We start from the raw sequence: 72089 nt of genomic DNA, 5'->3' as shown, positions 1-72089 counted from the left end.
CTTTTGTTTCTACTGCAAACTGATTTTATGATTCTCTTCTCTTTACTTTATACTTTATGCTTATTGATCATTTCTGCATTCTCATACTTCTGCCTTAACATGCTCCATCATGATCCTTATTCAAATTCATGGGCTCTCCGTGTCCTTTAATTTCTAGCTCCTGCTGTTACCTGCCTGATTTTCTCTGTAGATCTTAAAATCCGCTCCAGCATATACTGGGTTATTGGCCCAATTTATCCCAGTTTTTTCAGGCTCGTTCACCTTATAGGCTTCCTGGCCCATCTATAAATTTCCTGACTTGGGTTAGCTGCTCATTCCTACTCCAGTCAGCTGAAGTCATATGGGGAGGGCGGGGGTCTCAGGATAGAAAATATGGCCACCTAGTGGTACGTTTTCATTACAAGCTATGAGTGTCATTGAGGTGTCTAGTACAAACACATTTTTTTCCCCATTAGATGTCATCGTTAATAGTGCATATATTTAATTCAAAATGACTTGACATTATATAAATATTATTTCTCTAACAGCAATTTAGAAACATAGGACCATAATTCTACTGAATGCTGTGGAAAATAGATGTATATATTAAAGTAAAAAAGTTCTTTATTGGGGCTGGCCTCCTGGCTGAGTGGTTAAGTTCGTGCACTCTGCTGCAGGCGGCCCAGCGTTTCATTGGTTCGAATCCTGGGCGCGGACATGGCACTGCTCATCAAACCACGCTGAGGCAGCGTCCCACATGCCACAACTAGAAGGACCCACAACGAAGAATATACAACTATGTACCGGGGGGCTTTGGGGAGAAAAAGAAAAAATAAATCTTTTAAAAAAAAAAAGAAAGTTCTTTATTGTCTATATTGGAAACATTTAAGAAATTCGAATTATCAAATGTTTGTTGTGAATAACTTGTCTGCTATGATCATACCGAATTTATAAAGTTAAATTAGATGCAACTGATGGTAAGGCATTTTTCTTGATTTCAACTTGCAAATCATATAACAGAGTCTCAATTGTGGAGGTGACTTTATTTTGTGACATATCCTATAGATAATCTTTGGGTATTTTGTCAGGACAAATTTTCTTTTTCCAGTACAGGATAAACGACTTCAAGTCAGGCAGTATGTTTTCAATTAACATTGTATTCTCCCACAAAGTTTAATAGAATCGAGAGTAGACAATTAAAGGAACATTGTTGGATGGTTAATTGATGTCAAGTTTTATAAATTCATATTTCTCAATTTAAAGTTTAAGAGATATGATATTTAAAATTTAAGAGATTTGATATTTCTGTGTATATATACAGGCATGCACACATGAGGACACACAAACACAGACTCATACACACATTGTTAAATGCTTGCACATTGTAACTAATGTCTCTTGCCCCCAAGGCCATGTAAATGATAAAGGAATTGCTGTAGGGCAATTTCATAATCAAGCTCATTGTTCTTTCCTATCTTGTACTGTTTGACATTTGACTCTTTTTCTATATTTCTTAAAAATGTGAAGATATATATATGATGGAAGTGAGAGTAAGATCCTTTAGACTTTTCTGCTGACTCACTGTTACTGCATGAAAGGATTTAACTATATTTGTTATCTTTTTTCTTTTTCATTTACAGGGAGTTAATTTATGTCTCTATTAATTAACTCTCAAAGGCTAACAGCACACTCATAAGGAGAGCCAGAGATTCACTGTCTAATTTCAATATGTATGTATGGATACTGAAGATTAGAATCCAATTTTTATGTCGTTAAACCATAATTGCTTCTTTTTATTCTTTCACTTTCCTTTCTTCATGTTAGCAGTACAGTCAAAATGAAAGACAGAAATGAAGGCATAAAGGAGATAAACATTATATGTTTAAATCATTATAGCGAGCACTCAGAAATAGCTTTTTTTCTTTATGAAAGAATCAAAGATCTTATATTAATCCCACACACATTTAAGAACCATTGTGGGCAAGTAGTGAGCAGACACTGGTAATAGTAAAATAAATGACACCTATTTCCTGCCTTTCAAACATTTATTATCCGGGGTGGCATGAGTAGCCAAATTTGCAAACAAATAAAGGAAATAAAGCATTGTAAGACCCACATTAGATGTTCAGCATGTAAAAAAAATGTCTTAAAAAACTCCATGTGCAACAAATGTGAATTGATTTTTTCTATAATTCATCCTATTTCTATTTGACTCCCATTCTGCTAGATAACAGAAATTTAATCTCGTAATCTCAGTCAATTTACGATAGCCTCAGGAAAACTTTTGAATCCCTTAGTTAATTCACCGTTTCCTTGGTCAATTCAAAGTTCACCCTCCCACTGATCCTTGGAATTATATCTAGGTTCTAAGAGAGCTCTCAGTGCCCAGATACTGCAGAGGAAAAAGCAGTGGGGAACAGAAAAGAGGCAATCTGATTAGCAGTTGTCATCCTCTATTCACACTGGTCTCCGCCAAAATGTCCATATTCTCACTGGTTCTCTAATTATTGGTCCGTGAAAGTCTCTCCCTTTTCCTCTTTAATCTTACTTCAGCTCTAATCCAGAAGACCAGGTCTCTCAGTATTTATGAGCCCTTCTGAGGCATATAGAAAACTCTGGAGCCGGTCTCAGGCACCTCTGCTTAGCCAGCCACTGTATTTATTCATCTCTCCTCTGCTACTCTAATCTCTTAGAGCTCCACCTGGAAACCAAGCACATGTCCTCTCTGTGCCCGTGCACCACCTTCCTGAAACTACCTAGGCTTCCTGTTGTATTTTCCTCTGAGAGAAGTCCAAGGAGACAGGGCTCAGGGTGTATTCTCAGGGAGCCCGAGCATCTAATTCTCTGTACCTCCATTCTGATTCTCCCATTTCTCCCCAGCGCACAGAATATTTCTTTCCCCTAGAATGGGAAATTTTGCTTTTATATCATCATACATTCCTCTGAGTCTATGATTTACCAGCATGAAATTTATACTCTGCATCTTTCAAGGGTTACGTTAGAAGCTCAAATACCTAAGATGTTATAAATCAAAAGCTTTTGCTTCAGAAACAAAAATGACTTTTTTCCTCCTTTTTTGTGGAATCATTCCTCCCTTAAAGCAATGGATGCTCACTATCTACTTAGAACAGAAAATCCGCTATATGGATAAAAGGAATTACTAGGAATGAGGCACATCCATTGATAATCAAGGAAGGATCCTACCTTAGATATACATGCAAACTTCAGGAAATGTAAAGGGAGGAATTATTGCTACCAGAGTTGGGTTGGGGAATGAGATAGGGGGAGCGAAGCTAAGCGAAGGCGTTATAGAGGATGTTCTGTTAAGTTGAATTATGAGGATGAGAAGGCTTTCCATGGGGTATAATTTTGTAAATGTATTACCTATTCAAATAGATAAATACATTTTTAAAAAATTAAAACTAGTTTATCAGCTTCATTAAGGAAGGAAGAGGAGAAGGAAAAGGGAGAGGAAGGAAGAAAAGTGAAGTAAGTATGAATTCAATAAGATACAAGGGGGGAAAGGAGATTCTAGGTGGTAGGAATAACATGCAAATACACATAGGGGCGAAAATATCAAGGTAAAGATGGTTGCTTTTGGCCAGAGAAGAACTGAGGAAACCCTGAATAGAAAAAGTGCAATGATGATGAGCGGAATCAAATGTGAAAAAGGTTGAGTTAAATTAGAAGGGAAAACAGCACATCTAGTGAATGCTTAAACTATATGTTTGATGAAGGAGGTGCAGAATGCCACCCAAGGCTGAACTGGGTCCCTGGATGTCCTCCTTTTGCCCTTTCAGATCTACTGGCCACTATTCACTGTGGGCTTGTCCCTGGAGGCTAGTCTGTCTGGACTCCATTCTTTCCCTCTGCTCTCACACTGAGTTAGGCAAGTGGGAGGTAGGGAGAAAAGATAGCAGAAGGGAGGAACAGGAGGTCAGTGTATTCCTTCAGGTCTCTTCCTGAGGGTTCACCTCAGGTTGGTTCTGTCCTCGAACTGAAGGCCAGCTTCAGGCAGCCCTCTTCATGTGCCATTCCCTCCAGGTTCCAGCAACTACTCTCCACTTGTCCCTTCTGGCCTAAGGTGGTAATACTTTCTGCTGATGCTAACCTCACGGTACTGCACTATGCTTTCTTTGCTTCCACAAATCTTGCCTTCACATTTCTATTTAGCCTCTTTATTATGATCTTTAGATGACTCAGTTTGAGTATGCCATCATTTTCCTGCCAGGACCTTAACTGACAAATGGTACCATTAAACAAGATAGGGACCGTGGGCAGAGCAGCCAGTTTAGGGAAAAATAAAATGAATACAATCTCTATTCCTGTCTTTTAGTGTAATCCAATCTCTGGAGACACAGAGTAATACATATTAGCCATTCTCAGATGTGGTCTGTAGATCACTAAGGGTCCCTAAGACCCTTTCAAGGGATTCACAAGATCAAAATTACTTTCATAACAATACTAAAAATCTTTTGACTTTTTCACTGTGTTGATATTTAGAATGATAGGTCCAAAAGCAATAGTGAGTAAAACTGCAGGTGCCTTGACATGATACAGAAGCAGGGGCACCAAACTGTGCTAGTGTTCACTGCATTTTCACTGCCACATACTCATAATTAAAACAAAAAAGTAGCCGGTTTCACCTAAGAATATTTGTGACTGAGCAGTAAAAAAAATGTTATTTTTATGAAATTTCATGGTTGAGTATGTGTTCTGCTGCATAACAAAGTATGATGGTTAACTCAACGCAAAGCACTTGTGTGTGGTGTGACTTGCAAGTTGAACTGGCCACTTGTTTTGATAGAACACCATTTTTAATGGAAAGAATACTGGCAGACAAACTACAGTTATTCAGATCTGGATATATGGCAGGCATTTTCTCAAAAATGAATGAAGTAAGCCTGTCACATTAAGGAAACTAAGTGGTAGTATTTATTGCCAATGACAAAATTTAAGCTTTCAAACTGAAATTAGAATTTTGGAATACTACCTTCCACCTCTGTGAACTTGACTGACTTTTCTGATTTGCAGTGATATTAACAAATGCGATATTTTAATATTGTATAATAAATGCGTTTGCATAACTCAGTAAACTTATATTTTCCAAATGACTAATGCATGATGTTACAAAATTATGCATGGATAAAAGATATTCACAGTTGGAGATAAACCAGTTTTTATAGACTGAATATTTATGTCCCCCAAAATTCATATGTTTAAACCTAATCCCCAATGTGTTGTCATTTAGAAGTGGGGCCTTTGAGAGAAAATTAGGTCATCTCTATGGATTAGTGCCCTTATAAAAGAGAGCCCAGAGAGCTCCCTTGCCCTTTATGTCATATGAGGATGCAGTGAAAAAACTGCTGTCTATGAATCAGGCAGCAGTCTCTCACCAGACACCAAATCTGTTGGTGCCTCGATCTCGGACTTCTTAGACTCCAGAACCATGAGAGACAGATTTCTATTGTTTATAAGCCACCCAGTCTGGGTTGTTCCATGCTATGGTTATAGTGGCCCAAACAGCCTAAGACACCAATTATATTTATTGCAACAGGGTATGAAAAGTTCATTGATATGGATTCAGATTCCATATTGAAACTGAAGCTGTAAGACATTACCATTTGCCAAGTTTTGATGTAGTATAAAAGAGAATAAACATTACTTGAAAAGGCTATTAAAATATCCTCCCTTTTCCAATTACATACTTGTAGGAGGCTAGTTTTTTTAATATACTTCAACCAAAATAGCATATCAACAGAGTGCATGCACAGGCAGATAGGAGAATTAAGCCAGATGTTAAGGAAATTTGCAAAATGTAAAACATTGATCTTTTCTCATAAATTTTTTTTTGTTTTGGAAAATGTAATTATTTTTAATAAAATTATGTTATTTATATTAATGCGTAGTAGGTTCATGATTATTTAAACATAATAAATACCTTTACATTTTTTATTTCTAATATAGTAAATATCAATAGATATAACCTACATAAACACAGTTCCTTAGCTTCTTCAGAAATTACTAAAAGCGTAAATGTGTCCTGAGACCAAATAACTTAAGAACTGATATAAATAATCTGGAGGAAAAAATACATATGTGACTGATATTAACAACTTACATTTTAGTTTACTTGAAAACACATAAGGGTGTCCGTCCAACCTGTCTCCATAATACTGGGTGTCATAATTTTAGTTCTGACCTGCTAACATCAAGTCAAGAGTATAACAAAATCTAGAGCCCACTTTAACTGGCAGTCATCCAGCCCACCCACTTCTTCCTCAGAAACGCACACTTGAGGGCTTACTGCATTTTGCTTTAGATTTCTTTATCTCTAGCAAGCTTGCACTTCAAAAGTATGTAGTCCAACTCTAAGATCTACATTATCTCCCTTCTGTTTTCTCAGTGCACAATTTTTTCTCTATTTTAAAATGATTGTTGGTATTCAATTTTAAACACATTGAGTTTGAAATCATGTGTGAAATCCAAGTGGAAATATGCAGTAGAGACATCGTGCGGCAAAGAGAATTTGGACCAGGCATATCCATGTGGGGGGTCCCTTCAAATACAGACACTAGCAGAAGTTGAAGGTTTGAATGAGAATACATAAAGAGAGAAGAGGACAAAGACTAGAACCCTGGGGAACAGCCACATTTAAGGGAAACATAGAGGAAAATAACCAGCAAAAGACTAGGAGAGACAGCCAAAGGTTTGTGAGAAAAACCAACAGACCTATGACTTAGAAGTAAGGGAATGTTCAGCATGGTTGTTTTGACACAGCAGGATGTATCAAATAAGCATTGAGGACTGGTTCACCGGACGGTCATTAATGACATAAGTGCAGACAGTGTGGGCAGAGTTGTGAAGATAAAAGCTAGGTGACAGGGAAGTTCAGAGAAAATGGAAGGTGAGAAATTAGAAACATCGAGCTTGGTCAAGTATTTCTTGAAGTTTGAAGTTAAGGACACAAGTCAACAATTCACCTTCACATTTCTAGTTCTGCTCATAAGCAGATATTGTTGTTGTTGTTGAGTTTTGGTTTTACTATTGAAAACCAACAACTGATGAGCTGTAAAAAGGGAGTGATATAGGCACTGTATCAGCCCCCTAGGGCTGCCATAGCAGAATGTCACAGCCTGGGTGGCTTAAATGACAGAAATTTATTCTCACAGTTCTGGAGGCTGGAAGTCCAAGATCAAGGTGCTGGCAGGTTTGGTTTCTGGAGGAGTCCCTCTCTGTGGCTTTCAGTCAGCCACCTTCTCGCTGTGTCCTCACGTGGCCTTTCTTCTCTGCATGTACATCCCTGGTGCCTCTTCCTCTTCTTACAAGGGCATCAGCCTTATTGAATTAGGACTCACCCTTATGACTTCATTTAACTTTAATTACCTCCTTAAAGGCCCTATCTCCAAATAGAATCACATTGGGGATGAAAACTTCAACATATGAATTTTGGGGGCACATAGAAGGGCGCCTAATATGAGGTGAAGTGTCAAAGGTTTAGTGATCTGATTTCTAAATGATGAAAAGTGCAGATGAAAAAATTGACAGATGAAATAGCAGGTCCAGAGGCATGAGAGGGCAGACAGCATGTGCAGGGAATTGCAGGTAGTGTATATTCAGTATATATGGCTAGGACGGAGAACACGAGTGGGGTAATCATGAAAGAGAGATGCAAGGCCAGGGCTCTCTAAAAAATATAGAAACAATCATTTTATCTGGGAAAGCTGCAGCAGTGGCAGCAGTGTTACAGAAATAATAATTAGTAACAAAACATTACTTTTTACTTATCTAGCAATAATTTTTTCTAAGGACCTTTACTGGGAAAAAAAATCCCGTGATGAAAAATTAACCAATTTGTCTAAGATGAGAATGAAAAATCTGATATCTGGGTTTCTAGTTTACTCTTCTGATAGGCCTTGCTCTCTCAGAGAATCCAACAGAGTTTCATCCCAAGGACCAATAAAATAGAGTTCCACTTACAGTATGTCATTTTATTTCGTCAGTACTCTTCAGATAACATCCAGTCTTGGTAATGTAAAAACGGTGTGTCTGTAGGAATGGACACAGAAAGCCAAAGAGTGGTTCCAGCAGAAACATTGGCTTGTGCTCCTGACTTCCGCTGTGGGGACCAATTTTATGCGCATCATCGAGGTAATGGGCGCTTCTCATTGCTTCCAATTAAAATGGGCTCATATACTCAAATCCAGGACAAAATTTGAAATCAAGGAGAGGAAATCAGAGAGATTCAAAGCACAAGGAGGATTCGGGCATGCTTTTGTGGCTCTGAAGAAAGAAAAGGGCATGCGCAAAAGAATGTGTGTAGTCTTTGGGAGATAAGTCCAGTCCCCAGCTGACAGCCCGTAATGAAATTGGGGCCTGCAAGGGACTGAATTCAGCCAACAACCTGAATGAGCTTAAAAGCAGATTTCTCCTCAGAGACTCAATGCATGACTCCAGCCTGGTACCATCTTGATTTTCTCTTTGAGACTGTAAGAAGAGAAGCCAGATGAGCCATACCAAATTTCTGACCTAGAGAACTGGGAGGCAATAAATCTGTATTGTTTTAAGTTACTATATTTGCGGTAATTGGTTACATGGCAATAGAACACTACCACGGCTATAAACATTCTCGTCCCAAAATAGGGAAAATGGAATCAGTTTTAAATCCAGCTGGGAAGACTCCATTAGGTTTCAAGGCCTGGGAATATCTTCTGTGGCTTTCGTCTCCACCTTCTGGGATCTTAGCTCTGAGTCATCCTTCGTTCTTCGTGAAAGATAGATCCTGTTTGTAGCTGAGTGGTTTTATCAGCTCCTGCTTCCTGCCAGGAGAATTTGGGGATGCAGAGAGTCTCCTTTCATTTCATGTTCTTTCTGTCCCTTACAGTCCCAGCTGGCAGTGCTCCTGCTGATAAAATATTCCCAAGGGCCTTGTGGCTTTATGTGGAGTTCAGGGGGATTCACTCCACTAGTCAAAAGGCTCATCCACAGATTTTTTTCTGAGATAATTCCTTTTCTATTATTGGCTTCAGCTGAGATGGCTGAGGGAGCCTCCTAATAGGCATCTTTGAGGCTGTCTGCTTTGGTTGAGATCTATGAGGCACACCTCTAATCTCTCGTGCTAGAATACTTGACCTTTTGAGCTTTCCAGGGTTGCAGCAAAAGGTTGTACAGCCACACCATACCTTTTACTCTGTCCCACACTTTCAGGAGCAATCTTTCAATTTTAGCATCTTTTGCCATCTCTATAGGCTGAGAACTTCCCAAATGGTCAAGTCCTGTTTCCTTTTTATTTAACAGTTCTTCTTCCGTTTCTTTCTCTTAGCTCACATTTTACTATAAGCAGAAAGAAGAAAGCAGCCCTCACCTTCAACACTTTGCTTAGAAATTTCCTCATCTCAGTAGCAAAGTTCATCATTTACAAGTTCTACTTTCTACATAATTGCAGGAAACAATTTTCCTAAACTTCCCGCTACTGCCTAACGAGGAGCTCCCTTCCTCCAGTAACATGTTCCTCACTTCCTTCTGAGCCCTCACCTGCTGCGTATTTAGTGTCCATATTTCTAACAGTCTTTTCAAAGCACTCTAGGGTTTTTCTAGCATGCTTCTCAAAATTCCAACAGCCTCAGTTCATTACCTGATTCCAAAACCCCTTCTACGTTTTTGGGAATTTCTTATGTTAGTATTTTGGGTACCAAAATCTGTGTTAGTTTCCTATTGCTATAAAAGAAATGATCACAAACTTTGGAGTTTAAAACAACACCCACTTATCATCTCAAGGTTTCTGTACTTCAGAAGTCCAGGCAGGCTCTAGTGGGTTCAAGGTATTCACAGCTGAAATCAAGGGGTTGGCCGGCTGTGTTTCCATCTGGAACTCAAGGTCTGCTTCCAGGCTTATTTTTGTTACTGACAGAATTCAGTTCCTTGCAGCTGTAGGACTAAGATCTCCATTTCTTCATTGGCAGTTGGCCAGGAGTCGCTCTCAACTGCTTGCTGCCACTCTTCGATCCTTGCACACGGCCCTCCCTCCATCTTCAAAGTCAATAGTGGTGCATCAAATCTTCCTTGTGCTTCAAATCTCTTTGTACCAAAAAAAAATTCCACCTGAAAATCGTCACTTATGGTTGGGTTTAGTTCTATTGTGAGGCTTGAACTGCGATTTTTCATTTCTATTTAGTGTATAATTTGTGGACTTTGATTCTTACATAACCTCCACACAATGAACTTTTCAATAAACGTTTCTGCCTTAGTCTGAGAGTATAACTTGATTAAAATGTTTTCCTCTCTCTAGGTTCTAGCTCTTGTTATCAAATGGCATCGCCTTATTCCTCTCTAATTTCAGGAAATGTGTGAGGGTTTCCTTACGTAACCTGCGTACCTATCTGAAAGTCTTGCTTTTATCTTATCAATTACAGATTATAGACTGAAATGCCAGGCACTTACTTATGTGACATTTCTAAATTCGTCTGAAAGCAAATAATGAACGTATATAAAGTTATAAAATAAAATGTTTTTCATTCATTTTAATTGGAATTTAGCCACACTAAACTACATTAAACTACATTACAATACTTGTTCACATTACAAAGATTATATTAAATAAGAAATATATCTTGATATCACTGATGTCAGTTATTAAGTATGAAATTATTTTTGAAAAATGTTAATTTTGATGTACATTGCAACACACACTAGTTAGTTTTTTCTAATAGTCAACTAAAACTAAGTAAAAACTAATACTAAGCAAAACCTCTATTTCACTTTCCTGTTTGAGGGAAGTTCCTTCAACCACCAATGACTAAAGAAGATAAAAATAAATTGCTTTTAACCTCCTTAGGTGAAACAAATTTAATCAGAAAGAGAGTGACAAGTTGATTAAAATCAGAAATTTTTATAGAACTAGAAAAGAGAATATTATCTTTTATATGTATTAATTTAGCATATAAGTAGTATTTCATTTAAAGTCAAACAAATTATCCATCTCTGTTCAATTCTGAAATCCAACTTTTCTGAGCCTTAACTCTTCAAAGTCCTGTTATCTTTAGTAAAAACATGATTTTTAATAAACACAGAACCTAACATTGAGAAAAATGTCGGTGCAGATGAACATATGTTTTTTATCTTTTGATTGTATTCCTGTTTATTTATGTTAAGTGGCACATTGAATTTAGGGGAAGCTGTTTAAATCAGGGTTTCTTAATCTGGAGTCCTGTGACACAGAAGGGCTTTATTCCTGTAAAATTAACACAGACTTCGTGTATGTGTGCATTTTTTTTCTGGTGTAGAATTTATATCATTGGTTAAATTCTCAAAGACTTCCTTTTATGGTACTTAAAAAAGCATGACCATAATATCTTGTACCTCATCCCATCAAAAGGTGAAGTCTATTTTTCCTACCCCTTGAATCTGGGCTGTTCTTGTGAATTGCTTTGACCTAGAAATTATCGCAGATGTAACACTGGGTGAATTCCAGAGCAAGGCCTCACCAGGCTTCCCAAATTCCTCCTTAGCTCTCATGGAACTCTGAGACCACCTTGCTGTGAAGAAGCCATCGGGAGAAGCCCCAGCCACTTCATTTTTTGCAGCCAACCCAGCTGGTGACCCAAATATGGGAGTGAAGACTTCTGAATGTAGCTACATGAGGGAGCCCGGGTGAGAACAGCAGAAGACCCACCCAGCCAATCCACAGAATTGTGAGATATAACAAATTAGCGTTGTTTTAAGCCACCAAGCTTTAGATTATGATATATGATGTAACAACAGATAATTGATACATCGAAAATCCAATACTCTATAAAAAGCTGGTTTAGAAGCAAAGAACAAGTTTACCTTCAAATACTTTTGCCTTTACCACAGAGCCTTTATGACAAATGTGCTAAAAAGAGAGACTTTTTATCAACAATTTAATGATATTTTTCTTCTACTCCCTAAGTCTAAAGGAGGTAATATTTTCAGGAAAAAAAAATGTATTATTTTACAATACTTTTGTAATTTTAAAAGATATTTTTGAATTAATTTCATTAAATAAAAATTATGTACAGATTTTGTTTTCTTTGAAGAAGTCAAAATTTCCGGGATCATTTTATCAATACAAGAGCTCACAGGCCTAAATCCATATTCGATTTCTCAGGGTTAGGCAGCCACTTTTGCAGGTAATATTTGTCTGATTTCTCCTGTTTGTTGATTTTTCCTCCTTGGCATAGAGAAGTAAGAAGTCTTTTGGGGGTAAACTGGTCTACGCCAATGCAGGAAATAGAGCCCAAATCTTGGAAATCTTGTGCTCTAGATGGAGAAGCAGAAGAGCTACCTGCCTCAGCAGACGCCAACCAGCATGCAGCTATTGCTTAGTGACTGGTCATTGCTTTCTTTAGCTGCCTAGTAAGCTTATTTTATCATTTTTCTTCATCCCAAATTCTTGCAACATTGTCAGTGGAATTTCTTGACCTTCTTTATGCAAACATATAGAATCTCCAATTTGAGTTTTTAAAAACTCTCATAGGGAAGCTTCTCCCACCGAGAAATTGATAATTTTATGGTCACTGTGTCTTGACTAAAAAGTAATTACATACCTATATCATCTTTTCTATATCTTTTTTTGCCCTGTTTATTTCAGGTATGAATAAATGTGCACAATATGAATTTAAATGTGGTCTAACCTAAACAGAAGATGGTCTCAATTCACTTGTCACTGATGATTTACAGACAAGTGGTGTTGCTTTTCAATCCCTGATTTATTCAATTGTCAGGTGGATAAAAGTGCTTAGCTTCACATGCATTTCATTAAAATAAACTTTTAAAAAATCCTTTAATTATTAACTTATAACCTGTTTTTCTACTAGAGTATCATTGTTAATGTCTTTATTGATTTATTATCAGTGTAACAGAAATATTATAATTTTAAGACAAATTTAAATAAAATTTCCTCCACAAAGTTCAGAATATTAAAATTAAAAAAAAATGGAGCTACTTGGTGAATATTAAGTTAAAGGCAAATAATCTGATGCTAATAAAATGTGAGAAATAATTGACTTTCTCATAAAGGTTTTTCTTCCAGGATTTAAAAAGAATCTTGATATTTATTCTAAGTTTCTTGTCTTCTATCATTTTTCTTAGTAGGTGACATCCTTCCTAGCTTTATTGAACTTCTTCTCCAGTATGCATTGCATGATAAACCATTTCAATAATAATATGCATACACCAAAATAATGCGTTTCCTTAGCCTTCTGATACTTTTCTTTGACAATCCCCAACCCTGGTTTGCTCTCCTTGTTTGTTTTCTCCATTCCTGCTCCAAGCATGCTGAGCATTCCTGAAGAAAGTCACAAAATTATGCAGATACTGCTAATTGTCTTCCTAATGAACTTTCTCCACTTCTGATTTCTTTCTCCACTCTGATTTTTCTCAGGGCAGCAATGTGTCTAGTTAATACAATCTATTTCCCAGCCAACCTTGTGTAGTTCTGGTAAATTAGATGTGTGCTGGTAATTACTAGAAAAATTTTACTTTCCTGATACAGGTTCCATCTGCCTCTTATTTCCTAATTCTTTCCTCATCTTCTTTCTGTCCCCACTGGAGATGAGAAGCTAGAGGTAGAATGCCATCTGGAGACCCTGTACAGTGTGACCAACTGTCTCGATTTACCAGGGACTAAGAAAGTCTCCTAGATATGTTACTTTCAGTTTCAAAACTGGGACAAATTGATCATCCTACTATGAGATTACAAAGAAAATGAAAGATGTATACTTAGGATGGCAGAAGAGAAAGATCGAAGGGTGGTTCCTAATGGAACTGCAGAGCTACTGTATAGGCTATGAGATCCAGACTTTTTATTACACAAGAGAAATCAGCCCTTATGTATCAAATCATTGGATGTGGGTTTCGTTAGACATGCTCAAACACAGTCTCTAACTGCACTCACTACCTTGCTAGGCTCTGGTCCATGTGAAGTACATCATGATGTCACCTGCTGTTGTGCAGCTCTACGTGGTGACTGACGTGGTGACCCTGGCTGAAACTATACTTTCCTAAAGCCGTGAACTTCCTAATGTTCCAACCATGACTTCTCCTTAGAGACAATGCTGTTTCTCAGATACACTTCCTCTCAAAAATCTCCAAACCATATGCCCTTTCTTTCTTCCATGTGGTCTCAGAGAAAAGGATGACGTCTCCTTTTCAAAGTGTACCTCTCCAAGGATTCAGCTGCTTGCTTCTCTTCCCACCTCCTCTGGGCTTTTAGTCCACCTGAATTGATCGAAGACTATTTAGTTTTATTATCTTCTTTGATTGTAACAATAAATTTGATAGGGTTCTTATATAAAGGTATCATCCTTGGGTAAACTAGTTTGCCTCCATGTTAAATATTCTAGTATTAAAAATGAAATTTGAGGGGCTGGCCCCATGGCCGAGCGGTTGGGTTCACACATACTGCTTCAGTGGCCCAGGCTTTCATCAGTTCAAATCCTGGGTGCGGACGTGGCACCACTCATCAGGCCATGTTGAGGCGGCATCCCGTATGCCACAACTAGAAGGACCCACAACTACGATGTACAACTATGTACTGGGGGGATTTGGGGAGAAGAAAACAAACAAACAAAAAAAATTTGGAATAAATTATTAATGAGCTTGTTCACCTAAATCATTCAAAATTTAGATCTTTTATTCATGTTTCTTAATGTGTTCTTAGCAAATATAGAATCTTCTATGAAAAAAGAAACAAAAATTAAACAAAAGCTTTTATTTAAGGTTAATGTTAAACAAAAATAACGGTTTTTTCTTTTAAATTTTGAAGCAAACTCTAGGCATTTTTAAATCAACATTATTGAGGTAATGTGCTTCTGGTTTAGATTCTCCTTTGCCCTTCCCCCAACACATCACCCCAGTTAGATATAAAACTTTGGAGGTAAACTGAGAGGACAGCTTCTGTTCTCATTTATTATGAGGTGGTATGCTAGAACCACATGTTTTATATGTTTGGAAATGTCATATGGCTGTCTGATAGACTAGTCAGAGATGTCTCTGTTGTATAAAGGGGTATAATGTGATAAGAAGCATGCAGTGGAGAGAAAAGACAGTTGAGAATAAAAATAAATTCTCATTCAGTCTATGTGATCTTAAAAAGCTCATTTAACTTTTGTCTCATTTCCCTAATTATTTCTTAAATGAATAGTGGATATACCATAGAAAACTAGGATGGTATAAATAAAGACATTATTTCAGTTCTCCAGAGCTATTTCAATTGCCCAAGAGACTAGATGAAAAGAGGGACAGAGAAATTACATGCAGTATTTGCAGTATACTAGAAGATTTCTTATTTCCATCAGGTAGCATTTTAGTTATTCACTACTGAGTAACAAACCACTCCACAACTTAGAGGCTTAAAATAGCAAGCATTTTGCTATCTCTTATCGTTCTGTGGTTTGACTGGGCTCCGCTGAACAATTCTTCCACTGGCGTCACTCGGGATTCCTTAGGAGTTTGCAGTCAGTGGTGCCTGGGGCTGGAGTCATCAGAAGGCCCAATTGGGATGCAGGGCTGGCTGGGCCTCTCCACATGGCTTCCTGTGTGGTCTCTCCACATGTTCTCTTCAGCAGGGTACCCAGACTTCTTCAATAGTGGTTCCCAAAGGTGAGCATTCCAAGGCATGGCACACAACCTGCCAGTCCTCTTCAAATCTAGGCCTGGAGTGGGGATAGCAGCTCTTCTGCCACATTTTATTGGTTAATGCATGTCATAGGCCAGACCAGATACAATGTGAGGCTACTGCTTAAGGGTGTAAATTTCATCAGGCATGGTTCCTTGGGGCATCTTTGGAGTCGAGCTATGACAGGTAGCATTAATAGTTGGAAAAAAGGCATAAAAACATGGCTTCCTTTTTTAAGAGTGTGGGGATCTATACATGAGCCTTTCAGAAAATAATTTTGCAATCGTATTTTCAGTATGTTTCTAGTATAGCGATCATCTCTGATAGGGTGCTAGCTCATAGTGAAAAACGTTGGCATATGGTGTTCCTCGACCAATTCAGTTCTAGACATGGGATTTCAGTTATGATTATTTGTCAGAAGAATTTTCAAAAAATAAAAGAAGAATTTTCGAAATAGACGAGGCATAATCAAAATTAAATGATAATAAAATAAATGATCTAAGGGAATGATCACATATTAGGCTAACTAAAGAGTGCTAATAAGAAATACAGGCATCAAGCTGAAACTGACGAGTAAGGAAATTATGAATTACCTCATGGAGGTCATTTAACATCCAGCCTGAAGAGAAAAAAACGAAACAAAAACTTCTGAGAAGTTAACCATTCTTCCGTAGGCCCCTGGGTACTGCTGTATTGTATGACTGGCCCTGCCTCCACCATCACTACAGTGCAAAATAAACGCGTTCCTTGGTAATGTGTGCAGGATGAGAAGTGTGGGAGTCATTGGAGCCTCTGTGACCTTCGGAAACCGTCTCCTAAGATGAGTTACTTCCACAGACTCTTTGTTCAGTTTATTTTTATGCTTTCTAGTACATAGTATTAATCTTCCAAATTAATACAGCCTACCTCTCAGAGGTGGCTAATGTTTGGAAAAAGAAAAAATAAGGTGTGGTTCTAGAAGAACAGAGAGACTGAGGACAACAAATAAAATATAAATATCTCTCATTTACCTGGGAAACTATTAAGTTAACAAACCATGTGCAACAAATCAAGAGATTATATCTAAAACTCCACTGAAATCTGGTCAAAGAATGCATAATGGATATAATGAAGTTGTGAAAGTCCACCTTGATAAATGTCATTTAGCATTAGTTTCAAATTACTATAATTATATGTAATTATTGCTATCTTTACGTATGACCATATGACACAGGAGTCAGGAATGTAACATTGCTAAGTCAGTTTCAGGTGCTCTCAGATACTTAAAATGTGGTTTAGAGAATAGTTCCTGAATGACCTTTATCAGGATGAGAAATTTGATAAAAGTGTGATGGTGACTTTGTGGTTGGGCAGAAGCATTTAAAGTATATATAAGGCTATGGAAGAAAAGGTAGGAAAAAGCAATTATGAGAATCCAATAGAGGGATCTATTTTAGAAGATCCCAATTTGCTTTTTTAAATTCCTTATAGTATTGGAGAGGTGGCCAAAGATGTGAACTTCCGATTCATACTATCATGTGTACTGTAGGTATAATTTTGGGGTCTATTGGGAGGTTTTGCTCTATCTAGAAGCCTGTAGGATAAGGGGGAACATTGTAACCAGCTACTCAATAACCACAGCTGGTGAGTCTTATTCCCCTTGGCTGGTAATTCTGCAAAATACATCTTATTTTGGAGTTCGTTTAATTCTTTGAAGGAAAGGCCTATACCTTACACGTTTTATAAGCAAAAACTATTTTTAGGCTTGTTTTCAAGAACAAGAACAAATACAGCTGGCAACAGTACTTTTAAAATGTAAGGCTTAAATAAGCATTCTTTTGAAAAGGGTATTTAAGAGGGCAACCACAGCTGGATGTTCCTATCATTATGCTTACTATGTCAATCAAAGACTTTCTATAGCGAGGACCGCAGCAAGTCCACTTAACATAACAAACATGACTCGTGCAAGTTTGTGTAAACAAATTACTGTTATTAAGAGTACTATTAAAATAATCTGGAATGGGTTTGGTAGACTCTCATACTTATTTCCAGCTTCTGCCATGATCTTGTTTAATAGTGAGTGAGATGCATTAGCAACAAACAGAGTTCTTTAAATTTGTGGGGAAATCTGAAAGCCTGCCAGCAACAACTCTTTTTCTGGACTCTTTCCAGATGCAAAGTAACTAACCCCTTCTTTTCAAGAATAGTATGCAGCATACTAGCTGAAAAAACCAATACAGCTTGATATGAGAAGTTAGGTACAGCAAACCCTGGTCTTGGTAGTAGTTGGAGAAACTTTCAAGCTTGCTGATCCCGGGAGCTTGGTGTACTAGTCAGGCATGCCCTGGGCTGCCGCTGTCTTTGACACACATGAACTCACCAGGCTGCCACTTCTGAGAATCAGTGGTGAATGTGGAAGATTAAAGGGAAGGTGTATCTGAAATATGTGAAATAGAGACTGTCACCCGGCAGCAGAGCACACAGCAAGTCGGCTGAACACTTCTGTACAGTGAACAGCGTTCCTCAAATTTGTGGCATAATCTGAAAGATTGCCAGCGATAACTATTTAAAGAATTACTTTGTAAATAACCTGAGTGACCTACATTAGTTAAACTAGAGGACTAAAATGAGTCCTCTAAATTTTCATAGCATTTCATTTAAAATCATCGCAACTCTAAAATCAAAGCTTTTGACTTTTGCAGCTTTTAGGTATTGTAATCATTGAAAACAAAGGTTGCAAATGGGAAGATATTGAAATTTACATCTCTTAATCAAGGAAGGAACTGAATATATTCCATGATAAGAGTACAAATATTATAAAAGACCCAACTTTCAAATTTATAATTGTGCTTTGGAATACCTCAACTCGTGTGGAGGATCTTTTGATGGAGTTGCTGTTTTTAATTGGATAAAATCATGTTTTGTATCCAAATGGATTAAAAACAAGAAGAACTATAATTTGCAGTATCTAAATTTGATTAAACCATCAAAATAAACATAAATAAAGAAAATTTATATGGTGAGCTTTGTCTTGTAAAAATATTTGTTGAAGGATGTTACTCTGAGTGAAGTTGAAAAAACGACACACCTATGAAAAGATTTGGGATATTTCAAATTCAGACACGCAAATGTGAGGAAGACTTCAGGCAATTATTATGAACAAATTAAAAATAAGGAAAATCAAGTTTAAAAAAAATGCATTCTTTGGAAAAATACCAGTCTGTGGTGTTAGAGAAAATATGCTAAGAAATGGATTAAACTGTGAATATGTACCCAGAGTAAGTACTCTGCTTATGCCATTTTTAGCATTTGGGTGATTGATAAAAAGATGTTTTGTAAAATTTTTTACATAAAATTTACGTGTTAAGAGATCTGTTATTGTCATTTTTTTGGAAAATGATGTTTGAATAGAACCATTCTTTATCTATACCAAATATAAGTTTCTGGTTAACAAATAAGTATATCCAAGAATTACACAATTATACAATTTTAATTATTTTTATTCTCTTTTTTGTTCTGAAAAAATGCCTCGGTTTGGCTAATAAATAGGCCCACTTTTTTTCCTCTTCTTTTCAACAATGGAGATTTCAGACTTTTGGTGAGAGGGACTTCAAGGCAGCAATTTCGTTGAGAGGAGGTAGAAAGGGCTTAAAAAAAATCACAGCTTCATATCAAAAATTGGGGAGATAAATGGATATTTTGAAAAGGAAGGATGGCTAAAGCAATCCCGAGTTTCCTTTGCCCTGCAATAGCATCTCACACTTTAAGAAATTGTGCTCATCCATCTTTATAACCAGCCACTGTTCTCAACATAATGCCAAGCGCATAGGAAGTCTCTGAGTAAGTGATGGCAAATGAAAGAACAGACAAGCCTTAAACGCAGGGAACTTTGCTAAGTGTCCGGAATACAAGGATGTGTGGGGCACAGTCCCTGCTCTTCACAAGTTTTTCTCTTAGGGAAAGCAAAAAGCCATAAAAATGAAAAGTGAAATAAACTTTAAAGCAAGAAAAATTCTAAATGCGTCTGAAGACGAATTACTGCTTAGTTATGACTGATCTTATTTAAAACAGCATTCCATGATAGTTGTCATTAAAAATCAGGCCTATGAAACCAAAAGTTTCTGTAACTTCTCTATTGGGCAGAAATTATTTTAATTATCGTGTTAGCAAAGAGTTTAATGGAAATGATAATGATATACATATTTCTTAAAAATTTTCTCTATATATGTAATTTTACAACCATGAAACTGAAGGAGTCAATGATTATAAAGCCTCATGGCAAACAAGCTAAGTGGTAATTAAAATTGCTTAAACCAATGAAAATCAAAATTGTAGTTTTTTAAAAATCAATTTTCATCTCTCTAATTTTGGAGAATTTATACTCTTCTGTCTTTTGCTTGTGTTTTGGAAAAGAATCTCAGAATTCACAGTAAATTAAACATTAAGATCAACAAGCTACAAATGCCATGGCCAGGCCGAGAATGAACAGAATGAAAAGTAAGCACAAGCACAATCTATTTGGTTGTCGGTTTTTCTAGTGAAGGGTGATAGCTAGACTTTGAAATTTCTAAAACCAAATAGGAGATTGGCTTAATATATAGGGGAAAAAAACCCATTCAAATTAACGGAGAATGGGAGATAGAGAGCTCACAGTTTTGCCATAAGCAATAAAATAATAGAGAGCACATTTTCTATTCTATCAGTTGACAGTACATTTACTTTCCCAGCAGAAATTTGGAATCTAAATAATCCAGGTCCACGTGACGGCGAACAACTGGCCTGTCTAGTTCAACAGTAACCGCCTGTGGTCGGGCCCTCCAGGGCAGTTCATCTGATTCTATATTCTGCCTTCGCCCATGAACTTTTTCTCCTATAGCGGCCCTGCGGGTCATCAAACTGTCCAGGTCAGGGGCCTGAGACCCAATCACAACTGCTTTCAACCCCCATCTGGTGAAGGCCACGTCCTTTTCATGAGGCGGTGGGAACGCTGTCCTATACCCCTACTATTTTTATTTTCACATTCTTCCCAGTCCTTTCCTTGCTTCTCTTAGTCCCAGGCTAAGAAAGTAAAAGCATCAGCGGAATTTAAAGGATTGGAAGGGGACCCGGACAACTGAAGAGTAGGATAGGTCTGGAGCGGCCTTTGCGGCCAGGTGGTCTACGGAGAGGCAAGGGCCAACTCCCCCAGCTCAACTGCCCCTCCCAGGAGCGGATGCGGCCCCAAAAGCCAGCGAGTCCCTGCGGCCTGTAAGACAAAGGAAAGCTCAGGGCCGAGCGGCGATGGGGTGGTGGGTGGGGGCAGCGACTCGCGTGAGCTCGGGGACGTGAGAACGCAGCCCCCGCCCCCTTCTCCGACCCCTCCCTGAGAAAGGCGGGGCCCCAAGGTCGTCCCCAGCAAGGTCTCCCCGCGGTGCTGGCAGCGGGTCCCAGGCGGCCGCACACGCCCAGGCACGGGCGGCGACGGGCCAGCGCAGGGAGGGAGGGGAGGGGCCAGAGGAGGGGCCACGGGCGGGGCCGGCGGGCGAAGAAAGGCCGAGCGGCCGGGGGCGGGGCCGGGGCCGGGGGCGGGGCCGCGGAGTGGGGCGGGGCGGGGCGGAGCGGGCCGGGCCGGGCTGCCTGAGACAGTCAGTGCCCTGACGGCGGCGGCAGCGGCGGCGGTTGGCCGGTGGGGGTTGGGAGGAGCGCGAGGCAGGCTGCTGGGGCAGCTGGAGCTGGCAGTTGCCGGGGCCGAGAGGAGGCTCTGCAGCCGGGAGCGTGCTCGAGGCCGGGCGGCGGAGGCGGCTGCAGCGCGCGTCCGGGGAGCGCTGGCGGCGGCGGCTGCTCAGCGAAGCAAGTGTCTGAGCCGAGAGGCGGCCGCGGCGGCTGGGGCCGAGGTAACCGGGGGGCGGCGGCGGCGGCGGCGGCGGCGGGGGAAGCGAGGCCCCTCCCTCGGGTCGGGAGCTCGGGGGCTACGGCTGGGGCTTGGACCTCAGCCACCCACCCACGTTTCCAGCCTCCGGCCCCAGACCCGACTTCTCCCCGGGCTCCACCGTGGGCCGGGCGGGGGCGGGAGCGGCGCGCGGGGAGGGGGCGCGGAGCCGGACACCGACCGGGAGGCGACCCCTCATTAGCGATTGGCAAAGACCTCGGGCCCCCTTCCCCCTGCTAAAGACACACCCCGATCTCGGGGCGGGGCGGGTGTCGAGGCGTTCCCAGCCTTCTGGAAGGGAAGACCTCAGTGTGGAGGCTGCACCTCCGTCCGTGGCCTCTGCGAGGTGGCCCCCCTGTGGCTCCTTGGGGCTGCTCAAACCCAAGGTGGTTCCCGTGGCTGGGAGTCCCGGAGTTCCTTTTGTCTCTCAGCTGAAACTCGAGGCCGGAACTGTAGGCAAACACCCTTCAGCTCCGAAGCCCTCTGCTCCTTATCCTTTCCTGCCTCGGAAGGCATTCTTCCCCGCAGCCTCTTCTCCGGCCGCAGTAGTAGATTCCTCTCGTCTCCCCCATCCGAAACCTTCACCTTTGGCGTAGAGGAAGGGAGGATTCACGTTGTATTTGTGTTTGGATTTACCACTCATGTAATCATCCCTCTCCTCCCCTCTTTTGTTTTTTTAACCCGTTCCCATCCAGCCACAACGCTGGTAGTCATCCCCTAGATTTTGCAAACTATCAACAAAGAAGCGTGTGGCTGGTCCAGTAAACAGAATCCTTGACTGGCTGGTCTGTGTAAGTTAATCAAGCTTCCTTAACTGGCGCTGTTCTACCAAGCTAGTCGGCAAGAGCTTTTTGACTAGAGTTAAGGATGTTGCTGTATGTATGTAAAGTCCTTTTTTCCCCTTACTACAGTGAGGTTTTAAAAATCTAGGGTAACTTGATTAATATGTAGCTGTTTGGGAAGTATAACCATAGAGGAAGAAAAATACAGACAGGAAAATGTTAATTACGATGTTGGGTAATTATCCAACTTTTTCAAAGTGCCAAAGATGAAGTATATGGGTTTTTGGGATTATTTTAACTGGTAAATTGCATCCTTTGATAGGTGAGCTTTTATTTAACATATGATGTTTTGCACTAAGATATTTGTGTTTGTTTTATTTTAGTTACTTATGGAAATTGTTGATTACTCGGACATCTTAAACTGAGAAACCTGTGAACAGGTTCATTAAGAATCTACTATCTTGAAAAAATGCATTTTCTGAATGCTTTGAGCTAGAAGGTGTTCACGGTGGTCTGTCATTTCTGCAACATAAGAGACCGTAATCTGAGAGTTCCCTCACTAGCCCAGATGTCTGAAACTGGCAAGGTCTAGTACTTTGAGTGACTGTCCTTCAACAAGAAGTACAGAGCTACCTACCTACTGTATAAATGTAATCTTTGTGATGACACTTACTATAATGGACACCTTTTCTGCATCTAATTTTCAGATACAGAATTAACACTTGGAATCTGGAGAAGCGTCTTGTACAAATTGAAAGATTGGGCTTTCTCTTTAGTTTTCCAGATGTATTGTCTCATCTGCATACTTGAAACATCCACAATCACATAAACTCCACATGTAACCATGGAGTTATGTGACCCATCAAGATATAGGAAAAGGGTTGCCAAGCTTTGGAACCAGGCAACTTTCCACCAGTTCAACAATTAAACTAGTACATTCTCTGCTGATAATCAAGAATAAAGAGCCAAATAAAGTCATGCACATTCTATTGGCAAGTGGACTCTGGGGCTGTTGAACTTTACTGTAGCTGGTTACTCTGTCATTCAGAGTCAACCTAGTATGCAAGTTATGTCCTAATGGATGTAAAGACCTGTGTTGATGTATCCAGATTCTAGCAAATGTTGAAGATAAGAAACCTATTATGACTAATCCTTGGGAAGAGAAAGTCTGCAAAATGGCTCAAACGAGTTTACTGCAGGGGAAGCAGTTTTACTGTAGGGAGTGGGTTTTCCACAAGCTTCAGCATTGCCTCCAGGAGAAATCTAACTGCTGCAATAGTACTGTCAACACACCGTCCCTTGTCATGAATTCTGGGAATAATGCTAGTGTTGTCTCTGGAAAAGGAGCTGCCTGGGGTGTGTTACTGGTGGGAGGGCCTGGCAGTGGCAAGACAGCTCTGTGTACTGAGCTCTTGTGGCCGAGCTCACCTACAAGCTTGCAGAGAGGTTTACATCGCCAGGCTTTGGCCTTTCATTTCTGCAAAGCCCAGGACTCTGATACTTTGTGTGTTGGAGGGTTTGTTAGAGGTCTGGTTGCCCAGATCTGCCGCAGTGGACTACTCCAAGGATATGAGGACAAGCTAAGGGACCCAGCCGTCCAGAGCCTCCTACAGCCTGGGGAGTGTGAGAGAAACCCAGCCGAAGCATTTAAAAGGTAATAAGAATGTCATGGAGTTCTGGTTTCTGTGCAAAAATAAGTGGGTTTTTTTGTTTTTGTTTTTTTGACTGTGGGGTACCTTTACTACTCCTGTACATTTGGGGATAATATATGGTTGTGAATACACCTGTTTACTTTGAATATTGAAGGAAACAAAATTTAAGCTTTGTATTAAAAGTATGTGTTTTCTTTTACTTTAATAACAGAATGGGAAGCACTTCAGAAAGTTAATTTTTTTGCTCAAATTTATGACATGTGTTTACTTTTCTACTGTTACCCATAATTGGCAGGGAAATTTATTGTTCTGGTAGAGAAGAACGTCTAGCTGTCTGGAAACCAGGCTACGTTTTCAGGGCGGGCGAAGTATACGTGGTGCTGAATGTAGAGGAACGCTCAGCATCAAATTTACTGTCTTTTTTGTTTATAGTATTATTATTTCTTTAAATAAGGAAAGTTCTCTTTGAAAGAGTTCTTTGGCCATTGAGAATCTGAAGAAAATCTGCTAATGTGTTTTGGGATTTATTCTCCTATCAAGTAAATAAAAAGTTGAATGATATTTTGAAATATGTGATATTTATAAAATAATGAAAATTTAACATTGTTTTAGTACTTTTAGTGAGTGACACAAAAACCAGTTTTTTCCCTAACCTCGGTTAAGCTTTTCTCCATGGTAAATGGATTGGTCTAAGAGGTGAGCAAGTTTCTTTTCAGAGTGGTTCCAGATTCAAAGTATGTTCAAGAAAATACGATTCCTTGAAAATAATTTTTTGTGTATCACCGCTCTGCTCATTGTAAAAGAAAGAGGCAAATTGTTATTTTGTGCTTGCTGTTGCCTTCCTGTTGCTTGAATGACTCATTTTGCCATATTCTTTTCCTCCTCTACGATAAGTAGTTCTTAGCAGGCAAAAGTTTGTTTCCCAAAGATTCAGGTATGCTATGCACTGAAGGTTCGTGTGTGTGGGTGTGTATGTTTGTGTGTGTGTCTATCTCTCTGAATGTGTCTTTAGGAGTCATTTGAGCAGGCTTTGAATTGCTATGAAAAGAATGATGTTTGTTCCTATATTGTCCTCAGATCTAATGGTATGAAATCTATGAAGTTTGAATGATATTGAAAATATTAAACTAATAATAGCAAGCACTATGTGTCAGTCACTGTTCTAAGGTGCTTTACATATATTAAATCACTTAATCTTGTAAGGTGGGTACTATTATTATTCTCATTTTATAGATGAGGAAACTGAGGCACAGAAAGCCAAAGTCATTTGTCCAAGGTTACAGGCCAGTAAGTGGCAGAGCTGGGATTTGAAATACTTGTGTATGTATACAGGTTTATAATCGTAGAAATTCTCTGAAGGAGTTGACTGGAAGAGGAGTAGTTTAGAGATTTGTTTATAGTAAAGTTGGGGGACGGGAGAGTGTGTCACAGTTGTGGTTTGAGTGTAGTTTTCAGATTTCCCATATAGGTGATAGAGAGAGTGGTGGTCTGGAAGTTTCCTTATGGATACTGGTATAGAACTCAGACATGGGAGAGGTTTATTAAAGTCAGTTAAAGGGATGTGTCCTTGAGAGGTGTGATGTTCTTGTAGGCTTTTTAGTGTCTAAGTGCAGTGCAAAAACTCCAGGCAAATCTGTTCTCTTTTGCTGTTAGCCATCAGAATCCAGGTTAACACTGTTATATCATTCTTAAATTAATGAGGAAATGTGTTACACGACGTCTCTGGCACAAACATGAGATGCCAGGTTTGATGGACGGTCTTCAATATGGAATCACTGTGTGTGGAATCAATAATGTAGTCTTTAATATAAAGTTTTACTTTTTAAGCTACTTAAAATCTCTACATAAGCAAGTCTTTTCATCTTGACTTCCTGCTTTTTCTGAAGATACTATCACTAGTTGAAGAGCTGAATTTTCGTTTTTTATAAGTCATTTCATAAACTATTTGAATTTATTAACACCTTAGAAAACTAGTTTCAAAGAGCTTAGTCTAACTAAATTGAACTTAATCTAACTAAATTATGTAATTATACAATTTATTTTATTTGGATTTGTATATAAATCCTAATACCTTTAAATATTTAAAATCATTTCTGAGAACTGTATATTTTTGATATATTCTGATGCCTGAACACATCTTTCTCTACAGTATCATAGGTTTCCTGAAAAAAGATCCTTCTACTCAGATGGTCCTCCTATTATTTTTTTTCTCCTATGTGAATTTTAGTTACGAACTAATTGAAGGGAACTGAGAAGCTCATAGAGCTGTATGTAGAAACCACACCAGTACTGGTATTTGATTGACAGAAGGAGCTAATCCCCTTGTAGCTCCATCTCTACTCTGGTAGGGAAAACCTAGTCTTTCTACTTGTACCATTTTGGTGCTTTTAATCTCCTATTGGATCTTTCAAAAACCTGAGTCACCTTCTTTCGTCCTTAAAGTAATTAATCATTAAATAAAAGCGGTAACTTTGGTATTTGAACAACTGTTTCTGATAATTCGTAAAGATGCATTTCCTCTCAGACTGTGAAACTGTAATGCATAGTCGAATGCAAATATGAGAACACAACTGAAAGTTAAAAAGAAATATTTTTACCCAGCCTATGGCATTAGATGATTCAGGCCTCTAGTTTTGTAAAAATAGTTAAGATTTTATTGTAGGTTCTATTAGTGATTGACTTAGTAAATAAGTCTTTAGAGAATTTTAATAGGAATGTATTTTATTTAAATAGGAATAAACATTCCTATTTATTTATTTTTCATGTGTGTGAGGAAGATTGGCCCTGAGCTAACATCCACCACCAATTCTCCTCTTTTTGCTGAGGAAAATTGGCCTGAGTTAACATCTGTGCCCATCTTCCTCTACTTTATATGTGGGACGCCTGCCACAGCATGGCTTAATAAGCAGTACATAGGTCCACGCCTGGGATCCGAACCAGCAAAGCCTGGGCCACTAAAGCGGAGCGTGCAAAGTTAACTGCTACACCACCCAGCCCCAAACGTCCTCTTTTTTGGCTTGAGGAAGATTAGCCCTGAGCTAACGTCTGTGCCAGTCTTCCTCTTCTTTGTGTGTGGGACGCCTCCACAGCATGGCTGATGAGTGGAGCAGGTCCACACCTGGGATCTGAACCTGCAAACCCAGGCCACCGACAAATTGGAGTGTGCGGAACTTTAACCACTCCGTCATAGGGCTGGCCCCCCTATTTATTTAATAGGAATGTATTTTATATTAGGCAGCATATGTAATTCAACAGGTAGACTGTGGGGCAAAAGATCATTGCTTTCAAGGGGTTACAATATTTTGAGCGAGACAGAGATGCAAGTAGCTAATTATAACATAATGGGAGATCATGTCATTGTGTTGTTATTTTCTTAACAGCTTACACTTGATGATATTGATGGTTGCGTATATTCATGTGTGAAACAGTTTAGTAGTAATAGAAAATTGGTAAATAAAAATCTTAATTCTTCACAGATCTAGAGTTGGTGAAATTGCAGACTGATCTGTAATGAATGCTTTTTATCCACTCTCCTTCAGTTTTGCTTCCCTTAATGATAGCAGATAGAGTATGTGGTACTGTAAGCTAACTTCTTACATGAAGTCGTGTAGCTCAGTGGTAACTTGTTCATTACCAGTCTCTTGAAATTATTTTTTCTTCTTGATAATTGAAAAAGAGTGAAAGGAGCTTCATATTAGTCTAGTTAAATATTGCTCCTTTCTTTCCCTTCTGACATGGTGTAGTATACTCTGTTGATTCTTAGATGTAGCTGTCGTGAAATGTCTTCAGACATTCATTCATTCATTGTTACAGCAATATGTGTGGAGAACCTTCTGTGTATTAAGCACAGTTAAGCTGGAGGTATTTATTGAGAACCTGCTGTGCGTTAGCTAGAGTTCAGCTGTGGATAAATCAGTGAATAGAACAGACAAAATGCCCTGCCTTCATGGGGCTTAAATTCTTACACTAATATTGATCTTATTTTCAAATACTTGTTATAGTGTTCATGCAACACATGAATATTTTAACACTAATAAAATTATATGATCTGCTAAAGGGAATGATGAATGAAGATACATTAATTTTTTTCCATTTTTCTTTCTTAATTAAAGCGCAAAGCTGTTGTTGTTACATTTAGAATATTTTTTTCCCCATTTCTGTGGTGGAACTAACTTTACGACAATTACATTTTTACTTGTTTTGAAAACCAAAGGCTGATATCTTTCTTTCTGCCTTCCCCTTCAGGCTTTTATTACAAAACTTTGTATATTTTGTGTTGAATTTGTCTTTTCTAGAGTTAGAGTTAGAGTTTCCTAGTAGTCCTGTGACTGTGAAACAAATTCTGTTTGTTTTTGACAGAAGGATCAAGGCACCTAAGTTAGGGAATGAGGGAGAGGGTGGTGGTTTTACGTCTTGTGACTGATTTACAAGCACAAATGAAGATGGTTATTTCATTCAACCAGAAACTCCTTTCTGAACCTTACTGAAGTGGTCCTTGAACCCAAGGGTCTTTTTGGAGATTTAGATGATGTGGAGCTTGGAAATGCAAATCTTTGTTCCTGGTGGATATAATTTCCTAACTTTTGTTTCTAGTCAACAACCTGCAAGACCAGTTGTGAGTTTTCTGTGTAATGTTGCTTTTCCCGAGTTGAGTAAAAAGATTTTGTTCTGTATAATATTGATAGGAATTAAACATCTTCAGGGGTTCCACAAGTTAAGTGTAATGGAATAAAATTGTGATGAAGAATTAAGAATGAATGACTCGAAACTTTGAGAGTTCAGCAGAAAAGTTGTGTTAATGGTGAAAGGCAACAACGGCTTGTTAGAAAAAGATTGGAAACTGGAAGGCTGAACTCTGACATTTGTTTTTTATGTTGAATAGGAATCCTTGTATGGTGGAATCTTCTTTCTAATCTTTTCATCTCTCTCCTCAAATATTTATGGTTCTTTACTTGTATCTTTAGATTTTTAGCTTCTTTTGTAGTTATTTATGCATATATTTTCTATTTCCTCTATTAGGGATATGTTTCTCCATGACATTATCCATGACTGGTTAATTTTTTATATTCACCATAGTGCTTTGACCAGCACTTTGCATGTAGTAAGTGCTAAATGATTACCATTTGAGTGAGTGAATAATGCCACTTACCTATCTAGAATATGTTTGAACCTAATTGAGGGACAGCTGAAGCTCGTGCATGAGAAAGGAAAGTGAAATGTTAGCATTTAGTAAAGGCAGACTAGACTGGTATAGTGATTATTAATTTATTAACCCGCTGTCTGCTTTTTAGCATGTATGAACATGGCATTGGTCCAGATAGCTTTAAGTGGCCAGATGTCTATCTTGTCTCAACTGCCTTCAGATATTTTTGGCAAACTCAACAAAGGGGCTAAGAACAGAATGGGACTGGAATGTGTGCTCCCTTTGTACCTCAGTTGTGGGGTATTTTCAAGGCAAAATATTCTCTTTTCTGTTATCTGTTTTATATAACTAATGCTATTTAAGATCACTGTCATCGATTCTTAAATGGATGTTGTCAGATTAAAAGATCTTGTAAAAGTGTCTTTAGTGTTCACATTTTGAATAAAATAGTATATTATTCATAATCAAAGTTATGCATTTCTTTTGGTCTAAGATTGTCTCTTTAAACTGAGTTGTCTGTTGTTTCCAACTTGTAACTGTGTTATTTTTAGTTTAAGATGAACTTGCATTCATTCAAACTCTCCCACTTTCCCTTGCTAGAGGCTTTCTTTCTACCCTTGATGGGCTCTGTCTTTTATGCTTCATATCCAGACACTGCTTCCTTTGGTTCCTGGTGCTCCTTGTCATTCACTGACCCATCCTCAGCCTTTGATCACTACTGCCATAATGGGCGAACACACTGCTCCATGTTTATACTGTGTGTCAGCCATGGTCTTAGTTCTGCACGGCCCTTCTTTTATGTAACTCAGATTTTTTTCAGACCAGAGAGTAGAGTGGTGCCCTATCGGTTGAATATGTTTTTACCCAATTGAAGAAATTTCACACACATATCCAGATTTTGGATTTTCTGGGAAAACATTGGGAATTTTGTCAGTATTAGCTTCTCATTGCTTTGAAGCAGTAATCTGGTGGAGCTGAGTCACTGCTGTCTTTGTATGGGGTTTCCAGGCTCTAACTTGCTTCAGTCCCCACCACTCTGTTATTCTCTCCCAAGACCACTTTATGTGTTTATATATGCCAGCCTGGCTCCTATAGGCATATTCAAACATGAACATATTTCTTATTTCTCTGAAAAAAGAAACACTATTTTAATCTTCCCCCAAATTTGCTTTCATATTATCTCAAATTTGTGCCTGCAAGTGCTACTTCTTCTTCCCTATCAGCTCATTTCTTCTCAACTTACCCAATTGTGGCTTCTCTCCCTGTATATTCACAGAAGGATGTCTATGCAGAGTAGCTTCTGAACTCGCTGCTCAGTCTAGCCTTAGATGATGTATTTTACCTCTTTTTCGTTATTTGTGCTTGCTTCCTTTCAGAATCCCCTGTCTGACTACATTCTTTGGTGCCCCTTCCTCTGTTTTCTCTCTGGATCTTTGTCCAACAAAGCTTACTTATATCTTTTCTCTTTTATGTACTCCTTCAATAATTTTATTTACTTAGATGGCTACTCATGCTCATATCTAATATAATATCAATCAAGCCTGCGTCAACAGCCTTTATCTTCATTCTGATCAACATATATCTTTTTACTGGAGTGTCCTTCACTAACCTTCCTGTGTTCAAACCAGCATGTCTTCCCTCATTTCTGTTCATTGACTCATTCATTCATTTATTAAACAAATATTCAGCACCTGCTGTGTGCCAGCTGTGTGCTAAGTGTGAGGACTAAAGTGGTGAGCCAAACAGGACACAGTTAAGTGGGGAGAAATACATTGAACAAATCATCACAAAAATAAATGTGAAAAGGCAGCTTTGATAAGTGCCAAGAAGAAGGGACACAGGATGGTAAGAAAGCAATAACCTGAAATTTGGTCATTATCTGGAATTCTGGGAAAACCGACTCTCTTTATCTAAGTTGTTCCATAATTATTCTTACTTCCTAGACCCTTTCTACTTAAAAGTGTGATCTTAAGATCAAGGATATTGGCATCACCTGGGAGATTATTAGAACTGCAGAATCTGTGGTCTGCTGAATCTGAATCTGCCTTTTATTGACCAGATCCTTAAGCGAATCCTTGCACATTGAAATTTAACAAGCACTGCCCTAGGCTAGATTCTAGAGTTTTCTGTTATATTACTTTCTTCTAAGGTATTTAATCTTTTTCTTGGAAGGTTTCTTGAGTTCTTTTACCCTAATCTAGAATTTCTGTTCATCTACTCCTAGTTGGTCTACTTAATTTTATCCTCCCTATATTCTAATTCATTTTGCTCGCAGTTGGCCAATTTAACCGTAGTAAAACAATACTTTCTTGAGGTCATTCCTCTGAGCCTGTGATAACCTACACAATGAATTCAAATTTCTCTGCTTACCTTTAAAATCTCGACAATTTAGTTCTGCTTTGTCTAAAGTATGTATCACATTTCCGTAACCTCATCAGAGCACATTAAGCTCATTTATTCTTTCAAGAAATATTTTTAAGCACATGAGACAGTGTTAAAGCTGGTAGGAAATATGAGTAAGTAAGAATATTCTTGTTTTTCTTAGTATTTAGTAAGAACTTCATATATATATAATAAGGATGTAGGCCTTTTGTTTACTATATGTGTTGTAGTTTTTTTTTGCAGTTTGTTTTTTAGCCCTTCACTTTGTTTTTAGCAGTTTTGCTGGTTTTTAAAATAAGTAAGTACTTCCTTTTCTGCCCTTAAAAATATCTTTGAGGTATATTCGGATTGTTTGCCTGTCTGTACCCTGTAGTAGTTCTAGTGATGTCTTTGACCATACCATAGATAATTGTCTTAAATTTTAAACCAGTGTCTCTCTTTCACGTTATCCTAATCTGAGAAATATTCCTAATGTCACTTTTTTCCTACTATATACATGTATAGCTAGCTATAGTCTTTGGTAATAAAATAGAATTTGAAAATGTTCATGTAATTGCTTAATAAAAATAAGTGTTAATTCAGAGGACTAATTATATTCTGCTTGTGGTTGTCTTGAAGAATGGTCTGGAGCTTTCCAGAAACTCGTGACCTTTTACAATTATGACTCATGATTTGAATACATAGAAACTGTATGGATGGGTTGGACTGTTTGCTTTTGTTCTTCATCTCTCTCTGTGTCCTTCGTCTTTGCCATGTGATGTCGCAGGTCCTTGTACAGGAGAAGTATACTTCTCTGCCTTTTGATTTTGGCTCAGCCATTTACTTTGCTTTGGCCAGTGAGATGTTAGCAGACATGACCCAAACAGAGGCTTAAAATGTGCACGAGTGGTCCTCTTTGCTTCTGCCATCACTGTGAGAAAGACATGTTCTGGCTAGCTTGTTGGTCCAAGAGGGATGACAGAGATGTGGGGCAGAGCGGACCCCACCTGCAGCTTGACTCCAAGCCTAGGGTAGATCAACAAACACAGAGACACAGGAGAAGTATAAATGATTGCTGTTTTAAGCCACTGGGTTTGGGATGGTTGATGATATACCACTATTATGAAAATAGCTAACAATACAAAAACTAAGGATATGATATTTCAAATAGGAAATGATTAGTTTTATCAAAAATCTAGGAGTCATCATTGATTCCTCAGTTTCACCCATGCGCTGCGCTCAGTCCATCAGCTCGTTTTGTTCTATGTCCAAGATAAAACAAATAACCTGCACTTTTCTCCGTCCCCATTCATTGCTGCTGCTCCCATTGTCTCTTGCCTCAACTCCTGCAGTGGTCTCTGTTGGCCCTCTTATCTTCACAAAGCAGTTAAGAGTATCAGATCATGTTAATTCTCTGCTTAAAACCTGCCAGTGACTTCTCAGTACCTTTAGAATAAAATCTGAGCTTTACGGGGTCCAGCCCTTGCCTAGCCTTTGACATTGGCTGGATGGCTTTTTCCGCCTTGTTCGTTGCTCTTCACCCACGTTGCCTTAGTACCTTCTGAAATAGATCAGGTTCCAGCCAGCAGATTTTTGTATGGCTGCTTGCTCTGGTATCACCTAGCACCAGCTTTGACGTCACCCCCTCAGAGAACTTTCCCTGTCCACTGAATCTTTAAAAGTCTCTCCACCCAGTTTCTTAAATCACATCATCCCATTTTTTTTTTTATTTCTTAATTTTCAGTGTCCAGCATAATCTGGAATTATTTTGTGCATTTGCTTACTTTGACTTTCTGCCTGCCTGTTGGAATAAGCGAGCCTGTCCTGTCACCTTTGTATCCCCAGGGCTTACAATATAGTAGGGACTCAGTAACTACTTCTTGAGTTAATAACTGTATTTTAATTTAAAACATTGTAATATTGGTCACATTGATAATTTGTGTTCCTCTAATCATATTCAGTTTTGAAGTAGTCCATGTTTTTCTGTGGAGCAGTTTATACATATAGATTATATAGTTAAAGATGAAAAGGGTCCATTTTAAACCAGTATTTTTGATTATTTTGTTTATATCTTTTATAATTCATGTTAAAATTAATTTTTATCAAATAAAATTTTGTTACCAGTATCAGATTTGTGTGATGTGACTCATAGGAAGTCGTCTTTTGCCTCTCTTCTATAAATCCATAGTTTCATCTCTGGAATTCCTATCATTTTTTCTGAGATTGTCGTTTAAAATTCATATTCATTTGAAAAGGAGAAAAAGCTTTTGTAGCATAAATCTGAGTTAATGTATTTGTTAAATTGCTACTTTATAGAGAGAAGCAGCTTGCAGGCCATGGACTTCACAGGAACTGAAAGGGAAAAATTAATGATACCAAAGGGGAAGAAATGGTTGTAGAAAAAAATTTGTGGAGGAAATAATAGATTGCTCCTACCTGTGGAGTATTTCAGTTATACAGAAAAGTAAATAAAATAGGAAAATGAACATGCGTGTACCTTTCCATTTTGCCATATTTGCTTTGAATTTGGGTTTTCTGTTTTGTTTTAAAGAAAAAATAATCCGCATTTGAAGCCACCCTGGTATCCCTTCCTAATTCTTAGCTCACTAAGTGAGCCCTCCTGTGAATTTACTTTTTATGTCTATGTGGTCTGATAGTTGATACGCAGATTGACTGCATACGGAGATACGTAAATATACATACTTGTTATATGCTCTAGTTGTGTGCATTTTTAATTCCGTATCAGTGGTTCTCAAACTTTTTTATTCCAGATCCCCTTTACACTGTTGAAAATTATTGAGGACCCCAAAGAACTTCTGTTATGTGGGTTATATCTATCAATATTTGCTGTATTTGAAATTTAAATTGTAAATTTTTAAAAATATGTATTAATATATTCAATAATAAATCTATTATATATCAACATAAATAACGTTTAATGAAACAATAGCAATACTGTCCAAGACAAAAAAACATTTAAAAGGGTAGCATTGTTTTACATATTTTGCACATCTTTTTAATATTAGGCTTAATAAAAGACAGCTGAGTTATCATATTTGCTTCTGCATGCTGCCTCTGGAAAACTCCAGTGTATCCTTGAAAGAGAATGAGAATGAAAAAGGCAAATAACATCTTAGTTTTATTAGGACCCTGAAAGTTTTTAGGTTATGGGAGACTCCCAGGGATCCACAGACCACACTTTGAAAACCATTGTTCTGTCTAACTGGTGTTGTGGTGCCAGCACTATTCTGCAACATTTTCTGTGTAACATGGTTTTTTTGTGTTTATCCATGTCATTACATGTGGATCTACATGATTCACTTTAATTACTATACAGTATGTAATTCCATTCTTTATACAATAATTCATTTGTTGTCATATTAATGCTCATTTAAGATATATTCAAGTTTTTAACTTTTACAAAACTACTAAGAACATTCTTGGATACCCTCATGGGCATATACTAAGAGTAAAGTAGTGAAGGGTGATGCCAAATTGCATACTTAGATATGAATTTGGGATCATAGGGTATGTATATTCATCTTCAGCTCTATGAGATAGTACCAAACTACCCTTTACACAGGTATGTGTGTATTTCTGAGTTCTCTATTCTTCTTTGGTTTATTCATTCATTTTTTGATTTATCAAATATATATTGGATACCAGGAATGTACCAGATAATATTCTTAATACTGGGAAATATTCGTAAATAAAAGTGGCAAATATCATCTGTGTTTATTGAGCTTACATTTTGAGGGTTGGATTGGGTGATTGGTAGAAAAATGAAAAGTTAAGAACATAATGTGTAGCTGATCACTTGGCAATAAGTGCTGTGTGAATAATCAAAGCAGAGTAAGGAAGACAGGAGTGATGTGCTGCGTAGGTTGGGAGAGAGGGGTTGCTGTTTTAGATAGGAGAGGTTAGGACATTCTAAAGGAAGTCTCTGACAAGAGTGTTCTGAACTGAGGAACTATCAAGTGCAAAGTCCTGAGGTGGGAGTTGGCTTAACATTATCCTAGAAAAACGAGGGGGAGCCTGTGTTGCTGGAACAGAATGAGCAAGGGGCAAGTAGTAGGAAACAAGCAGAAAAGTAGTCAGGAGCCATACATACAATGTATGGACTTGGAGACTGTTGTGAAGACGCTCGTTTTTACTTTAACTAGATCGAAAGCCCTGAAGTCTTTTAGACAGAGAGGTAGCATCATGTGACTTAAGATTTTGAAGGATCACATTGGCTGCTGTGTTGAGAACTAGGGTGGTGAGGGTGGAAGCAGGGAAACCAGTAAGTGGCTAGTGCGGTAATGGAGGTGAGGGGCAGTGATGCTTGGACTTTGGTGAAGTTGTGGAGGTAGTGAGAAGTGTTGTTTTCTGATCATTTTTAAGATTGATTGGATAGCACATGGATGGAGAGTCTAAGAAAAATAGAGGAGTACAGAGCAGTTCTGAAATATTTGGCCTGAGAAACTGGATGGATGGAGTTGCCATTTACTGAAAAGCTGAAGACTAAGGGAAGAGCAAAATGGGGCTTAGAGGTCAGAGGTTTAGTTTTGAGTATGTTCAACATTAGACATCTAAGCAGAGAACCTGAGGAAGCAATTAGATTTACAAGTCTAGATTCAGAGAACAGGTGCTGGCTGTATGTATATGTAAATTTGGTTTCAATGGAATAAAGATGATATTTAAGTGCATTAATGAGCTTTTGTAAGGAGTGAATGTAAATGGAGAAGAGAGAAGATCTGAACCTTGATGTACTTCAAAATTCAAAGGTTGGGAAGATATGAGAAAAGAGTAGCTAGTGTGATAGGAGGAGAGCCAAGTGAGGAAGTGAAGAAAGAGTCACTAGAAGGAGGGAGAGGAGATAAATTATGGCAAATATTTCTGCTGAGTTGAGGATTAAGCATTGAATATAGCAACATGGAAGTCTTGGGATGTTGATAGAGTGGAAAATAAAGCTTGATTATAGTAGGATCATGAATGAATGGGAGGAGTAAATAGACAGTAAATATAGGCAGAATTTGTGAGGCATTTTGCTGTAAAGAGGAGCAGCGAAGTTGCAGAGTAGCTGGAGAAGGATATGGGTGTGAGGGTGATAAAGAAGAGATGAGATTGGTGACTCAAGGGACAAAGGGTAAGTTGCTGGCAGTATGTCATTGAGTAGCTGAGATAGGGTAAGATCTGGTAAATAAATGAATGGGATAGGAGCACAGATGGTTCATCCATAGTTAGAGGAGAGAAGGCAGAGTATGTAGATATAAATATAGGTGGGTTGGAGAATAGATATTCCAGTGAGTATGTGGAAGTTCTCTTCTAATAATACATAGGAGTGTGTGTGTATGCAGATATTTATATATGTTATTTATACTTATTTATTTAAATGCTTTCTTGTTAGATAGGAAAGAAAGTCAATAGTTGGGTGTGAGGGTAGGGAACAAGGAGAAATTGGAGTTTGAGAAGAAAAAAGTGTGAAATGATCATCTAGGCAAGTAGAGTAATGGATGGTTTAGTGTTTCTCCAAGTGTGGTCTGGGGACCCTAAATCTCTGAGACCCTATGACATCAAAATTATTTTGAAAATAATATTCACACAGTATTTTTTTTTCACTTCCATTCTCTTTTGAGGGGATGGTGGAGCTTTCCAGAGGCCGCATGAGACACTTGAGTGCACAGACATTCTGGCTGGAATTTTATTTAGGTTTGCATTGAATCTTTAGATTAATTTCTAGGAATTGACCTGTTTGCAATATTGAATCCTCTAATCCATGAATATGGTATATCCCCTCTATTTATTTAGATTTTTCAATTTTCCTCAGCAGTGTTTTGTAGTTTCCAGTGTACAGGTCCAACACATCTTTGGTTAGATTTATTCCCAAGTATTTGGTATTTTTTGATGCTATTGTAAATAATATTACTTGTAAATAATATTTTATGTATTTTTGAATGTTAGTGTGGAGGGATTCAAATGATTTTTGTATATTGACCTTGTAACAAGCAACCTTGCTAAATTCACTCATTAATTGTTATTCTCTAGTCATTTTCACTTTTGAAGGTATTCCCACATGGTGTAGAGTTAGAGGTTTAGAAAATTTTGTGAGGAAGTGTGTGTGTGTGTGTGTGTGTGTGTGTGTGTGTGTGTGTGTATTTCCTTTAGCTTTTTAAAGATATCTTTAACTTGCCTTATACATCTATAGTTTCTGTTGAAAAATTTCCTGAATTTTTATTTTTGCTCCTTTGACAATAATGCCTTTTTCTCTGGTTTCTTTTAAGATTTTCTGACTTTGCTTTTTTTTGGCAGTGTGACTGTGTGCCTGAGTGTGGTCTCTTGGTATTTTTTCTGTTTTGAGTTTGAGTTTCTTAAATCTGTGGACTGATACTTTTTGTAAGTTTTGGAAAAGTCTTATCCATTATTTCTTCAGATACTGCTTTAAACTGATACTTTTTTTCTTTGGGGACCATGATTGCATGTATGTTATACCTTTTAAATGTGTCCCACATGTCTTTTCCACTCAGTTCTGTTTTCTCTATCCTTCTTTTCTCTGTGTTTCAGTTTGGATATTTTCTATCCGCTTGTTCTCTGGAATTGGCAATCTTGTCTTTCATTGTAATCATGGTGGTAGTGAATATATCCACAGTCCTTAATATCAAATATTATTTTTTTTTGGTTCTGGAATGCAATTTTAATTCTTCATTTTTATAGATTCTGAGTTTTTTCGTTGAAATTCACCATCTTTTACCCAGTTTTTCCCCAGTCTACTCTGTTTTCCTTAACATGTTAATCATGGTTATTTTAACCTATGCCAGCAATAATATCTGAATTGTTTCTGAGTCTGCATCTGTTGTCTCTTGTTCTTCTAGATTATCAATCACATATTTCTGTCTCATAATTTTTGGTTTGTGTCAGACAGTGTGTTAAATGTTTGTAAAGTTCCAGATGATGTCTTTCATCAGATAAGGTTTCCCTTTCATTGGCAGGTAGGGTGAGGAGCTGATGCAATCACAGAGCCAGAGCCGGCTGGACTGGGGCTTCTTTGTAAATGTTAATGACTGCAGGTTTATTTCTGTTATTTTGGTATGGTTGTTCTAAGATTTTGATTGAGAGCTCTGAAGAGGTGTTGATAGTTCAGTTCTTCCCCAAGAAATGTTTATGTTTAGCTCTTTAGCTTCCTGCCCTTTATAGCTTCAAATAACAAATTTCTTGAAGGGTTTTGTATTTAAAGTAAGCACCCTCCCTTAAGCGGAATTTTGTCTCTAATGTACAGACTATGGGAGATTTCATGCTGGTTTTTAGACACACTTGGACTAGTTCCCCAGTTCTTTAAGCACAGCCCAGAATTTAGCAAGTGTACCTTAGGGAAAATCAGCTTCTTGTTTGGGACACCTCAAATTTGCACTCTGCTGTCTAACAGAGAAATGACTGACCTTTATAGGCCTTGCTGGCTTTATTCCTCTGGTGGAGTCCCTCAGGGTGGGACAAGCCTGATTCTCAGTGTATACTTAAAATCAGCCCAAGAAGAGATCAGCAGGTGATTTTTTTGCTCATTTTGAAAAAACTCCCATCCTCTGGACTTCTAATTCAGCTTGTTCTCTTGCTTCAACAGCCCTCTCATGTCTTTAAAAATATAGATTTTGAAATTTACCCATTTTTTTCTAGTTGTTGCAGTGGGAGTTTTGGGCTGCTGCCACCTACTGCATTTTATCCAGCAGTGGAAGTCCCAATGAGGAAGAGTTCTCTGGTTTTTTCCTGTTTTATTTGATTTGTGCCTTTGTTTATTAAATTATTTCTTTTGTTTTTTAATGAATTTTATCCCTTTTATTTTTCTGAACATCACACATATGTCTTCTTTAAATTCTTTGGTAGTTTTAGAAATTACTTTCATTTGGATATGAATACATATTCTGATTGTTGAGTTTGCTGCTTTCTTTCTAGGCACTGTGAGTTTCGTAAGTAATTTCTTTTCACTCTCCTTTTTGGATCCTCCTTTTGTCATGGTTTCTACCACCTTGCTCTCCCTGCTCTAATTGCTCATCGCCTCCACCACTCCCCACCCTCAGAGTGCTCTAGAACGAGGGCTAATAATTGAGATGTGAAGTTCCTACTGGAAGATGCTGCTAGCAATTTTGTTGATTTAGTCAGTGACCCATGATCTTTTCAGGTTCGGGTTCTGTCTCTGTTGAGTCTGGCTTTGTGTCCTCCTTGCTGCTTCTTAAAAGCCGTGGCCTTAGGCGGTGGTCAACGGTGCTTTTTGTTTCTTTCTTTGGTTATTAATAGGGAGAGCCCCTGCCCCAGCCCCAGTTCACACAGTGAGTGTGAATCCTGTGCTGGAGGCAGGAGAACCTGTGGTCCCTTCTACCTCCACCAGCTAATCTGCAGACCGCCATCGAATGCTTTTTCGGAAAGCTAGAGTTTTAGACTCACTCATAACATTATGCTTCTTTTCCAATACTTTGAAATGTTTTTATTTTATTTTTGACTCTGGTTATGTTTTTCTTTTTTCTTTCCGTATTTCCCTATTATATTTTTAGCTAAGGGGTGACAGTTCATAAAAGCGTGAAGTTAACTACACCATCTTGGTCAAAAGTTCAGAGAGAAATTTTGCCTTACCTTTTGGCCAAACTTCTGACTTGATTTTAGTCATAAATTATTCTTACTAGAGTGTTTAATATTTGATCCTTAACTGATTAGAGATATTGATTATACATTTCTTTTTACCGCCTATTTCACATGCTTTAATTTATTGGATGAGTAATTTTGTTCCTGAGAAAAGAAAATAGAGAAGCAACCTAAGTGTCCACAGAAGGATGAATGGATAAAGAAATTGTGGTGTGTGTGTACACACACACACACACACACACACAGTGGAACACTACTCAGCCATAAAAAGGGAGGAGATCCTACCATTTGTGATAATATATATGAACCTTGAGGGCATTATACTAAGTGAAATAAGTCAGAGAAAGACAAGTAGTGTATGATCTTGTTTATATGTGGAATCTTAAAAAAACCAAACTCATAGAGACAGAGATCAAATTTGTAGTTGTTTTAATGTTAAATTTCATCAGATAGCAGTGAGATTTCAGGCTTCAGAATTCAAAATGGGTAATCTAGTAATGTTATGTATAATTTAATTCTAAAAATTCCCTAAATATCAAGGTAGGTGATACTGAATGTAGAAAAACAAATGGATACTTGTAATTAAAAAGCTTTAAATCTGAGGGTATCTTTTTGGGCAATAATGATTCATAATTCTGCTTTGTCTAGCGTAGTATAATGAGGTGACTGAATGAAATGAAACACGTGGGAATGATCTTTATGTATTGAAAGAGTATGCTGATACATCACAGAAAATCAACTACATATCTCAATTTAGTGAATTCAGGAGCCATAAATACTTAAACCCTTGACATAATCATATAATAATTTCTGCAGAATTATTAGGAACACCTACCATCAACTGATTTTCTGGAATTTCAATATTGAGACAAGTAACTTTTAGTACAGAATGTGTAGCAGAGGAACATGAATGTTAATACTCTCAGGAAAGTAAAATTGGAAAAGTAGCATATTCAGTTAGAAGACCTTAAAACATATAATTTGTTTCTTCCATAAAAATGTTTTCAGATAATTTAATTGCTAAAAAATTAACTTCCCTTGCCTGGTGTAGTCAGGTTGTTTAATAACTTTCTTGTTTATATTGCACCTCAAACTCTTATGTAACTTTTTATTTTCAGAAGCAATTTAGCGTAAAAATCAAGAAGAGAAGCTTTGAAACCTATCAACTTCTAGTCCCACTTCTGCCTCTTAGCAGGTGTCAGGTTTGCAAGCTCCTTGCCTCTGCACATTGTTCCTTCATCTGTTAAGTGGAAATGATCATAGTATTTACAGAATTTTTGTGAGGGATAAACAATCAAGTTCATAGAGATTACTTGGCAAAGTGCTTCTTACATAGTAAGCACACAGTAAATCTTAGGATGTTTATTTCCCATTTTTGTATTTTAAATGTTTGGTTTCCCAAAGAGAAAATAAATTAACACACATTATCTATATATTTGATTTAGAAAACAAATGCATTACATCATGCTAACTAATCCTCTGCCATCGGAAAGCCAACCTGCTTTAACGTATCTACTGGTTCAGTGACATGCAGGCCTGTGTTTCAGGATGTGTATGATTTTGCGTATTTAGTACTTGAGAACTTTGGTTTATTGCCAACTTCTGAAAGCAGAGCAGCTTGAATTAGTAGACTGTTTTCCAGTAGAGGAGAATCAGTAATTTTGATTGCCGTTGCCTTAAAGGTTTGTGAATAGAATTGCTGTAAAAGTTCATGTACAGATTTTTGTGTAGCCATAGATCTTCAGTCCACTTAGGTAAATACCTAGAAGTGGGGTTGCTGGGTCATAGAGTAGGTATACGTTTAACTTTTTAAGAAACTGCCCAACTTTCCCAAAGTGGCTGTACTGTTTGGAAATGACTGTATCATTGTTCTGCATTAGTGCCAGCACTTGGTATTTTCAGGGTTTTCATTTATGTCAGAAATTTGTAGGTTTCTAGTGGTATCTTACTGTGGGGTAGTTTACACTTCTCTAATGACTAATGATGTTGAGCATATTTTCATATGCTTATATGACACATATACTACTTTTTCTAAAGTGTCTATTCTGATCTCTGTCCATTTTTTTTCTAGTCAACTTCAGTCTTTTTTCTCTTTTGAAAAAAATTTTTTATTGAGGTAACGGTTTATAACATAAATTTCTGGTATGCATCATTATATCGATTTTTGTGTAGACTACGTCATGTTCACCACCCAGAGAATAATTACCATCCATCAGTGTGCACGTGCCCTATGCCCTTTTTGCCCTCCTCCCTCTCCCCTTCGCTTCTGGTAACCACCAGTCTAATCTCTATATCTATGTATTTGTTTGTTGTTGTGGTGGTGGTTTTTCTCTTCCACATACGAGTGAAATCATGCTGTATTTGGTTTTCTGCTTATGAGTTAGTTCTCTTAGTGTAATACCCTGAAGTTTCATCCATATTGTTGAAATTGGCGAGATTTCATCTTTTTTTGTGGCTGAGTAGTATTCCATTGTATATATATACCACATCTTCTTTATCCATTCATTTGTTGGTGGGCACTTAGGTTGTTTCCAAGTCTTGGCTATTGTGAATAATGCTGCAGTGAACATAGGAGTGCATATATCTTTTCGAATTAGAGTTTTCATATTCTTTGGATAAATACTCAAAAGTGGAATAGCTGGATCGTATGGTAGTTCTGTTAATTTTTTGAGGAATCTCCATAGTCTTTTCCATAGTGGCTGCACCATTTCACATTCCCACCAACAGTGTATGGGGCTTCCCTTTTCCACATCTACTTGTTATTTCTTGTCTTGTTAATTATAGCCATTCTGATGAGTGTGAGGTATCTTCATTGTAGTTGGATTTATATTTCCCTAATAATTAGTGATGTTGAACATCTTTTGATGTGCCTGTTGGCTATCTGTTTATCTTCTTTGGAAAAATGTCCGTTCAGATCTTTTGCCCATTTTTTAATGGGGTGGTTTGGTTTTTTGTTGTTGAGTTGTATGAGTTCTTTATGTATTTTGCATGTTAACCCTTTATCAGATATATGATTTGCAGTTATCTGCTCCCAGTTGTTAGATTGTCTTTTTGTTTTGTTGATGGTTTCCTTTGCCATGCAGAAGCTTTTTAGCTTAATGTAGTCCCATTTGTTTATTTTTCCTTTTGTTCTCTTTCCTGGGGATATATGATATTAAAAAATATACTGCTAAGACTGATGCCAAAGAGTGTACTGCCTATGTTTTCTTCCAGGAGTTTTATGGTTTCGGGTCTTACATTCAAGTCTTTAATCTATTTTGAGTTAATTTTTGTGTACAGTGTAAGATAATGTTCTACTTTCATTCTTTTGCTTGTGACTGTCCAATTTTACCAACACCCTTTATTGAAGAGACTTTCCTTTCTCCATTCTTGGCTTCTTTCTTGAAAATTACCTGACCGTAGATGTGTGTGTTGATTTCTGGGCTCTTGATTCTGTTCCACTGATCTGTGTTTCCGTTTTTGTGCCACTACCATGCTGTTTTGATTACTATAGCTTTATAGTATATTTTGAAATCAGGGCGTGTGACACCATCAGCCTTATTCTTTTTTCTCAAGATTGCTTTGACTATTCGAGGTCTTTTATTATTGCATATAAATTTTAGGATTATTTGTTTTATTTCTATGAAAAATGTCACTGGGACTTTGATAAGCATTACATTGAATCTATAGATTGCTTTAGGTAGTATGGACATTTGAACTATGTTAACTCTTTGAATTTGTGAGCATAGAATATCTTTCCATTTCTTTGTGTCGTCTTTGATTTCTTTTAACATTATTTTATTGTTTTCAGTGTACATGTCTTTATCCTTTTTGGTTAAATTTATTCCTAAGTATTTTATTCTTTTTCTTGCAATTGTAAATGGGATTGTAGTCTTCTCTTGCTGCTATTTCATTGTTAGTATATAGAAATGCAACTGATTTTTGTATGTTGATTTTGTACCCTGCAGCTTTACTCTGTTTATTATTTCTACTAGTTTTTTGGTGGATTCTTTAGGCTTTTCCATATATAAAATCATGTCATGTGCAAATGGCGACGGTTTTACTTCTTCCTTTCCAATTTGTATCCATTTCATTTCTTTTTCTTGCCTGATTGCTCTGGCTAGGGCTTCCAGTATATGTTAAATAAGATGCTGAAAGTAGTCATCCTTATCTTATTCCTGTTCTTAGAGGGATAGCTTTCAGATTTTCACCACTGCGTATAATGTTAGCTGTGGATTGTCATATATGGCCTTTATTATGTTGAGGTACTTTTTTGCTTTTGTTTTTGGTGAGGAAGATTCACCCTCAGCTAACATCTGTGCCAGTCTTCCTCCACTTTGTATGTGAGATGCCTCCACAACATGGCTGATGAGTGGAGTAGGTCCGCATCCAGGATCTGAACTGAGAACCTGGGCTGCCTAAGCGAGCATGTGGAACTTTAACGGCTCTGCCATGGGGCTGGCCCCAGTGCTTTACTTCTATACCTATTTTATTGAGAGTTTTTGTCTTTTTAATCATAAATGGATGCTGTATCTTGTTGAATGCTTTCTCTGCATCTATTGAGATGATCATGTGATTTTTTTATCCTTCATTTTGTTAATGTGATGTATCACATTGATTGATTTGTGGATATTGAACCATCCTTGCATCTGTGAAATAAATCCCACTTGATCATGGTGTATGATCCTTTTAATGTATTGTTGTATTTGATTTGCTAATATTTTGTTGAGGATGTTTGCATCTGTGTTCATTAGTGATATTGGCTTGTAATTTTCTTTTTTTGTGTTGTCCTTGTCTGGTTTTGGTATCAGAGTAATGTTGGCTTTGTAGAATGAATTAGGAAGTGTCCCCTTCAGTTTCTTGGAAGAGTTTGAGAAGGATAGGTGTTAAATCTTCTTTGAATGTCTGGTCATATTCACCAGGGAAGCCCTCTGGTCCTAGACTTTTGTTTTTTGGCAGGTTTTTGACTACTATTTCCATCTCTTTACCAGTGATTGGTCTATTCAGATTCTCTGTTTCTTCTTGATTGAGTTTTGGAAGGTTGTATGATTCTAAAAATTTATCTATTTCTCCTAGATTATCCAATTTGTGGCATATAGCTTTTCATAGTATTCTCATATAATCCTTTGTATTTTTGTGGTGTCTGTTGTAATTTCTCCTCTTATGTTTCTGATTTTATTTATTTAACCTTCTCTCTTTTAAAAATTTTTTTTTAAATTTATTTTCTTATAATTTAGTTTTGAGAATTTTTTATATATTCTGGACACAAGTCCTTAGTCAGAAATTTACTTTGCAAATATTTTCTGCCAGTCTGCAACTTGTCTTTTCATTTTCTTAAGCGTGTCTTTTGTAGACACTATACAATTTAGTTTAATAAAGTCAAATTTATCAATTTTTTTCTTTTATGGATCCTACTTTTTATGTAGTGTCTATAAACTCATTACCTAACTCACGATCACAAATATTTTCTCCAAGAAGTTGAACAGTTTTATGTTTTACATTTAAGTCTGTGATCCATTTTGAGTAAATTTTTGTATAAGACATGAAAGATGTGTTGCAGTTGATCTTTTTACATGTGGATGTATGATTGCCATCATTTATTCAGTGTCATTTGTTAAAAAAACCTTTCCTTTCTCAACCGAATTGCCTTTGCAACTTTGTGAAAAATTGGCGTGCGTTTATTTTTTTAAAAAGTATGGTATTACAAAAGATAGGCACATAGAATCTAGAAACAGACAAGCATAAATATAGGAAGCCAATTTTTCACAAACTTCGTTTTGTAGAGTCCTTTGAGGCTCACTGCTCTTAAGCAGAAAGTGCAGAGAATTCCCATTTACAGTAGTCCCCCCTTATCTATGGGGAAGACTGGAACCAAGACCCCCAGTGGATGCCTGAAATCATGGGCGATACCGAACCCTCTTTTTTTCTAATCATACATATTTCAGATGTGACAGCAAAACTAGCATGAATTTCTTTTTCCTTCTTCATGATTTCACAGATAGAAAATTCATTCTTACCATAGATCTCAGCAACCTCAGCAAAGAATTTCTTTTCTTTTCTTTCACCTTTTCATTTAAAGGAAGCACTTTACAAATTCTCTTTGGCATATCCAAATTGCCAGCATTACTGCTCTTGCACTTTGGGGTCATTATTAAGTAAATTAAGGGTTACTTGAACACAAGCACAGTGATACTGCTAGAGTCCATTGATAACTGAGATGACTACTAAGTGACTAGCTGGTGGGTACTGTATACAAAATGGATACGCTGCACAAAGGAATGAATCACAGCCCAGGAGTGTTGGAGCAGAATGGCATGAGATTTCATCACACTACTCAGAACAGCACACAATTTAAAATTTATGAGTTGTTTACTTCTGGAATTTCCCAGTTAATATTTTTAGACCTTAGTTGACCATGGGTAGCTGAAACTGCTGAAAGAGAAACCACAGATAAGGGGGACAACTGTACCCCTGTCGCCAAGCACACACAGCCTCCCCCCTGATCAATATCCTGTACCACAGAGGTACATTTGTTATAATTTATGAACCTACATTGACACATCATTGTCACCTAAAGTCCATAGTTGACATTAAGGTTCATCTTGATGTGGTGCATTCTCTGAGTTTTGACAAATGTATAACAACATATATCCACCATTATATTATCATACAGAGTAATTTCACTGCCCTAAAAATCCTGTGAGTTCTGCCTATTCATCCCTCCCTCCCCATAACCTCAGGCAACCACTGATCCTTTTACTGTTCCCATAGTTTTGTCTTTTCCAGAATGTCTGACAGTTGGAATCGTACAGTATGTAGCCTTTTCAGATTGGCTTCTTTCACTTAGCAGTATACATTTAAGGTTCTTTCATGTCTTCATGGCCTGATAGCTCATTTCTTTTTAGTGCTGAGTAATATTCCATTGTCTATATGTGCCACAGTTTATCCATTCACCTACTGAAAGACATCTTGGTTGCTTCCAAGTTTTGGCAGTTATGAAGAAAGCTGCTATAAACATCTATGTGTAAGTTTTTTTTTGAGGAAGATTAGCCCTGAGCTAACATCTGTGCCTATCTTCCTCTATTTTATGTGTGGGACACCTGCCACAGCATAAGTGGTGCCTACGTCCACACCAGGGATCCGAATTGATGAACCCTGGGCTGCCGAAGCAGAGCTCGTGAACTTAACTGCTATGCCACCAGGCTGGCCCCATGTGTGCAAGTTTTTGCATGGACATAAGTTTTCAGTTCATTTGGGTAAATATCAAGGTGCACAATTGCTGGCTTGTATGGTAAGAGCATGTTTAGTCTTGTAAGAAAACACCAAACTATCTTTGAAAGTGGGTGTACCATTTTGCATTCCCCCCAGCCATGAATGAGAGTTGCTATAGCTCCACATCCTTGCCAGTATTTAGTGGTGTCACTGTTTTGAATTTTGGCCAGTCTAGAATATGTGTAGTAGTTTCTTGTTTTAGTTTGCAATTTCCTAATGACATATGATGTTAAACATCTTTTCAGATGCTTACTTGCCATCTGTGTACTTCTTTGGTGGCTGTTCAGGTCTTTTGCCTGTTTTTCGTTTGGGTCGTTTTCCAGCCTCAGTTGCCTCTGCCCCAGGTTAGCAGGTGCTCGCATTCTGTGTCTCCCTGCAGATGTCTGTCTCTCCTTAGATTTGGGCTAGTTGGTGACCCTGTGACCTAAGGCTTTCTCACAGGTTCAAGAAAAGTCTTGAACTTGCAACTTGTCTGGCTTTTTTTTGTTGTAAGGCCAGAAGAGAGACTCTTTCTAGTTCTCTGCACCTGAGGCAATGAGCCAGTGAGTAAGCTGCAACCTGATGTTCAACAATAACAATTTTTAACTCTAAGGAAACTATTGTACATGTAGTCTTTATCTATCCATCTATCTATTTATCTAACAGTATATTCCTTATAATACTTACAGCGGGTTTTAAAAGTTAATTAGCCTCCTAAAAGAGGCGCTAAGTAAATTCACTGTATCCCAAAAAAGAACGTCTTTCATTTCAGAATTGGACGAATGGTCTTTCAGCTGCCTTTCTGCCAAGAAATCAGGCGGCCAGCTACAGAGGGGTTATGCTGCCAGTACTCATATTCAAGATGAATTGAAAAAGGGAGAAAATCCTGCTCAAGAGTTTTAAATTGAATTAGTAAAAACATTAAGAATATAATACATACTGGCTTAATTTTAATAAGGAAGCTAAGAAATGTAAGACATTTAATAATGTATATATACAAAGGTAAAACCCCGCAGTATACTGCTACTTTTAAAGATGGTGATTATCTTTGTATGATTGTGATAACCTAGCACAATTACATTATCTCATTCTGAATGATAATAAAATGCATATATATTATATATGTAAATATTCACAAACAGAGGAAAATCTGTTTTAGACTATCAAAATTATTCATGCTTTGTGTATGCATATTTGGGTGAGATTTCATTTTATAAAATGATAAACTAAAATCTCATAGAAAATGTGGATCTGTATGTTACTTGGTGATGTATAGGTATCCTCATATGGGTGCTTTTCTTGGAATCATTGAAAGGGAACTGAATATGGGATTCTGACTCTCATAAATTTTTTATCTAGTGTTTTAAAGTAGCAGGTTTTCTATTAATTACCATTCATTCATGAAGCAAACTTATTGAGTGTTTCTGAGGTGCTAAGAATGGTTTTGAGCCCTGGGACTCCAGCAGTGCGCAAGTCTGGCGTGGTCCTGGGGGTGGGGTATGGAGGTGGAGGAGCTTCACTCCAGCCTTAGAACAAAAACAGTACACAAATAATGCCCTAAATTCATTTGAGAATATGAAAAGCACGCAGAGGAAACTGCTGGGAGGAGCTGTTAGAGTGACAGCAGTAAGTGATGATGAAGGTTGCTTAGATGTGGTGAGCAGGAAAGCCCTCTTTCAGGAGTAAAATTTGTGTTGAAACCTGAAAGATAAGAAATTCTTCCTGAGGGAGCTTTCTAGGGAGAGGGAGGACCAAGTGCATAGGCCCTGCCTGGAAGAAAGCTTGCTATTAGAACTGAAAGGGGAACAGTGTGGCTGCAACAAGGACTCAGGAATGAACCTAGGGTTTTGGTTTAAGACTACGGGATGATGGCATACCATTAATTGACATGGGGAAGACAAACGGGGAGTAACTTATTTGGGGGATAAATTGAGAGAGGATGCTTCTTTAAACATGTTAAATTTGGCTTACTATAGGACGTCTACAGGGAGATGACAGAAAAATAGTTTTGGGGATTTTCAGTTTTGACTTTAGGGGTGAAGTTAAGGTGAGGAAAAATAGCTCAACGTTTTCAAAACCATGGATTGACTTCTAACACGACTGAGTAAGGCCTAGGAAATAGTCTCAAAGCAAGACAGTGAGCCTATGAGAGACCTGTAAACCCAAACTTTAGTATAATGTGGAAGTTGATATCAAATTGAGATGCAGATAGAACTGGCAGAATGTGTATTCTTTAAAGTAAGTGCATACCATCAAAAGCATAAAGGCTCTTATTTGGAACCATGGAGACAGGTTATAGACCTATTCTAGAAGTTTCTCTGGACCCAGTTAGCAGAAAGAAAGAACAAAGAGGGCAAGGAAGAATAATGACGTAGATGAGCCATATGTAAGAAACAGTCAGACATTGGGGCTAGTAAGGGAGGGGGTTGTGGTGAGAACTCCTGCCTTATGTACATCCGCACAGCTTCTGATCTTAATTGTCTGGCGAGAAGTAGAAGCTCAAAGAAATTGTTCATCTTCATAACTCAGAGACATAAGGGAAATTCTTACAAGCTTGGGCACTGGATATACTAACCAGCAATTACTGGTCCAGAAAAAACTTATCTTATTGAAGAAGAGCTGTCACAAGATACATCAAAACATACCTCAAGAACAAAATGGGGAAGGAATCTGAAAGACAGCACAAGAAACACTCACCAGAAAAATGTTGCCATGGTACGAAAGGAAGTCTGTGGCCAAACATACTGCCTTAAATGAAAACATAGTGAGCGATTGCCTGAGTTAAACAATTGCATGAAGCAGAGATATAAGTGCTTGGAGAAGAGAGAGTGAGACAGAATGAGTTGAAACAAACCCAAAACATGTATAAGGATTTACTCTGTGAAAAGGGAAATATATCGAATTACCAGGAGAAAGACACATAATGCAGTAAGTAGTTTGGGGATAGCTGTGGGGCCATGTGGGAAAAAATTGGAACCCTAGTTCACATCTTATGTCAAAATTAATTTGATTAAAAAATAAAATGAAAACGTTCAAAGCTTTTGAAGAAAACACGAAGAAATGTTTTTTAATCTTAGAGTTGAGAAGGCCCCTCAGAAATGTGACATAAAACTCAGAAGTCATAAAAGAAAAAAACCTGAGATATTATCTCCATAAAAATTAAAAAAAGAAATTGTACATGTCAAAAAAAAAAAACACCTGGAAAAAGTGAAAAGAAAAATAACAAATGGTGGAAAATATTAGCAACAAATTTCTTTCTTTCTTTTTTTTTTTTGAGAAAGATTAGCCCTGAGCTAACTGCTGCCAATCCTCCTCTTTTTGCTGAGGAAGATTGGCCCTGAGCTAACATCTGTGCCCATCTTCCTCTACTTTATATGTGGGATGCCTACCACAGCATGGCTTGACAAGTGGTGCAGTGTCCACACCCAGAATCCGAACCAGCAAACCCCAGGCCGCCGAAGTGGAACGTGCAAACTTAACCACTGCACCACCGGGCTGGCCCCAAATTTATTTTCTTTAATACTGAAGAGTACTAAAAAAGAGAAAAATTAACCATCTTTGAGGAAATTGGTAAAGGGTATGAAGACATGGTTTAAAAAGAAGAAATTTGACTCCTAGGCATATATAATAATCATGATTGACCTCATGATAAGGAAATGTAAATTTAAAGTATAATGATACTATTTTTCAAGTATCTGTGGAAAAATTAAAGAATGTTAATCACTATTATGGAGGGCTGTGGAAACAGACACTCTTCCACAGCTGTTGGGAATGTATACTTACATAATGTCTAAAGAGAGCATTTTGGCAATATCTATCAAAATATACACAGACGTGCCTCTTATCCTAGCAACTCTAATGCTAGGAAAATATCCTCCAGATGTCCTTGGACACTGCAAGATGATATGTACAGCAACATGCTGGATTTAAACTGAACCATAGCAATAATCACATTAAATGTAAATAGTAAATACTCTAAGTGGCTGTTGGATTGGGTAACAAGTCAAGATCTAATTATATGTTGCCTACAAAAAATGCACTTTGTATGTAAAGAGACACATAGCTTAAATGTAAAAGAATGAAAAAATATATACCATGCTACCCCAAATCAGAAGAAAAGCTTGTGTAGCTACATTAATTTCAGATAAAGTAGATTTTGGAGGAAAGATTGTTACCAGGGATAAAAGAAGATCATTTCATAGTGATAAAAGGGTCAATTCCTCAAAGATAGAACACTCGTGTTTATTCTACTAATAACAGAGCTTCAAAATATAGGAATCAAAAACTAATAGAATTGCTGGCGCTGGCCCAGTGGTGAAGTGGTTGGGTTCACACGTTCTGCTTTGGTGGCCAGGGGTTCGCTGGTTCAGATCCCGGGTGTGCTCCTGCACACCGCTTGTCGGGCCATGCTGTGGCAGGCATCCCACATATAAAGTAGAGGAAGATGGGCACAGATGTTAGCTCAGGGCGGATGTTAGCTCAGGGCGGGTCTTCCTCAGCAAAAAGAAGAGAATTGATGGCAGATGTTAGCTCAGGGCTGATCTGCCTCAAAAAAAAAAAAAAAAAAGAAAGAATATAATTACAAGAATACAAGGAGAAATCTTCACTTACAGTCAGATATTTTAGCACTCCCCTTTCAATAAATGATAGACCAAATAAACAGAAAATCAGGAAGTATATAAAACATTTGAATAGCGCTATCACCAAATTGACCTAATTGACATTTATAGAACAGTCCACCCAACGATAGCAGAATACACATTCTTTTCAAGCGCCCACACAACATTTACTAAGGAAGATATATTCTGGGCCATAAAACAAGTCTTAACAAATTTAAAGGTTATGCGAGTTATACAAAGTATGTTATCTGATCACAAGTGAATTAAATAATGATAATAACACAATGACATTAACTACCTGGGAAATCCCCAAATATTTGAAAGCTATACAACCCACTTCTAAATACCTATGTTTCAGAAAGGAAATCAAAGGGAAATTATTTTGAATGGGGTGATATTGAAAATACTTAGAGGGAAATTCATAACATTAAAGGATTATATAGCAAGAGAAGAAAAATATGAAACAGTAATTTCAATTTCTGTTTTTAAAAACTAGGAAAAGAACAACAACCTGGAGTAAGCAAAAGAAAGGAAATAATCATCAACTCTTGTCGCTTTCATCCACCAGCTTTTTCTCAGATCTGTCTACTTCATTCTACCCCTGCTGCTACTACTTTATTTAAAATATTGGTTACAGATGGTCAGTAGACCATACTGGATGAGTGTAGACCAGGATGACCATTCACCCTGGTTTGCCTGGGACTGGTGGGGGAGGTGAGGGTGGGGTGGGGGGGAGGAGTAGCAGACAGGGAGGAGGGGCAGCTGGTTCCCAGGACTCAGTCCTTAAAACTGGGCAAGTCCCAGGCAAACCAGGATGAATGGTCGACCCTTGTGTAGGTGCTGGAGCCAGACCTTGTACTTGAATCCTTCCTTTAGCTCCAGACAAGCAACTTAGCCTCTTGTGTCTTGATTTCCTCATTTGGAAATGGGTGTTAGAGTAGTACCCATCTTAAAGAGTTACTGTGAGAATCGAATAAGTTAATGGATGTGTAAAGTGCTTAAAGCATAGAAAGCACTGAATTAAAGTTAGTGGTGGTCTTGGCGATTAGTTCAGGGTGGAGATTGGTTGCTTTCTTTCTCTCTCTCTCTTTTTTTAAAGTTCTGAGCAGTAGCCTCCTGTCTCACTTTTTCCTCCTACACTTACCCTGCTTCAGGCTTTCCTTCACATGCAGCCAGTTGTCTTTTTAACACAAATATAAACATACAATTTCCTGCTTCAAATACTTCAGTGGCTCCTCAGTCCCCTTAGGTCAAAGTCTACATTTCCTAACAAAGTTTACAGAGCCCAGCATTCACTCATTTTCCTAATTCTTTTCTTCCATGCTTTGTTCACTGGTCTTTCTCTTCTCCAAGCCTTTGCATGTGCCGTTGCTTCAACTAGATTCTATTTTTTCTTTGTGTTCTCCCATACTCTGACTTTTTCTCCAGACTCAGCTCCTCCTTCTGGCTTCCCTGACCTCTGCCTGCACCCTGTCCCTATCAAAGTAGATTAGTTGGCCTTCTTTGTACTCCCGCAGCACTGTGTGTTCTCTCTGAAGTGGCACTGATTATAGTATATTACTATAGTATTATATATACTATATATAATGTAGTACTGCTCTCCTATAGTATTGGTTTTTCATCAACCTTCTTTGTTCTCGTAGTAAAGGAGATGTATACATAAGATACAATGAAGTAAATATTCCCAAATTTAGCATATTCCTTCTGCCAGGATTGCCTTGCCTTCCCTTTATTACCATTTGTTGTAAAATTTATTGTAAATTTATTACAACTCCTGGAAAATTATAATTGGTTCTTCAAAATTTAGTTCATCTTGAACACCTAATACTTGAATATTTCTTTGCCATCCTCTGCCTTTCCTGTCCACTTCCCTTGATCATTTCTTATCTACCACGTTAGTAATTTTACTGCTTTTTATCGTAGCACTGAGCACCCTGCATTAAAGTTATTTGTTTTCCATTCTAGACTACAACAACGTCAAGTCTTTATTTAGGATCTACTATGGGCACGGCAGTATGCCCATAGTAGATTTTTTTGTTGATTCAAATTAAAAAACCCAGTATGCTGGGCTCTGGGGGTATGCTCATGAGCAAAGCTAACATAGTCCCTGTCCTCTGATGCTTACAATCTAAATGGAGAAATAAAAATTAATGATATTAAATAAGTAAGTATAATATTGCAAATTGCCTAGTGCTGTGAAAGAGAAACGTTTGATGTTATGAAAGCATATGATAGAAGTTTAACATGGAGAAAGTGACTCAAGCTTACAGTTGAAGATTAAGGAGGAGTTAATTACATGAAGAAAGAAGGGAAGCACAAACCAGGCAGAGGAAGCTACGAATGAAAAGGTCCTTGTGTAACTGTCTGTAATAAGTCATGGAAAGAAGGCTGGTGTGGCCGGAGCAACCTTGTGAAAAGGTTCCTCTGGCTGCAGTAGGAGCTCTGGAGGGGAGTGGTTGGAGGCATGTAGGTTATTAGGTAGCCCAGTGAAAGGGGTGATGGTAGTTCGGACTAGGGTAATGACGTTACAGACTGAGGTGGGTTTGAGAGATTTTTATAAAGAAATTTTGAGAGGACATAGTGATACATTGGATCTTGGTTGCTATGGGATTGAAAGATTGAGAGTTGTAGAAAGGATTATCTGCAAATTTCTGAGATTCATAACTAGATGGATTATGACCTCTTCACTGTTTTATCTTTCAGTCTGATTCAGCATGTGGCCTGCCTCAAGTAAATATTTGTTGAAAATGAATGAGCATTGTTTTAGTTACGAAAAAGTTATATTCAACTGAAATATAAATTATATGAGTAGAAAATGCATTGTTCAGTGGGAATTAAACCTAATAATTTATTCTTTGCATTGAAATTTGAACATACATCAAATGGGACCTAACCTAGTTTATCTTTGTGCAATCTTTTAAAATAAAATTTGTGTGCAACAAGCTAGTATAAGGTGCAGTCATTTTCTAAGAGAAATGATGACAAAACACGTCTAAATTCTATATAACCATTGATATTTTTCTTCTTATTAAAGTGATCCCCGAAGTTGGGGTTTTTTTTCCCTTTGCAACACATTTCAGCTTCATTATAAACAATTCAAGCTTTTTTATTGTTGATTGAAAAACATTGGGGAGGGAATATTGAAATCTATTTCTTCAAGTTCCTATTGCTCTTCTCTGTAATTTTGCTGAATTACTAATACACACACACACACATTTTATTGTGGAAAATCTTGTTATTGGAAATGTAAACTATTTAGGACCAGAGTTCTCCTTAAAGTAAGAAATTGGAAGTTGTACAATATTTTTATTCTAAAATCTTAATTTATTTTTTCTTTAAACATATTTATAACCTGTAATACTAGTGTTTGAATAATAAGTTTTAACATCATCGCCAGTAACATTGAAAATGCTCCTGTGACTCTGTTTTACAGGTGCGTTCTTCTCCCTCTTTTGGGAATGAAGCCTCCCCAGCAAAGCCTGTATCTTCTGGTCGATTCTGTTGATGAAGGGTGTAACGTTCCTGAAGGGGAGCAGACATCTACCAGCTTATCTGGGACTGTTGCCGAGCTTTTAGCTGGGCACCATGAGTTCTTCCCGCCATGGCTCCTGCTTCTCTGTTCTGCCCGAAAACAGAGTAAGGCTGTTACTAAAATGTTCACTGGTAAGCATAATTATTCTCAAATGTTTTTCATTGATGAAGTCTAGTGTGTGCGTTTCTTTCGTAGACGAGAGTACGCGGTTGAAAATCTAATTGTTGCTTCTACTCTTCAGTCAGCTATTCTATCTGTTCCATTAGCTAATCTCAACTGTAGTTTTTTAAGTTGTGTTAAAAACAAGCCATAGAATGTTTTAAGATCATTCGACATTACCTTTTTCTCAAGATTCTTTCCCTAACTTCCTTAGTAAAGGTTAGGAGTATTTCATGCTTGCTGTACTTTTGTAGGGCTGCATTTATTATGCTATTGTGTCCATGATCAGTTTAATATTTTTCCTAACTATTCCGAGCATCTTGAGAGTAGTGAATATGCCTTTTAAAAAAATGAGTGGCAGGGGCTGGCCCCATGGCCGGGTGGTTAAGTTCGCGCGCTCCGCTGCAGGCGGCCCAGTGTTTCGTTGGTTCGAATCCTGGGCGCGGACATGGCACTGCTCATCAAACCACGCTGAGGCAGTGTCCCACATGCCACAACCAGAAGGACCCACAATGAAGAATATACAACTATGTACCGGGGGGCTTTGGGGAGAAAAAAGGAAAAAAAATTTAAAAATCTTAAAAAAAAAATAGTCTTTAAAAAAAAAAGTGAATGGCAGTTACTCTAAGACCTTTTTTTGTGTAAGAGGAGAGACAGAGTCAATAGCTTTTGAGGATACCTCTTGAAATACATTCTTTTTTTAACCCTTTTCTGATGTGTGAGAAAACAGTCTATATAATATATAAAAATACATGATCAGGTTTTTTCCTTCTTTCACTTTTCTTTTTTTCTGACTTGACTTTTTTACTCTTTTTTTTCCTATCACAGTAAAGTTGTGGTGACTCCTGTTAGATTTTGTAAAACACTCTTTTTGCTCTGGGAAATAAAAGACGTGTAAAACAAGGACCACTAACAGGATTTATGGTGTAACTGGAGAGAGAATAATCAAGTTATTGGTTAATTAGTCATATCACTTTTAAATCGTTCTATACACTTTCCCAAGTGGTGAAACCTTATTAATTTGTTAAAATGATTTCCTATAACAGCTTTGTTCCCTCTGTCGGCTTGTCTCTTTTAGATTCCCCTGCTACTAATGGTGGTACTTTTGGTCTCCATTATAGTATTCTGTTTTGTTTTAGTGATAAAACTGCAGTTGATAAAAGTTTGGGGATTGGAATGATAATAGCTAATACTTATGCAGCATTTAATGTGGCGGGCACAGATAAAGTGGAAGCCCCTTTTGGTCTGTCATCCCGTTCCTTTCTCTTCTTCATTAGAGGCAGCTAGTATCAGTTTATTTTATATCCTTCCAACTCTTAGCTATATTCTGTATATTTTTATAGTTTACATAAATGAAACACTGCATAGACCATCTCAGCTTTTACCATTCACTGGCTGTGTGATCTTATACAACTTACTTATCTGTGCCTCAGTTTCCTCATCCATGAAATAGGGATTATACGTTCCTGTTACTTTCCTCATAGGGTTTTTGTGAGGTTAAGTGACAGATTGATTACATGTGAAGCACTTAGAACAATGCCTAATACATAGTAGGTGCTTCATAAACATATTGCTGCTATTATTCTTGTCATTATCTTTATATCCTCTTTTTTTAGCAAACATTATTTTTGAGCACTACTCCTATTACTGCTAAGTAATTCAGTTCATTGCTTTAAAATGCTGTATACTATTCCTTCCCATGAATAAATTTCCAAGTTTTCCATTATCCTGTTCATGGACATTTAGATTACTTTAGTTTTTCGCTATTATAAAAAACACTCCGTGAAAATGCTGTGCACATCTGCTTGTGCACATGTGCCAAAGGTTTACATTATAAACCTAGACATGGAATCGTTGGGTTACAGTGTGTATAGTTTGAACTTTAGTTTATTTTGCCAAATTGCTATCTAGTGTGCTTGAAATAATTTATGCATCTACCAGCAACATATAGATTTCCCTTTTCTCTACATTCTCATCGTCAACATTTGTTATTTTCACATCTGCTTTTTTCTTCTTTAGGGTCTTGTGCGTGCTGTTCCCTCTAACTAGAATGCTCTTCCCCTGAGCCTCTTACTGTCTTAACATTTAGTTCTCTGCTCAAATATCAATCTCACACAGGCTTCTCTGTTTTTCTATTCTATTTCTATTTTTGCCTCCCCAGCTACTTAGTCACATGCTTTCTTTCTTTATATCTTGTTTTATTAATACGTCTTATTACTATTGAACGTTTGTTTGTATGTTATGTTTGTTTGTTTGTCTGTGTCCTCCACTAGGGCGTGGCCTACACGAGAATGGGAATTTTGCTCGTCTTCGCCACCGCGATGTCTCCCCAGCATCTAGAACAAGAGCTTAGAACAAAGCTCTCATTCAGTTATTGCGAATAAGTGAATTTGTATTTTCTTTGAACCATGTCTTGGTGGAAAAATCAGTGAACTGGGAGGAATCAGGAAGGACTGGGTTATGGTCAGATTCTCTTACCCTGCGCCTTCCCCTCAGTTGTTGTTAATCATTAAACATGCTGGGCCGTACATAAGCATTTGACCTCATTTCTGTTGATGATAGATGTGGAAGTTAGGGGTAAACACTGAAGAATGTTAGTGAAGTTATTAATACATACTGTTAAATTACTGTCCAGAAAGAAAGAGATTATATTCCTACCTGAGAGTGTTGATTTCTCTGAACTTCTAGTGTTGAACTATATCTTTTTTTTAATATTTGCAAAGTTGGTATGTGAAAAATAGTACCTCATTTTTATTTGCACTTCTTACTTACTGTTGAATTCTCTCTCTCCCCCTTATGCTTATTTTGTCAGTTTGTCTCTTTTTTTCCTGTGAATTAGTACTTTCTCACCTTTACATATATTTCCTTCAGGAAGTTAGTGATACTCTTATTGATTAGTAAGAGGTCGTTTGTTTTATATTCTTTTATTCTTTGCAACTACTTTCTTCAGCTTTTTTAAGTTATTGTAATTCTTTTGAAGTCTATTATATGTAATCTAATGTATTGTCCTTCACTGTTGTATATTTGTTCTTATTTTTACATTTAGTGATTTTTATCCATGTAGTATGTATTCCGCTGAAGGGAGTAAAATAAGGCTCTAACTTGTATAATTTATCAAACCACAAATTTTCTCAGCACTACTTACTGGCCCCCATACCATTAGTTGGTGATGCGGCTTTTATTGTACATTAAGTTTAGGTATGTGTGCATATATGTGTGTCTGTGTGTTATTGAGATATTTCTAAACTGTCGCCTCTTCTAAACTATCTGTTGGCATTTTTGAGCAAATGCTGCATTGGTTTAATATTTTTAATTTTCTTACACAGTTACTTCCCAGCCCTCTTTGCCATTAATATTATTGTTCTAAATTATATATTTTTACCTTTATTCCTCCAGGTTGACTTTAATAGCATATTTTTTTAAAATTATAACTACCAATGATATAAACAAAGAAATTTTTTAATTTGGTTAAAACTTTTATTTTAATTTAGGAAATGTTTGACATTTAAAATATGCTTTCTTTTCATAAGTGAACATAGCATATTTTTTCATTTATTCAACTTTTTTCTTAGATTTTTCAGTTTTCCTTATATATGTGTTACACATTTCTTTCTGCTTTTTGCTATTATTTTAAGTTGAAATCTTTGGATTTTGAATTGAGATATATGCATTCAAAATTAAAATTGACAGATGTATCACCATAGGGCAGTAACATTAAGATATTTACTTTCTCTAAATCAGTTTCATCTACTCATATCTGAAGATGTAACTTTTTGGAAACAGATTTTCTGTTTTTCCTGATGTATTTACTATACTGACTAGTAGCATTTTCATTAAATAAAAATTTTATTTCATTTCAGGTTAGAGTTAATTTAATGAAAATGGCTTTGGCACTTAAGCAGAATCTTGACTAATACGTGAGGGTATTATTATAGGCTAATAGCAGTTGGTACTTGTTATGGTCCTGGGAGAAATAGCAGCCCATTTGAAAACATTTTGTGCACAAAGAAATCAACCCTCAAAAATTTTTGAAGATTTTTGTATATATTTATTTTATCTGATTATAAAATAATACATATTCCACATAGAAAATGTTTTAAATGAGAACTACTCAAATATTGCATCATTCAGAAATAAAGTAATAACTGACCACCAACATTTTGTATTAAATTCTGTATATGTTATACTACCTAGTTGAGATCATAGTTTACATCCATTTGATTTCCTGCTTTTTAAATTTAATATTTATAAGCCTTTTAGTGTCACTCTGTTGTCTTTTTAATAACTCTTTTAATGGCTGCATAATTTATTAGTATATCAATATGCCAGAAGTGACCTTTCTTACTGTGCGCTCTTAGGTTTTATTGTCCTGGTCCCCATCCCCACAGGCTCTTCAGGATAATGAAGAATTGCAGCGAGCACCGGTTTATAAATATTGGCACAGGGCCTATCATTCCTTCACTCTGCTCACCACCGCTGAGTGGTCTCATGCCCTGAGAAATGTTTTAAGTAAGGATAGAAATGTGGCCCAACATTTCACTAAATCGTGTTTTTATTCCCCTAAAAATTTTGAGCGTTTTTCAGCCTTTTCTTATGAAATTTTTTTAAAGCACTTTGATAGCAATGTGTTAAATTGTGCGTGTTCATAATAAGGGAGTTACATGTATAAGTTACAATTTAAAAAAAGCGATTATTTTCAGTAACTTTAACTCAAGATATTCAAATTGTTGATTAACAGATATTCTTAGTTCTGTTTTAATGAGCAGATAATTGTCCTTAATGAGAAACATAATAATTTATTCTATCCAAATTCATATTACTAAGCATTTAGATTTGGGAAAGCTTTATTTTTTAAATTACAAACCTTTTCTGTCTGTTCTTTGTGACATTTTCTCTCCTTCGTTTTAGAATTAATCCGGTGCCCCGGCCCTCTACCCCTTCCTCCTCTATCAAGCACTCGCATTTTCTTTCACAGCTTTCTATGCCTATTCTCATCTTATGGAGAGCAAACTTTAAAGTCAAAACAGGCAGAATCCTGGATCTATAGTTTACTAGGTGTGTTACTCTGGGCAATTTACCTAACCTTTCTGAGCTTTAACTTCTTCATTTTTAAAGCAGGGAAACTTATAAGCCTGACTTAAAGAAAAGTCAGATATGATAAGTACTTGACGGGCTGCTTTAAAAATAGTTGATTCTCAGTACATGTTGATCTCCATTGTTTCTTTCTCAGCAACAGAACCTGTTACTGTGGAGGCTTAGGCTAGATTCTGTCTTAGTTATCTCAAGTTTCAATCATGATATCGTAGTTAAGTAGGTTTAAATTATATGTATTTACTTAGAGTAGGTAATAGGATCTTTCATGTGAATCAGTCAGTATCTACAAGATCACTTTGGAAACTTGAAAACAGTGTATAATGTCAGATAGCCGTTGTTTTTAAAAATGCTTTTTATTAGCATCATGCCAAGTGTTTTCCAACTTAAATTGTTCTAATGAATTTTTAAAGCCAAAAGCAAATGAACACAGAAAACGGTTGGAAGCAAGCTATCTTATATCACTTGTAAATGTAGATTATTATGAATTTCTAAGCATGTGTTAAACTCTCTTTGTGTCAGGAATTTTTTTTTCATAATTAAAATTTATCTTTTGGTTAATTCTGTGGAAAATGCCCAGTTACATGTATAATCAGTTAAAGAGGTGTGTGTGTGTGTGTGTGTGTGTGTGTGTGTGTAATTACAGATTCCATTTTTTGTATAGATTTAGAGCTATGCAGATTTGTTATTTCTTCATGTGTCATTCTTGGTAGGTTGTATTTTTCAATAAATTTGTCCCATTTCATCTAAGCAGTTCAAACTCATTATCACAAAACTGAATTTATCAGCTTTTTCTCCAAACCTATTGTTTATCCTTCAGTGGTCTTTTTTTCCATCGTGTTGGCCAAGCGGGAAATTACTGTCAGCTTTCACTCCTCTTCTGTTTCCTTCTCCACACTCACTAAGCTCTATGCAATTTAGCTTTTTATCAGTAATTCTTGAATCCATGGTTTATTTTTATCTTTGCTGCTGCTGTGGTTGTTGAGGCCCTTAGTGATTCTTATCTAGACCTTATCACGGCATCTTTAAAAGGTTTTGCCTATAGTCTCTACTCCAGTTCTTCCTGTTTAGTGATGTTGGAATGATCTGTAAAAATGCAAACCTGGGGACTGGCCCAGTGGTGCAGCAGTTAAGTTTGCACATTCCGCTTCGGCAGCCCAGGATTCACATGTTCAGATCCCAGGTGCAGACCTGCATACTCCTCATCAAGCCGTGCTGGGGCAGGCGTCCCACATATAAAGTAGAGGAAGATGGGCACAGATGTTAGCTCAGGCCACTTTTCCTCAGCAAAAAGAGGAGAACTGGCAGCACATGTTAGCTCAGGGCTAATCTTCCTCAAAAAAAAGTAAAAAAATGAAAATCTGGTCACTTTATTGCCTTGATCAAAATTCCTCACTGACTTCTTATGACAAAATAAAAATCTAATCTCCTCACCTAGTACCTGACATACTGACATATAGTAGGTGATATAAATATATATATTTGTGATATATATATGTTTTATTCAATGGGTAAAAGGATATTTTACTTAGTATTAATTGACATTGCTAATCTTTGCTTGATTTCTGGATTTATCTCTAAAGGAAGTTCATTCACTCAGCGTTTTTTTTCTTTTGTAAGATGAATACACAATTGTCTAATAAATTCATGTTTAGAAATCAGGATATCTTCCTTTGGAAAATGAAATTGTGGTTTCCTGTAAAGAAGTTAAAGTGAATTTCAAATAGCTGTGACTAGTATGTTTTTAGGTTGCTTTGAGTTTTAAGTTGCTTTATTTTTACAGTGCTGAAGTTTTGTTAGCTTAATTTGACCAAGTTGCATCTTAATGGTCAAGCTATTTATTGACAGTTGAGATTTATTTTAATTTTATAACACATAAAATAATGTAATTTAAAAGCAGTGACAGGTGATGATGTAAATACTCATGCCCATAATTAAAGCTAGGGTACATTCAGGTATGTAAATAGAAATATGTAAATTTGTCATATGAGAAAGACCAGGTTGTAAAAACAAACAAACTTTATTTGTTATATCTTCTGCAACGTTCTCTCCTAGTCATTTAGGGGTTCAGAAAATCTTGACAAGGTGCTTTTATGGATATGTATGTAAGACTGTCTATTGCTTAGTTTAGTTTCTGTTATTGAAGTTGAGAAGAGAACTGAGCCATAAAAGAAGAGGAAATCCTTCCACTTGTAGATAGGAAAATGAAGCAGTTTATCTGCCATCAGTGTGTTTTTACAGAAGGAGAAGAAAAGTGATTTATATACTAATAGATATTAATTTATTAGTATTAGCTGATTTAATATTGCTTTATTTGCTTGTTAGTTTATTATACATTATATGTTAAAGACATTTTTTTTGAGTATATGGCAACTTCTATAATCATTTTCAACTGATGGCATCTGCTTTTTTGTCTCTTCTGTAGGTTTTCGAAAAATAAGTTTAGATGACCTTCGGAAGGCGTATATTGTTAAGGATGTTCAGCAGTACATTCTTCATCGTTTAGATCAAGAAGAAGCTTTGCGACAACACCTCACAAAAGAAACTGCAGAGATGTTAAATCAACTGCACATTAAAAGCAGTGGATGCTTTCTTTATCTAGAACGAGTCCTAGATGGAGTTGTAGAAAATTTTATTATGCTGAGAGAGATTCGTGACATCCCAGGAACTCTGAATGGTCTGTATCTCTGGCTCTGTCAAAGACTTTTTGTAAGAAAACAATTTGCGAAGGTTCAGCCTATTTTGAATGTGATTCTTGCAGCCTGCCGACCTTTGACTATAACAGAATTGTATCATGCAGTATGGACCAAAAATATGTCATTAACTTTGGAAGACTTTCAACGCAAGTTAGATGTGCTCTCTAAACTGCTTGTTGATGGACTAGGAAATACGAAAATACTGTTTCACTATAGTTTTGCAGAGTGGCTTCTGGATGTGAAACACTGCACTCAGAAGTATTTATGTAATGCAGCAGAAGGACACAGAATGTTGGCTATGAGTTATACCTGTCAAGCCAAGAATTTAACACCATTGGAAGCACAAGAATTTGCTTTGCACTTAATTAATTCAAACTTACAGTTAGAGACAGCTGAGTTAGCTCTGTGGATGATCTGGAATGGTACACCTGTCAGAGACTCCCTGTCTACTTTAATACCCAAGGAACAAGAAGTGCTACAGCTGTTGGTTAAAGCTGGGGCTCATGTCAACAGTGAAGATGATCGTACGTCATGCATAGTCCGACAAGCCTTAGAAAGAGAGGATTCCATTCGGACATTATTAGATAATGGAGCTTCAGTAAATCAGTGTGATTCAAATGGAAGAACATTACTGGCTAATGCTGCATACAGTGGCAATCTTGATGTAGTGAATTTACTTGTCTCTAGGGGAGCAGATTTAGAGATAGAAGATGCTCATGGACATACACCACTCACCCTAGCTGCTAGACAAGGACATACCAAGGTGGTCAATTGTTTGATTGGGTGTGGAGCAAATATTAATCATACTGATCAAGATGGTTGGACAGCATTAAGATCTGCTGCTTGGGGTGGCCACACTGAGGTAGTCTCTGCACTCCTTTATGCTGGCGTAAAAGTGGATTGTGCAGATGCTGATAGCCGAACAGCTTTGAGAGCAGCAGCTTGGGGAGGACATGAGGATATTGTACTGAATTTGCTACAACATGGTGCTGAAGTCAATAAAGCTGATAATGAAGGTAGAACTGCTTTGATAGCAGCAGCATACATGGGACATAGAGAAATTGTGGAACACCTGCTGGACCATGGAGCAGAAGTGAATCATGAGGATGTTGATGGCAGGACTGCACTCTCTGTAGCTGCCCTTTGTGTGCCTGCAAGTAAAGGACATGCATCAGTCGTTAGCCTTTTAATTGATCGAGGTGCTGAAGTTGATCATTGTGATAAAGATGGCATGACTCCACTGCTAGTAGCTGCCTATGAAGGACATGTCGATGTGGTTGACTTGCTCTTAGAGGGGGGAGCCGATGTGGACCACACAGATAACAATGGCCGTACACCCCTCTTAGCAGCAGCTTCTATGGGCCATGCTTCAGTTGTAAACACACTTTTGTTTTGGGGTGCAGCTGTGGATAGCATTGATAGTGAAGGTAGGACAGTCCTCAGCATAGCTTCAGCCCAAGGAAATGTTGAGGTAGTACGTACTCTGCTGGATAGAGGGTTAGATGAAAATCACAGAGATGATGCTGGATGGACACCTTTGCACATGGCAGCTTTTGAAGGTCACAGATTAATATGTGAAGCACTTATTGAACAAGGTGCTAGAACAAATGAGATCGATAATGACGGACGAATACCTTTCATATTAGCCTCGCAAGAGGGTCATTATGATTGTGTGCAAATATTATTGGAAAATAAATCTAACATTGATCAAAGAGGTTATGATGGAAGAAATGCACTGCGGGTTGCTGCATTAGAAGGGCACAGGGACATTGTTGAATTGCTTTTTAGCCATGGAGCTGATGTTAACTACAAAGATGCCGATGGTAGGCCTACACTTTATATTTTGGCCTTAGAAAACCAACTTACAATGGCTGAGTACTTTTTAGAAAATGGTGCAAATGTAGAAGCAAGTGATGCTGAAGGAAGGACAGCACTTCATGTTTCCTGCTGGCAAGGCCATTTGGAAATGGTGCAGGTTCTGATAACCTACCATGCTGACATCAATGCTGCAGACAATGAGAAGCGATCTGCCTTGCAGTCTGCAGCCTGGCAGGGCCATGTCAAAGTGGTTCAGCTGCTGATTGAGCATGGCGCCGTAGTTGACCACACATGTAATCAGGGCGCCACGGCACTGTGTATTGCCGCCCAGGAAGGACACATTGACGTTGTGCAGGTTTTATTAGAGCATGGTGCTGATCCAAACCATGCTGATCAATTTGGACGCACTGCTATGCGTGTTGCAGCCAAAAATGGACATTCTCAAATAATTAAGTTATTAGAAAAATATGGTGCATCTAGTCTGAATGGCTGTTCGCCATCTCCTGTTCACACAATGGAGCAAAAACCTCTGCAATCAGTGTCTTCAAAAATGCAATCATTAACAATTAAATCAAACAGCTCTGGTAGTACTGGTGGAGGGGATATGCAGCCTTCCTTGCGTGGTTTACCTAATGGGCCAGCTCATGCGTTCAGCTCTCCTTCAGAATCTCCAGATTCTACTGTAGATCGTCAGAAGTCATCATTGTCAAATAATTCCCTGAAAAGCTCAAAAAATTCATCTTTGAGAACTACTTCATCTACAGCAACGGCTCAAACAGTGCCGATTGATAGCTTTCACAACTTGTCATTTACAGAACAAATTCAGCAGCATTCATTGCCACGCAGTAGAAGTCGACAGTCGATTGTTTCCCCGTCTTCCACAACGCAGTCCTTGGGACAGAGCCATAATTCACCGAGTAGTGAGTTTGAGTGGAGTCAAGTAAAGCCCAGTTTGAAGTCAACTAAAACACATAAAGGAGGGAAATCAGAAAATTCCAGTAAATCTGGGTCAGCTGGGAAAAAAGCTAAACAAAATAACTCTTCACAGCCAAAAGTTTTAGAATATGAAATGACTCAGTTTGATAAAAGAGGGCCTACAGCCAAATCTGGGACTAGCGCCCCGCTGAAGCAAATGCCAGCAGAATCTCAGTGCAAAATTATGATACCTTCAACTCAGCAAGAAATTGGTCGATCTCAACAGCAATTTCTTATTCACCAACAAAGTGGGGAGCAGAAGAAGAGAAATGGAATAATGACAAATCCAAATTATCATCTTCAGAGCAACCAGGTTTTTCTCGGTAGGGTTTCGGTCCCACGAACAGTACAAGATCGAGGGCATCAGGAAGTGTTAGAAGGGTATCCTTCCTCAGAGACGGAATTAAGCCTTAAACAAGCCCTGAAGCTTCAGATTGAGGGTTCTGACCCGAGCTTCAACTATAAAAAGGAAACACCATTATAAAAGGTAACGTTGCATCAACTTAAAGGATAAAATATCAAAAGTATATAGTTTCCTCTACTTAGAATACTCTTCCCTAATAGTTACGTGGCCAGTTTCCTCACCTAATCACTGCTGAGATACCATCCTCTCAGCAAGACCTTCCCCTGTCACGCTTTTGAATTTGAGTTCTGCCTCCGGCACTCCGTTTTCCCTTTCCTGCTTCATTTTATCCAAAGTACTTAATATGTAACATCCCTTATGTATTTTACTTATTGTTAGATTCATTATTTGTCTCCTCCCAACTGAAATGTAAGCTTTGTGAAGGTAGGGACTTTGATCTGTTTTGTTCACGGATACATTCCATGTACTTGGAATACTGCTTGGACTTATGGTCATTTCTCAGTAAAAATGTGTTGAATAAGTGAAGGAATGATTATACTATTTATGAGTCTCAGATTAAGGATTCTGTCTACAGTCATTTTCCCTCTTAAAAGTTCTTCAGTGGTAACAGAGGGAGGGGCTGTTTTTGTAATACTCATCTTTTTGGTTTGAATAAAGTCATATATATAGCGCTTAGTAGATGGTTAATAAATGTTCATTTCCTTCCTTTTCACTCTGGAAGAAGTTGAAGCTTTAATCAGCAAAAGGTAATTTTCATTATGACACACCTCTTAAGAAATTTCAAAGTAAAGTTCACACACACCAAGAATAGGTGGCGAGAGGGTATTTAGGGTCCAGTATATTTAGACATAGGAATTAAATGTGTTAGCCTCAAAATAAAGTCATATTTGTCAAATAAAAACATTTTTTTTTCCTTTCCACCACAATGGATGCTTCACTAGTTACATGGGGGAAGTTAGTGGGAAAATAGATACATAATTTTATATCATGGATACTTTTTCAGAAGCACATTTTTCGTTTTGGCGATAAATACAAAGATTTCATTAGGAATCTTTGCTAATTTATGCTACCAGTATATTTATCACACTTTGCTTAGTCATTTTTCATTCTCTAACAAAATCAGACTCTTTCCTTTAGGAAACTGAAATCTCTTTCTTTTACTTCTTTCGTCTTTGGAGATATATTTTAGGAGTATTTTAGGTGCAACGTTGTAGTGAATAAATTCCCCATACCTTCTAATAATAAGCACCCTTCAATGTGAATCTCTGGAAACTGATCAAATCTCATTCAAAAATAATTTTTATGAAGTAGTTAATACATTCTCCAATGTGATTTATTTTAAAAATATTTTGTTCTGATGACAGAACCCTCCAACTCTCATGATACCATTTGTAAAGGCAAAGTGTAAATATATATTAAACAGTAACATGTGAATTAAAAGTAAACATTTGTGGAATCTTTGAAAGTGACATAAGTTAAATAATGAATCTCTAATAGATAGGTCTACTTTGTGTTTTACATAGTAAAAAAAATATGCATGTATTCTTATATAGCATCTTAAAACTGTATGTAGCTATATAATAACTATAATGTAGAAATAATTTGTTTTTTTTAACTTTTGCGTTAGTTTCCTGGTCCGTGAAACAGAAGACGTTGTGATTGGAGTGGTTCTTCAGCTACTGGATGGAAGCATAAAATGCCTGTTGATTTGCTGAAAAAAAATGAAGAATGTGCTATCTGCAGTACAGTTACCTTACTTACTGTAATGTGCCTCAATAGTAAGGCTGCCTTCTCAGTGTAACCCTCTGTGCTTAAACAGTTTTATTTTGTGTGCTTTGTATTCACTACACAAGAATAAGCACTTTTTTTGTAGTGCAGGTATATACTGCAGTTCCCTGATAAAAGCTGAAAAAATTTTTGAGTAAAGTTCTTTAAGTTAAGATTTGATAAATGTGCATGTGCCATGATCAAATATATATGAAAAGGCAGTGTTCCTTGTATTTATTTTTTTCTTTCTGTGGCAAACAAAACGTGAGCATACTGTTTCAGTCCCATTTGCATTGTTGTAGCGTATGGCTTGTTTCTTGTATCTTTAAAAATGTTGCTCAATAAAATAAATCAACTATTTTATGTTCCTACACCTTCAGCATTGGTTAAAAATGAGTTTCTATTTAATGCCACATTGAGGTGAAAAAATGGTTTCTTGACAGATTTTTTAAAAATAACTTCTAGTATTTTAGGGAGCTGCTCTAAGTAGTTTAAATTTGGGTTTCCCGGTAGAATCCTCCTAATCTCCGGCTAAAGGTGTCAAAATAACCCAAACCCAGACTCTGGGCAGAACAAAGTTCTGTCTCCTCCCCTGGGGTACAGTTTCACCTTCCACTCGCTTGTCGTTCCACCTCCAAGCAGACGGACTGTCATTCCTGAAGCGTGAGCATTCTCAGGGCCAGAGGCCAGCCTCAGTGCTGTGTGTGTAGAGGGAGACGCACCTGTCTATCTGAGGGTAGAGTTTTGATCCCTGAACAATTCATTGACTAGCCTTATCTCGTCCATCCAGCTAAATAAAGTAATTTACCAGTGTAAATTTTAATGCTGCTTCTCTTTCAGTTGTTTGTATTTTGTAAATCTCTTCGTGACTAAAATAGCCCCCACCCAAAATCAATTGGATCAATTTTCGTGGTTAGTTGGATGAATATTCTTGATGAATGTAACACGTTGCTGTCCTTCACAGATGGTACCACTAACCTGTTGCTTATAGCACATTTGTATTTTTTTATTGGTGTTTGATAAACAATAGTGACGGATTTGCATTTTTCTGTCTACATACTCTTCTGTTTTCTTCTTTGGACAATTGCTTGCAGGATGACAGAATGCCAGGGTTAAGGGTGGAATCTGTGACCAAGGGAAACAAAGTTGACTGCTCAAATGTGACCCACATCCTTGGCCTCCTGGGTGGCCCCTGAACCAGTGAAGGTAGCTTAGATGGGTTGTGTGTGTGTCTGGAAAGGTTCGGATTCATCGTTTAGAAGCCAAGTTTGATCTTTGAATAAGCCCTGAGAATCTTACAAAACCCAGAAATTCTATTTTTTCCATGTGCTGTTGATGAGAAGGAGGAGTGAGGAAAGAGAATTTAGAGATTCAGCACAAAACCATTGCTACTACTGGCAAAAAAATCTTTAAAAACTGTCTTAGTAATAGAGGTCAGTAATGTCATCTTCATATGTGAAGGACACACGTGATGCATTGCTCACAGAAGTAGAAAGGTGTAATTGGTTGTGATAAATGTTTCACTTGAATCTTCATGTAAGGCTTTTATTTTTGCTTTTGTTTTTCAAAGTCAGCAAAACTCATTCTGTTTATGTCATCAAGTCATTTCAGGAATAGGAGATAAGTTCAATTGATATTAAGGTGACATGGCAATATTGATAACTCGAATGTGAATGTTTCAAGTATTGAATTTTTGTCCCTATGGGACATTTATTAAATACACTTAATAGGACTCTTGCAAAGTAGCCTTAAAAGTGTTGATGATTCTATTAATAAATATGAACACATACTATTATTAGAACCAATCTTACTCATATCTCAAATACAGTACATTTACATTACTGTAGAGGAAGAAGCTGTAATTTCTTATTAGGTGTATTTTTCTTTAGAAAGAGAACCCTGAAAGCTGCCAGTTTTTCTATTAACCTTGAATTATTGGAATTGTATTTATTTAATTTTATTGTTTTTTTACAAAAATGCACCTTGTGGCCAAAGGGCAAAGATATGACTCATTACATAAGGGATTTATGTTTTTCAAAGAGCTAAATGTTTTCATATCCATTTTTATATAAACTTGAAACAGTTGGTAGGAAGAGAACCTGTTGGAAAAATAAGATTTTTCAAAAGTAAGTATTCCTCTGGATGTTTTTATACTAATTATGTTTTGGAATAGGACAGAAGTGGCTTTTCGTTAGGATAAGGATAATGCCCTGCTCTGCCTGTTTGTTTTTGTGGGGGATTTAAGACCATGACTGAAAATGGCTCTTGCTCCACTAAGAAGAGTAGAAATAAGTCCCCCAAATATAAAACTCCTAAATAACTATTATAAAAATTAAAATGTTTAAATTTTGTAAATCACCTGATACCACTACACACCTGTGACGCCATGTGCTTACAACATTTTTGTAACATTTCATCTGTGCCCATTCCCTAAAAGTCATGAGTTGATAGTAAGGGAAGTGACAAAAAATGTAGTTATGAAAAATAAAACTCTGAATGTTTGTAGGAAAGGTTTTGGAAGGAAAATTGCAGAATTCAGTGTGTACTACAAATACAAAATACAACCGATGTCCTTGTCCCTTGTCCTCACCCCCACCCCCACCAGAATCATCACTAAAAATAGTTCACTACTTAAAAAACAGGAGTAAATACTTTTCTCAATATTATTTGGCTATGCAAATGTTTGTTTTGCTTGATGTCCTCCATTTACGCTTCTCAGCAAATGTAGTTGCAGACAAATGCTTTCTTTTTATTTTTCCCTTGGTTCTGGGTATGTAAATAGCCTAAAATGTACATTGAATTTCACATTGTAAAAGTTTATTTTATTCCTTGTATTATATTAAGCAAAAATCCCTATGTATATGAAAGTGCATAATAAATATATTTGCTTTACAGAGGATATCTTGTTTTAATTTTATCCTTGAACATTCAATAGAACATGCATGACATGCTTACTTATTTTAAATAAATACTGAACAAATGAATTTGGAAACATTTTACAAAGAAAAATATGAGATATAAGAACTTTCCAAAGGCAGTTAAGAAGACAAAATGATCTAGCCTTTATAGCTTCCTAAAGCTTCATAAGGACTTAATGTTCTTTTTATTTTTTTCCTGACTGATAACATACTATATCTTACCATGTCAGGTTTCATGCCTCTGAAATTGCAGTAATCCAATAAATTGTGTGAATGTGTGCTCCTTGATCATCAGAGTATTGTGGCCATCTTACATTTGATATTTTGGAGTTTTATCGCAAACGTTGTTATTCATTTTCTAAATAAATGTCTATATATTCTTTACTCAGTTAAGTTGAGTCAATTTTTCCTGACCTTCAGCTTCCCCACTAGAACTTAGTATCATATATGTGTATATATGAGAGAATAGTAATAGAATATATATACGAAAGAGAGGTTTCTAAGAAGGTCAGCATGGTATTTTCTGTTAGGTAATTTTATCATAATTACAGGGTACTGCAGTAATTAATTACGTTATATTCTTTATAAATTTGCTGGATTAATAAAAATTTTATTCTAAAAATTTTTAGTAACAATGTTTAAACACAAATCGGTGACATACATAGAAAAATTTTAAAAGAGACTGGTTGACTAAATAAACTATGTTACAGAGTTTTCTACGTGGTGATCCATGGAAATACACTGAGAACTTGGCAATGACTAACGTTTTCACTCCTTTGCCCTAGCAGTTGGAAGGATTCCAACTAACAGTGAGATGCACACCAAAGGCTTAGATTCCTGAATATCTGGGAAAACTTCATTCATCATGCAAA

The 72089-nt window shown here is 37.3% G+C and overlaps 2 protein-coding genes across 4 annotated transcripts; one reads left to right on the top strand and one right to left on the bottom strand.

Moving 5' to 3' along the window:
* Positions 1–21220: 21220 nt before the first annotated feature.
* Positions 21221–22019, bottom strand: LOC124237277 (skin secretory protein xP2-like). The gene is made up of 2 exons (XM_046656744.1): positions 21885–22019; positions 21221–21736 (listed from the first exon to the last, which is right to left on the bottom strand). Exons 1-2 carry the CDS (start codon positions 22017–22019, stop codon positions 21221–21223), a joined length of 651 nt encoding a protein of 216 aa, XP_046512700.1.
* ANKRD50 (ankyrin repeat domain containing 50) lies at positions 21229–71601 on the top strand. Of its 3 annotated transcripts, XM_046656510.1 has the most exons (6): positions 21229–21468; positions 22199–22294; positions 22993–23939; positions 55331–55560; positions 63105–66655; positions 68160–71601. In XM_046656510.1, the coding sequence occupies exons 3-5, from the start codon at positions 23428–23430 to the stop codon at positions 66650–66652; spliced, it is 4290 nt and encodes a 1429-aa protein (XP_046512466.1). In that variant the 5' UTR covers positions 21229–21468; positions 22199–22294; positions 22993–23427; the 3' UTR covers positions 66653–66655; positions 68160–71601. The 3 variants fall into 3 exon arrangements, with proteins under 3 accessions (XP_046512466.1, XP_046512464.1, XP_046512465.1); XM_046656508.1 differs by lacking the exon at positions 22199–22294; XM_046656509.1 differs by lacking the exon at positions 22199–22294 and having other exon boundaries at positions 22669–23939.
* Positions 71602–72089: the final 488 nt, after the last annotated feature.

The sequence above is a fragment of the Equus quagga genome, chromosome 3, assembly GCF_021613505.1.
Source record: "Equus quagga isolate Etosha38 chromosome 3, UCLA_HA_Equagga_1.0, whole genome shotgun sequence".
NCBI lineage: Eukaryota > Metazoa > Chordata > Mammalia > Perissodactyla > Equidae > Equus > Equus quagga.
The sequence above is the reverse complement of the archived record's forward strand: the minus strand, read 5'-3'. Positions and strand labels throughout refer to the sequence as shown.

Coding starts and splice junctions, on each gene's coding strand:
- ANKRD50 (XM_046656508.1), top strand. CDS start 23,428: ATGACTAATCCTTGGGAAGAGAAAGTCTGCAAAATGGCTCAAACGAGT. Junction 23,940..55,330: donor CCAGCCGAAGCATTTAAAAG/GTAATAAGAATG, acceptor TCTGTTTTACAG/GTGCGTTCTTCTCCCTCTTT. Junction 55,561..63,104: donor TGTTACTAAAATGTTCACTG/GTAAGCATAATT, acceptor TCTCTTCTGTAG/GTTTTCGAAAAATAAGTTTA.
- LOC124237277 (XM_046656744.1), bottom strand. CDS start 22,019: ATGCCTTCCGAGGCAGGAAAGGATAAGGAGCAGAGGGCTTCGGAGCTG. Junction 21,737..21,884: donor AGCCACGGGAACCACCTTGG/GTTTGAGCAGCC, acceptor TGTCTTTAGCAG/GGGGAAGGGGGCCCGAGGTC.